Source organism: Eriocheir sinensis, chromosome 18, assembly GCF_024679095.1.
Source record: "Eriocheir sinensis breed Jianghai 21 chromosome 18, ASM2467909v1, whole genome shotgun sequence".
Classification (NCBI taxonomy): Eukaryota; Metazoa; Arthropoda; class Malacostraca; order Decapoda; family Varunidae; genus Eriocheir; species Eriocheir sinensis.
In genome coordinates, this window is record NC_066526.1 from 4,741,295 (window position 1) to 4,813,171 (window position 71,877).

The following is a 71,877-nucleotide window of genomic DNA, read 5'->3' on the forward strand; positions in this document are numbered from 1 at the left end:
CTGGCTCGTGCGCATCTTCGACGGTTCAGGAGAGAAGGAGATGCTTTCTTGGACAGAATAGTAACCGGGGATGAGACCTGGATGCGGTCTTACGAGCCACTGCTCAAGAGACAGAGTGCAGAGTGGCGATCTGCAGAATCCCCACGACCGAAAAAGGCTGTGCGCGGCTTGGCCAAACTGAAGACGATGCACATTGTCTTCTACAGCTCAAAGAAGATTTTGGTGGACTACGCAGTACCTCAGGTGACCACTGTGAATGCTGAACTTTATCGCTGGGTGCTCATCAACAAATTGAGACCCGCAATTTACAAGAAGCAGCCGGAGATCCTTGAGGCTGGTCCAATTCTTCTGCATGACGGTGCAGGTCCACACCGGGCGGCTTCTGTGGTGAATCAGCTGGAGAAGTGGGATTGGGAAGTCCTTGGACATCCTCCATACTCCCCAGACCTCTCTCCATGTGACTTCCACCTGTTTGCAACCCTCAAAGAGCCGCTGCGTGGTCAACGATTTTAGGACGAAGATGAGATAAACATCACCGTTTCCAACCGCCTGAAGACCATCCAACGTGAAGGCCTGAGAAATGGTGTTCCCAAACTTCCTCAGCGCTGGGAAGCTGTCATAACCAAGAATGGAGAATATATTGAAAGTGACAAATAAAGTTTTTGTTATAAGTCTTCTGATTAAAATTTTGTGAAGGTGGGCTCAGAACTTTTTGAATGACCCTCGTATGTCCTGGGCTCCGGCAGCGACCGCCCCGATTAGCATTTACACCTCCCCCCCCCCTCCTTCTCTCTCTCTCTCTCTCTCTCTCTCTCTCTCTCTCTCTCTCTCTCTCTCTCTCTCTCTCTCTCTCTCTCTCTCTCTCTCTCTCTCTCTCTCTCTCTTCCAGTACGTGACACCCGCTCAAAAAACGACTCTCAGCCATGTCCCTCCACCCCGCCCGTGTAAATAGACGTCATGCATCGCAACAAACGCGTAACCATGAACCCGCAAGTACCACCACCTCTATTACCAAGCTTCTAGATAACTTAAAAGTCCTTAGTATCAATGCGCGTAGCCTAAGAAACAAATTTGATGAACTGAGATGTCTTGCTCTGACAGAAAATTTTGACGTAATTGCTATAACCGAAACATTTATCGACACCACAAATATTGATTTAAGTACAGAATGCAACATAGATGGCTACTGACTCTTCAACAAAGATCGTTTAAACCGTAGAGGTGGTGGTGTCGCCCTTTTTGTCAAAAGGTATTTGCAACCCACTGACAGAACACCAAGAGACAGTAACGTTGAACATTTGTGCGTGCGAGTAAACATTGCAAAAGTTAATTTAAATATATCTGTTACCTACAGGCCTCCGGGACAATCACTCGAAAAAGATGTTGAAATGTACAGCGTTGTAAGGCAGTCACTTAATAACAGCGACTCACTGATATTAGGAGACTTTAACCTCCCCCATATCGACTGGGCGACACTGTCAGGTACAGAAGGCGAGTCATATAGAATGATCGATTTTTTAGAAGAAAATTATCTAAGCCAAATGGTTTCTGAGCCAACTCGACAAAATAACATACTAGACCTTGTTATAACGACCCAAGATAACCTAGTCAGTAATGTCACGGTAGAACACCTCGGTTCTTGCGATCATAAATTAGTGCGCGTCGACATTAGAGCTCAAACATCAATGACTGAAAATAAAGTAATGGTGCCCAATTTCAAAAGAGCAAACTTCGTAGAAATCATATGAAAACTAACAGAAATACAACTATCAGATGACGGCAATGAAGAGGAAGCCTGGCTAAACTTTAAAAATCATTTACTCACTCAGCACATCACATTCGTCCCTATGAGTGAAAACCGAAGTAACACTAATAAAAGCCCACCTTGGTTTAATAGCGAAATTACACACTCAGTCAAAGAGAGAAAATTGTTTCACAGGTTAAAGAAAGAACATAGATCGGCCGAAAACATTAGACTTTATCATGATGCCAGGCGACGAGTAAAAAGATTAGTATGTCAGGCAAACCGTAAATATGAAGAAAATATTGCGGCACACTGTAAAAATAATCCGAAATCCTTCTTCAGTTACATAAACAACAGAAAGGTGATCAGAAGTGAATTGGACCTTTAACAAACAGTGACGGTGCACTAGTGACTGACAGCCAACACATTGCAACCTCTTAAACAATTACTTTTCCTCGGTGTTTAATATTAACAGCCTTCCCACCACTACCACCAACACCAGTACTAATGTAAATTTTGAGCATGCATTGCCTAACTTTGAAATAACAACCGATGAAGTCCTTAAAGCTCTTCAATCACTTAAAACAAATAAAAGTCCCGGACCTGACAAAGTATATCCTATACTGCTTAAAGAGGCAAAGAGCGAAATACTCTCCTCCCTCTGAGCCTGAATACGGCTCAGAGGGAGGAGAGTATATGTCCTTGCGACAAGGCATCGTCCCTTCGGATTAGAAAAAGGCTAACGTGACACCAATTTTTAAGAAAGGAGACAAAAAATTACCAGGTAATTACAGACCCATTAGTCTAACTTCAGTTGTAGGTAAGCTACTTGAGAACATAATTAGAGACAAAATTGTGAGCTACCTTGAAAGCCACTCATTAATTGGGGATTCACATCATGGCTTCCGTAACAAAAGATCCTGCCTATCAAACCTATTGACCTTCTATAACGACCTCTTCTCAGTTTATGACGTAACTAAATCATTAGACATAGTCTATCTTGATTTCCAGAAAGCGTTTGATAAAGTCCTACATCATAAATTAGTTTACAAATTAAAGCAAATAGGTATTGAGGGTCAATTACACCAATGGATCGCGAATTGGTTGACCAACAGACAACAACGAATGGTGATTGACGGATTTAACTCAGAGTGGGCGCCGGTCACTAGTGGCGTCCCTCAGGGCTCGGTTCTTGGCCCAGTGCTCTTCATTATTTACATCAACGATGTGGATGTTGGACTCAATAATCGCATTAGTAAATTTGCAGACGACACAAAGATTGGTAACTCGGTTCTCACTGACAAAGACATGCAAAACCTCCAAGAGGATTTGCAGAAAATTTCAGCTTGGTCGGATAGATGGAAGATGCCCTTTAACGTAGACAAGTGCCAGGTCCTTCAAGTTGGAACAAGAAATAAGAAGTTCGATTACGAAATGCGCGGCGTTAAACTCAAAAGCGTTCAATGCGTTAAGGACTTGGGGGTCAAAATCGCGTCAAACCTTACAGTCTCACAGCAATGCATGGATGCAGCAAATAAAGCGAACAGAATGTTGGGCTTCATTAAAAGAAACTTTTTAGTCAAGAATAAAGATGTAATACTTCCGCTTTACAAAAGTTTAGCCAGACCCCACTTGGAATATGTGGTGCAGGTTTGGTCTCCCCACCATGCAAAGGACATTGCTAAACTAGAAGGTGTTCAGCGTCGAGCAACAAAAATGATCCCTTTCTTGCGCAACAAATCCTACGAAGAAAGGCTTTCCACCCTTAACATGTTCTCTCTTGAGAAACGTCGCCTCCGAGGAAAACTGATCGAATGTTTTAAAATACTTAATGGTTTCACGAGTGTAGACAGATCAAAATTGTTTATGATCGATAACACTTTGCGAACGAGAAACAATGGCATAAGACTCAAATGTAGACAAGTAAATTCAGACTGCACCAAATTTTTCCTCACCAACGTTGTAGTGCGAGAATGGAATAAGCTCCCACCTTCAGTGGTCCAGTGTACCACGACTGACTCCTTTAAAAACAAGCTCGACCGTCACTTCCTTCAACTTAATATTAACTAGAGTTGATATGCAACGTTTTGGAGCCATTTAATTAATGTATAATCACTTAGGTTTAAAGGACAGACCACCTAGTCTGGACCATGTGGTCTGTGTGGTCTGATTTTCTATGTAAATCTCTCTCTCTCTCTCTCTCTCTCTCTCTCTCTCTCTCTCTCTCTCTCTCTCTCTCTCTCTCTCTCTCTTCTCTCTCTTCTCTCTCTCTCTCTCTCTCTCTCTCTCTCTCTCTCTCTCTCTCTCTCTCTCTCTCTCTCTCTCTCTCTCTCTCTCTCTCTCTCTCTCTCTCTCTCTCTCTCTCTCTCTCTCTCTCTCTCTCTCTCTCTCTCTCTCTCTCTCTCTCTCTCTCTCTCTCTCTCTCTCTCTCTCTCTCTCTCTCTCTCTCTCTCTCTCTCAAAACCACCCGATCAAAAAACGACCCTCAGCCACGTCCCTCCACCCCGCCCATAAAAATAGACGCCGTGCATCGCAACAAACCCGTAACCGTGATCCCGCAAGTACCACTACCTCTATTACCAAGCCTCTAGATAACTTAAAAATCATTAGTTTCAATGCGCGTAGCCTAAAAAACAAATTCGATGAACTGAGATGTCTTGCTCTAACAGAAAATTTTGACATAATTGCTATAACCGAAACATTTATCGACACCACAAATATTGATTTAAGTTCCGAATACAACATAGATGGTTACAGACTCTTCAACAAAGATCGTGTAAACCGTAGAGGCGGTGGCATCGCCCTTTTTGTCAAAAGCTATTTGCAACCCACTGACAAAATACCAAGAGACAGTAACGTTGAACATTTGTGCGTGTGAGTAAACATTGCAAAAGTCACTTTAAATATATCTGTCACCTACAGGCCTCCCGGGCAATCACTCGATGACGACCTTGAAATGTACAGCGTTTTAAGGCAGTCACTTAATAACAACGACTCACTGATATTAGGAGACTTTAACCTCCCCCATATCGACTGGGCGACACTGTCAGGTACAGAAGGCGAGTCACATAGAATGATCGAATTTCTAGAAGAAAATTATCTAAGCCAAATGGTTTCTGAACCAACTCGACAAAATAATATACTCGACCTTGTTATAACGACCCAAGATAACCTAGTCAGTAATGTATCGGCAGGAGAACATCTCGGTTCTTGCGATCATAAATTAGTGCGCGTCGACATTAGACATCAGTGACGGAAAATAAAGTAAAGATGCCCAATTTCAAAAGAGCTAACTTCGTAGAAATCCGACAAAAACTAACAGAAATACAACTGTCAGATGACGGCAATGTAGAGGAAGCCTGGCTAAGCTTTAAAAATAATTTACTCACTCAGCAGAACACATTCGTCCCTTTGTGCGAGAAGCGAAATAACACTAATAAAAGCCCACCTTGGTTTAATAGCGAAATTAAACACTCAGTCAAGGAGAGAAAATTGTCTTACAGGTTAAAGAAAGAACAAAGCACGCCCGAAAACATTAGACTTTATAATGATGCCAGGCGACTAGTAAAAAGATTAGTATGTCAGGCAAATCGTAGATATGAAGAAAATATTGCAGCCAACTGTAAAAATAATCCGAAATCCTTCTTCAGTTACATAAACAACAGAAAGGCGATCAGAAGTGGAATTGGACCTCTAACAAACAGCGACGGTGCACTAGTGACTGACAGCCAACACGTTGCAAACCTATTAAATAATTACTTTTCCTCGGTGTTTAATAATAACAGTCCTCCCACCACCACCACCAATACCAGTACTAATGTAAATCTCGAGCATGCATTGCCTAATTTTGAAATAACAACCGATGAAGTCCGTAAAGCTCTCCATTCACTTAAAACAAATAAAAGTCCCGGACCCGATAAAGTATATCCTATACTGCTTAAAGAAACAAAGAGCGAAATACTCTCCTCCCTCACAACCGTATTCAATATGTCCTTGCGACAAGGCATCGTCCCTTCGGATTGGAAAAAGGCTAACGTGACGCAGATTTTTAAGAAAGGAGACAAAAAAATACCAGGTAACTACCGACCCATTAGTCTAACTTCAATTATAGGTAAGTTACCTGAGAGCATAATTAGAGACAAAATTGTGAGTTACCTCGAAAGCCACTCATTAGTTGGGGATTCACAACATGGCTTCCGTAACAAAAGATCCTGCCTATCAAACCTATTGACCTTTTATAACGACCTCTTCTCAGTTTATGACGTAACCAAATCATTGGACGTAGTCTATCTTGATTTCCAGAAAGCGTTTGTTAAAGTCCCACATCATAAATTACTTTATAAATTAAAGCAAATAGGTATTGACGGTCAAGTAAACCAATGGATCGCGAATTGGTTGAGCAACAGACAACAAAGAGTAGTGATTGACGGATTTAACTCAGAGTGGGCGGCGGTCACTAGTGGCGTCCCTCAGGGCTCGGTTCTTGGCCCAGTGCTCTTCATTATTTACATCAACGACGTGGATGTTGGACTCAATAATCGCATTAGTAAATTTGCAGACGACACACAGATTGGTAACTCGATTCTCATTGATGAAGACAGCCAAAGCCTCCAAGAGGATTTGCACAAAATTTCAGCTTGGTCGGATAGATGGGAGATGCCCTTTAACGTAGACAAGTGTCAGGTCCTTCAAGTTGGAACAAGAAATAAGAAGTTCGAATACGAAATGCGCGGCGTCAAACTCAAAAGCGTTCAATGCGTTAAGGACCTGGGGGTCAAAATCGCGTCAAACCTCAAATTCTCACATCAATGCATCGATGCAGCAAATAGAGCAAACAGAATAAAGATGTAATACTTCCGTTCTACAATAGTTTAGTCAGACCCCACTTGGAATATGCGGTACAGTTTTGGTCTCCTCACCATCCAAAGGACATTGCTAAATTAGAAGGTGTTCAGCGTCGGGCAACAAAAATGATCCCTTCCTTGCGCAAGAAATCCTACGAAGAAAGGCTTTCTACCCTTAACATGTTCTCTCTTGAGAAACGTCGCCTCCGAGGAAAACTGATCGAATTTTTTAAAATACTTAATGGTTTCACGAATGTAGACAGAACAAAATTGCTTATGATCGATGACACTTTGCGAACGAGGAACAATGGCATAAAATTCAAATGTGGACAAGTAAATTCAGACTACACCAAATTTTTCTTCACCAACGTTGTAGTGCGAGAATGGAATAAGCTCCCACCGTCAGTGGTCCAGTGTAACACGATTGACTCCTCTAAAAACAAGCTCAACCGTCACTTCCTTGAACTTAATATTAACTAAAGTAGAAAAGCAACGTTTTGGAGCCATATGATTAGTGTAAAATCACTTAGGTTTAAGGACAGACCACCTAGTCTGAATCATGGGGTCTGTGTGGTCTGATTTTCTATGTAAATCCATGTAAATCTCTCTCTCTCTCTCTCTCTCTCTCTCTCTCTCTCTCTCTCTCTCTCTCTCTCTCTCTCTCTCTCTCTCTCTCTCTCTCTCTCTCTCTCTCTCTCTCTCTCTCTCTCTCTCTCTCTCTCTCTCTCTCTCTCTCTCTCTCTCTCTCTCTCTCTCTCTCTCGCAAGAAAGTAGCACTCGACGCGATATTTTAAATTTCATCATTGTAGCACTACTCGATTTTGCAGGAAGCTTGATAACAACAATTCTTCTTTAAAGTTATTACTCTATGAACTTCTATGGTCATCCAGGGTGAATCAATGGAACCCCTCCACTCTCTTAGATTTCACGGCACCCATGTCTTTGTTTTCCTGCCGCCTCTCACATCAACTATTTCTTCTTCTTCTCTGCCGTATTAATCCCTGACGGGGTCGGCCGCTCTTATATGTTGTCGCCAGTAACTTCTGTCTTGTGCGTCCTTTTCTTCTAGTCCCAGTTGCTCCATGTCTCTCTGGACTCCATCTCTCCACCTCAGTCTCTGTCTTCCCATCGTCCTCCTCCCCTCCACTTGCTTCCTCCATGCCAACTTTGCAGGGTTTGCCTACTGCATTCTAGGTGGATGGCCATACCATCTCATGCGCACCTCTCTTGCCTTCTCCGAGATTGACACAACTCCTGCTTCTGCTCTGATGTCCTCATTTCTTCTTTCTCTCAAAGATATACCCATCAGCCATCACAGCGCTATCATCTCTGTCCTCTCCAGCTGTTTCTCCTCCTTCCTCAGTGCCCATGCTTCTGCACCATACAACAGCACTGGTCTTACTACTGTTCTATAAATCTTTACTCTCACGTCAACCATTTACAGAGGCCAAAAGGAAGATTAATCGACTTCTCACGACCCCTCGCGTTCATGGTGCAGATGCTTTGTCAAACTACCACCAGTGGCATAAAACTCACTTTGGATGTGCCCACAACTCCTGCGAAAGCCTTGCCTAATGTACATGTTTGCACGCAGAAATGTTTAAAAAGTTATCAGTAAAGTCGTTCCAAGAGTTGTCAATTTTGGTGGCAAAGTTAATCCCAAGCCACGAGGGATGGCAATTCACGTGCTACAAGGCTTGAATTACCTTTTCCATAACCTGGTATCAAGGGCTTCATATCGGTAAGTTTGTGCTCGTACAAGTACTGAATAGGTAAACGTGTATCGCAACCACTTGGCTTTTCGCCTACCTCACACTCCCGTATTGTTCAGGAACGAAATTTGACTCCAGCTTCCGACACTTGGAGTTACGGACCTTTCTACATATTATGATGAAGGAAGAGTAGGAAGAGAAAAGAATGAGGAACATAAGGAGGGGATTGAACGAGAGCTGAGCCAAGGGGAAGTAAGAGGATGAGATGGGAAAATGGGAGGAAGAAACAGAGAGAAAGTAAAGAGAGGAGATGGAAAGATTAGAGGAGGAAAAGATAGAAGAGGAACAGAAGAAGGAGGAGTAAAGAGAAGTGAGAGGACAAGAGTTGGATCAAGAGGAAGAAAGAGGAGATGGTGAGTTAGGAGGAGGAAAAGGTTGAGAGGAAGGAAAAGAGATACAAAAGAAGGGAAGGAGGAAAACTGAGCAAAAGAATAAAAGAAGCATGAGCAGGAGGAATTAGCGAAAGGGGGAACCTTTAATGATATGGCTGATACCAGGAACTTAATGAGAAACAAGGAGGGAAAAAATGGATGATGACAGAAAAAAAATGCAAACAGGTTATGTACGAAAGTGGCGACACGAGAGAGAGAGAGAGAGAGAGAGAGAGAGAGAGAGAGAGCACACCCACCCATGCACTGTTTTTACACTGGCTTACTTTCACGGTGTCCTGTCGTACTATGGAAAGGCTGGGTGTCAAGTGAGACCATTTATTATTCAACACTTATGTATTGTAAAAGGAAAGACAAAAGCCAGTGACAAGGCAACAAGCAGTAAGCGGGGATGCTCGGGACTGTTTTTCCTCAGTTAGTCAAAGACGCGAGTGTTACATACAACATATCACAGAATGCATTAACTGGACTGCTTGGTGAACGCCAACAACTGGCTAGAATCTTGAGTCATCCTCCTACGGGCGCCACGTGGATCACTTGCCGTAAGGCCCCGCGGAGTGCTGCTGCTGCTGCTCCGGCGTGGGGCTCATGATGCCGTAGATCCAGTCCATGAAGTAAGGCACGTTCACATACACGCCGGGGTTGCCCTCAACGCCGCATCCAATGCCCCACGCCGTCAAGCCGTACAGCTCGTAGCGGTTATTGTTCGGGTTGAGGCACATGAGGGGGCCGCCGCCGTCACCGGTACACGCGTCCTGGCCAGCCTTCCCGCCGGCGCAGACGAAGGATTTGTGCAGAATAAAGAAGAGTCCCAGTCTGGTTTTCCTCAGATTGTTCTGACAAGTGTCATAAGGAACGACGGGTAGAGCTACCTTCTTAAGGATGACCTGGTACTTGCCACCGTCGAAAGCATCCTTGCCCCAGCCTGTGGCGACACACTCCGTGCCGGCGGCGTGGTTGCGGTCTGGCGGCGGGAGGCAGACCCTGTTGATGTGGTTACGGTAGGTGACAGGTCTGTCCAGCTTCAGCACGGCCATGTCATTGTGCAAGTTGGCGGAGTTAAATTTGGGGTGCACCGTGATGCTAGCGATGTCGTAGTCCTCGTACGGATATTTGGCGTCGAAGTAGTCCACCTGGTACTCCCCAAGACGCACTCTTATGTCGTTGGGTTTAAACCCGGCAACACAGTGAGCCGCGGTGAGCACCCAGAGGTTGTCCACCAGGACGGCGCCGCACTTGTACGTCTGGTTCCTGAAAAAGACGATGCCCATCCACGGGAACTCTGCAAACTTGCTCTGCTTGTCAAGGAGGTGCGTGTTCTTTATACGCGTAGCAATATCAGCACTGCCTACACCACACTCGAGATCTGCGAGGGGAGGCTCAGGTATGGCGATGTTGGCACAGCAAATACCGGGGTTGGAGTAGCCGGTGCCACTCAGTAAACACGAATGGGGAATGACGTTGGTCTGTGAGTTGCCCTGACACAGAGGCTCTGGCAGACACACGGAGTCCTTGGGACAAGAGTCCAATGGCTCCAAAACTTTCTTCGTGCAGCAAACACCCACCAGCTCGACGTTAATTGCACAGCCCTGCAACAAAACAACCTTATTATCATTTGTCCTATAAATGTGCAGTACAATAACGAAAGGAAAGCACCATTCATTGTCAATCATGCACTCTTGAAGTCTCTCAGATATAAAAGACTATGGAAGCAGTGTTGCTCTTATACATCTAACACGAGGCAGGCGAGTCTCATACCGGGTGGTTACTAAGAGTGCTGGGGGTCTCGACGCACTGGTGGGGGAGGTTACAGCTGTACTCGGCGGAGCATTGCTGGACCACCTCGACACAACATTCACCCACGACGCCGCTTCCCTTGGTGACGTAACAAGTCTGCCAAACACGAGACATTTAGGCACAAGGAAAAATTGAAACTTAATCTTTCTTCCCACCGTGACGAATTAACCCGTCTCGGCCGCTGATAAAAAGTTAAAATGGTTAGCAAGATCTCAATTTCACTTCAAAAACTCACTGTAGAATCAAGCTTCATCTTACCTCCGTGTAACCTTGGGGTGCCGAGAGGGAGTCTGCCTTGCAGAACCCGGTGGTTTTGCAGATGGCGCCTGTTTGGGAGCACTTCAGGACGGGCGGGTGAACATCAATTATGGGAGGCTTCTTGCAGCAAATACCGTCCCCTCCTCCAGCCAGGTCACACCTCTGGAGGGAGCAAAAAATGAAAACTAATTGTCTTTCCTAGTCACTGCTCTCGGCGCCTGCTACAAGGAACACTGGATCACCTAATAATATCTTCAGCATCAGAAATTCCTCGTCATGCAGACACACAGAGTGAGGGATCCAGTAAACACTAACGTCATAGATTCGGGGGTCGAAGATGCCTGCGCCGTCGGTGTTGACGGTGCCCTGCTCGGTGCACTGCTGGTAGGTCACACACACGTGGCTACGGCTGCACTGTTGCACCTTCGGGGGACTGCAGCACACGCCGCCGTCCACGCCTGTCGCCGGGTCCACGTAGCAGCCCTGCGCGCCAGCAACACAATTAGTAGCTGCGAGCTATGCCCGGCATGAGCTGACCAAAAGCTTCCTCTCAAATGTTGACTGTGCGTCGAAAATCAGAAACTAGTCCGTTAAGACCTATTGCATCTCAATCAATTTCAATTCTTTTCCCTTGCCCCTGGTTAGTTGTTCTCCTAAAGATTGGTGTTAATTTGGAAAGCTTTCTAAAAATAATTCAATTAAACGTGTAAAGGTCGAAAGCAAATTATCCTTTTCCCGTTCAGTGAAAATGTTAGTAGACAACAAAATTACCATTTCCCAGCAGAAGGGCCATCGTCCTGCAGTGAATAAGTAATGACTGAAGATTAGGATAAATATTACCATGCTCTGGTTTCCCCAAGAAAAGTTTGTAATAACGACGCGTAAGCCTCTGCTCGGAGCTAGTTGGAAGACCTGTCTACACAAGCCTTAAGTAAGCTGGTGACGGAACAATCAGCTGACAACACAGGGGAGCTTAACCAGCAAGGCGTGCCCGTCCCCTTACTCACCACAGCTGCGGTATCGTAGGTGCCGACGTTCGTGTCACACTCTGCAGGGAGGCGACAGGTCTCGTGGGCGGCGGGGCAGGTGACCAGAGGCAGCGGCTCGGGACGTTTGCAACACACAGCATGCACGTCCGGGTACTCGGGGTTGATACACTGTAAAAAGAGAAAAATTGCCAGGTATGGTCATTAAGAGATGTTCTGTACAATGTACCTAATACAAGAATGGTCTCTGAGTAATCTGAGCATAATTTGAAAATGCTCTAAGAGTTAGTTTGCCATTCTTGCTCACTCCAATATGTTCTCTAAACAGAATCTATACCAAGCTCAGTGCCAAAGAAAAAAGCCTCAGTGTGAGTATTCAGAACAAACTGGGACACCAGAAGGTTCAGAATGATTAAGCAGAGAGTAATTTGGGAAAATGTACCAAGAGAACTGTCAAGATGTACTTACAGTGTGCCCAATATCATATATAAGAAAGTTCAGTAACTGAAGCATAACTTTGCGACACGAGGAAAGTCAAAGAGCAGCACTTTTGGACGAGATGAAGTCCATAATGAGTGACCAATGAATAACTTTTCTGTAGGTCACGACGAGGCTCACAATAAGAATAATCGAAGCCTATAATGTGAGACACTTTAAAGTCACCTTGGGGGGACTGATGCGCTGGTCTATGAGGCCGACGCCGGAGGTGTTGATTTCGCCATTGTAGCATTGCTCCTGCGGGACGCAGAGGTGGTGGAGGGGACACACTGCGCCGATAGGCTCGGGCTTCTTGTCAGGGTCGACGCAACACAACCTCCCGATGCCACCCTCACATGGGCGGGCGTCAGTGTACTGGAAGAAGGAGAGTTTAAGTAGTGTAAAAGAGTAAGAACAGTAACCAGATTTATGTGCCGAGAATGAACGTGTTGCTATATACTGTGGTCGCAATGAACACAGCTTTGGGAATGCCACGTTATGCGTTTGATAGTTTCCCGGAACAAACGAGCATGTCTCAGTGTTAGAAAGTTGTCTCTAGCATCCAGAGATATGCATGGTAATAAGTGTTGTGATGCTGTGTGTAAGTCAGTTGACTGTAGGGAAGAAAGAAACTTTTAGGTTTATAGGATCGTCTGTGTGTAGGTCTTCTAATGTCAAGATGATTAGGATACAGGGGACTTGAGGTTTGTGCGTCTCTCAATTCAGTGTCGAAAATTTGCCCATAGAACATAAGAGCATAAGGAGTCTGCAAGAGGCCGGTTGGCCTATACAAGGCAGCTCCTGTACTCTCAACCCCACCTTACCTCACTATCCATGACTTTATATATTCTCTTCTTGAATGTATCTATGGTATTGGCACCCACAACATGGCTGCCAAGCCTGTTCCATTCATCTACCACTCTATTCGTAAACCAATTCTTGCTTCTGTCTTTGCTGAATCTGAATTTGTCTAACTTAAAACCATTGCTACTTCTCCTACCTGGTTCTTTTACTACCAAAACCTTATTATTATTATTAAAGCCCTTCATCCATTTATAGACTCCTTTCAGGTCTCCTCGCAACCTTCGCCTTTCTAGCGAGTGTAGATTTAAATGCTTCAGTTTATCTTCATAAGACAAGTTTCTCACCCCCTGAATCATTTTTGTCATCCTCCTCTTTATAGATTCTAACATCTTGATATCCATTCTATAGTAAGGGGACCAGAACTGAACTGCATAATCGAGATGAGGTCTAACTAGTGCTAAGTAAAGTTTTAGGATGACTTCAGCGCTCCTATTGCTTACGCTCCTAGAGATGAAACCCAGTACTCTGTTTGCCTGATTTTTAGCCTGAATGCATTGAGCCCTAGGACGGAGGTCAGCGCTCATTAGGACTCCTAGGTCTCTCTCACACCCAGACCTGCTTAGAAGAGTGTCAATTAAGGAGTAATTGTGTGAGGAGTTATTCCTACCTACACTCAGAATGCTACACTTCCCGACATTAAATTCCATTTGCCACTTCCCTGCCCAATCATCTAGTCTGTCAAGCTCATCCTGGAGAACGGTAGCGTCCCTGTCTGATTGGATTATTCTCCCGATCTTGGTATCATCTGCGAACTTACTGACATCACTGCTAATTCCTGTGTCCAAGTCATTGATGTAGATAATAAAAAAGCAGCGGACCCAGCACTGACCCCTGTACGACTCCACTCGTAACACTGCCCCATTCAGATTTTTTACCTTTTATTTGCACTCTCTGCTTCTTACCACTAAGTCACACCCTCATCCATTTCAAAACTTTCCCATCTACGCCGTGAGCCTGTAATTTTAGTAATAGCCGGTGATGAGGGGCTTTTTCGAACGCTTTACTGAAATCTAGATATAATATGTTAGTTTTCATCTCGGTCAACCGCCTCGATTACTTTAGTGTAGAGGGACAACAAGTTAGTAAGGCAAGACCTACACTTCGTGAGCCCATGCTGTGAATCATGAATTAAATTATGCTTCTCTAGATGGTCCCGAATGCTCCCGGCTATAATTGACTCCAACATCTTCCCTACAACTGATGTTAAGCTAATTGGGCGATAATTTGAGGTGGCTGACTTGTCTCCCTTTTTGAAAATCAGCGTCACATTAGCTACTTTCCATTGATTGGGCACATACCCAGGATTTACCGACATCTTAAAGATATCGGTAAGTGGGCCACTGAGGACCTCCTTACATTCTTTAAGAACCCGTGGGAATACTTCGTCTGGGCCCGGCGATTTTTTTTTTGCAACCTACCAATCTCATCCTGGACAACTTGCCTAGTGATGATCATATCCCTCAACTTGTCGTTCTCTTCGCCCTCATATACCTGAACTCTCTCCGGAATGGTTGTTAGATTTTCCTGCTTGAAAACTGAGACGAAATAGTCATTCAACATTTGATTCATATCTTCTCCATTCTCAATGGGCTCACCTGTGTTTGTTTCCAACGGTCCAATTCTATCCCTTGTTTTCATTCTGCACAATTTGAAGAAGCCCTTGGGAACGCTCTTGGCCTAGTTAGCTACACTTATGTTATAATTTTTCTTTGCTAGGCGGGTGTTCCTCTTCACCGACCTGGCTAGTTCAACATACCTACCCCTGAAGTGGGTTTCTCCGTTCTTTATTTTCCTATAAATTCCTTTCTTCAAGCCAGTCTCATGCTTGAGTCTGCGGGTCATCCATTTAGGGTCGTTATTTTCCTTCCTACGTGCTTGGTAAGGGATATGCTGTCTCTGACCCTCTGCTATTACGCTAACTAAATTACTGTAGGTCATTTGACTCATTTCTACATGGTTCCCCTGTCCTTCCGGTTCCTGCCCTGAGATCCGTCTCTCATCTAGCCCCAAGGTTCCCCAATTTACCTCCTCAAGGTGTTTTCTGAGCCCCTCATAATCGGCTCTTCTTAAGTCTGGCACCAACACAGGGTTGAGTTCGTGGGTCACCGCCCAGGCTAATTTAAACCTAATTTCCTTGTGATCACTGCCACCCAATTCTCCCCCAACATCAAGCTCACTGATCATATTCTCATTGTTAGTTAAGACCAAGTCTAAAATGTTGTTACCTCTGGTAGGCTCAGTTACTGTCTGCTTGAGAAAATCAACTTATATTACTTTCAGAAAATCCTCAGATTTTAGATCACCCACCACGCCTTCCCAGTCTATATTCCTATAGTTAATATCCCCCATTATGCAGACATTTTTGCCCCTGCTCGCCCTGCCAACCTCTTGTAGTAATGTAGTAGTAATGTCCTGCCTGTTAAGGTTGAGTGGCCTGTAAAGAACCCCTAGAGTTACTCTGTCTTTCCCTTTGTAGACGTCCACTAAAACTGACTCTGAGTCGTCATTAGTTTGAACAGAATTGTTAGGAGAACATTTACGAGTGTCTGTAACATAAACTGCCACTCCTCCTCACTTTCTTCCATTTCTATCTTTGTGAAACATCTGATGACCACTTATTTCCAATTCCGACAAGAAGTTTTCTTTCCAGTATCCACTCATGTTTCCGTGATTGCAATAATGTCGAATTTCTCTACACATGCTTTCCCCCTCAGTAGATCTATCTTATTCCTGAGACTCCTACTGTTGGTGTAATAAGCCGTTAGACCATCCTTTCTTACATCTTTTCGATTAATCCTGAGCTCCTTAGTCCCATTCTTCGATGCATAGCCACTGATGTTAGGCCCTCCCCCCTCGCCTACCCTAAAAAATCCTACAGGGTGCTAAGTGATCGTTCGAGGGAGTCTGCGAGAACCTTAACCCCCTGGAGTGACAAGTGCACACCATCCTTGGGTTGGGTTGTGGGTCGAGGCAAGTCCAGGACACTCACGTTGCTGGGGATGGGTACAGGCGTGCGTGGGTTGATGAGGCCGATGCCGCCCGTGTTGACAACGCCCTTGTAGCACTGCTGCCAGTAGATGCACACCTCATTCTGGCGGGAGAATCAAAACGGGAATAAAATCGATTACACGGACTGTAGCTATACACACACTAAAATACGCAAATATCAAACTCGCTACGAAAACATCTTCCACGATGAATCATACTTCGGTTTCATGTGGCAAGAAAGGAGGATGGAACAAGAGCTCGGCGCCTCAAGACACTCACTTGTTTACAGGTAAAGAGCTGCGGCTTGACCGGGTCAGTCTGCTGCTGTTGGCCCGAGTACTGCGCCCACGCCCCCCCCGCCAGCACCAGCACAGCCACGAGCAGCCCGCTGGTCCTCATCTGCAAACAAACATGCTTGGTGAGCGGCGCGGAGAGCTGTGTGGCGGGAGGCAGATCACAGCCTTTTTTATTATGGATGCAGTCACTCCATCCCCCTCCAGTCGGCAATGATGAATGAGGCACAAACTCAAGTACACACACACACACACACAAACACACACACACACATACACACGGCCCGGTAGCTCAGTGGATAGAACACGGCCCGGTAGCTCAGTGGATAGAGCGTCTGCCTCACAACCAGAAGGACTGGGGATCGATTCCCGGCCGGATGAGGATAAGTTGGGTTTATCTTCTTTCACGTGTAGCCCCTGTTCACCTAGCAGTGAAAAGGTACGCGACGTAAGGCAAGGAGTTGTGACCTCGTTGTCGCGGTGTGTTATGTGTGAGTGGTCTCAGTCCTACCCAAAGATCGGTACTTCGAGCTCTGTGCTCTTCCGTAGGGGAACGGCTGTCTGTCTCGAGAGAGACCCGCAGCAGACCAAGAAGTGAATTACACACACACACACACACACACACACACACACAGTGACAGACATAATACAGGAGAGGGACGGATGGGTTGATTGCGTTTTCTTGGATCTGAAGAAGGCGTTCGACAAAATTCCACATAAAAAGACTACTATGGAAGCTGGAGAATAAAGGAGGATTGAAAGGGAAAATGATGAACTGGATGGAAAGTTACTTAAGGGGAAGAGAGATGGGAACAGTGGTAAAGGACATGAAATCGGAATGGAGAATTGTAGAGAGTGAAGTGCCTCAGGGATCGGTACTGGCACCATTACTTTTCCTAGTATATGAAACCGATATGTCAGACGGAGTAAACAGTTATATGAGCCTGTTTGCAGACGATGCAAAACTGCAAAGACATAATTATAAGAAACAGTAAAGACTGAAATTCTGCAAGATGACCTGAACAAGATTTGGGAATGGAGTATGAAATGGGAGATGAAATTCAATGTGAAGAAATGTCATGTAATGGAAATGGGGAAGAGTGAAGGGAGACCAAAATGGACATATAGAATGGGAGATGGAGAAATATTAAAGAAAGTTCAAGAAGAGAGAGATCTGGGAGTGACAATACAAGATAATCAACAGCCTGAGAGTCATGTTAATAGGATATTCGGTGATACGTATAGAATGGTGAGAAATATAGGATTAGCATTCCACTACATGGATAAGGATATGATGAAAAGTTAATAACCACTATGATTAGACCAAAATTGGAATATGCGGAGGCGGTGTGGTCTCCCCATAAGAAGAAACACATAAAAAAAAACTAGAAAGAATACTAAGAATGGCAACAAAAATGGTTCCAGAACTGGAGGGATTGACATATGAAGAAAGGTTAAAGGAAATGGACCTACCAATTTATAAATTATTGAGTAAAATGGAAGAAGTAGACAAAGTAAAAATTTATGTATACAGTGAAGAAGTAGACAATGAGGAGTTGCTACTAAGAGAGGGAATAAACACCAGGAACACCATAGGACTCGGTAAAATATTGAGGAAGATAAGATGTTTGAGAGACATAAAGAAATATAGCTTCCCGCAAAGAAATATAGATGTTTGGAACAGACTACTATGCATTTCAGCGGCAGACAAACGGTGTTTTTTGCAGATATCTCCTAAACTAATCGTTGGATGAGTATGATATTTCAGCACACTACCTTGAACATCCGTTCGTAATTTTTGGTTAACATACCATATTGCTATATGTGTTATGTGAGGAGTTTACTGAGTGATATTACGCCTAATCCAGTCATCATATCAAAGGTGTTACACAGAATCGGACGAGTGTGGGTACTCGTCTAACCTCCACCACCACCACCCTGAAGAACCCCAGACCACTCCTTCTCTACCCCAGTATCACATGACCCTCTTCCCCCCTACTCACACCATCAGCCTTCCACCTGTGATTTTTTTTCCCTATTGTAATTACATACGTATAGGTATAATAGTTACATACGTCAGTATGTACATACATATCATACATTAATAATATTATCTAATACAATTGCTGGTATATGTGGACATGAAAACCAGACTGGGTCAAACGACCGTTAAAGCAATAGCTAATTCCGCTGGTAATCTCTCTCTCTCTATCTCTCTCACTGACTGTTACGAATTATAAACATATGTATAGATTAATAAAATATATGCAGTTTATAATTTTTTGAATATACAACAAACAAGTCAACAAAATAATATTATATATAAACTGGACCACTTTTTATGATCAATAGGCAGACAGTACGCAATAAGAGTATCAACTTTTCCTAACAGTAGAAGGTCCAAGTCACAGGTAATTCCAGCACATCATGTTCACGTGGTTGACCATAACGACTGCAAACAAGGCTCTCATATACTACACGTAAACGTGCTGTTGTACAGTAATTATCAACGTGAACCACTTCTTGCCTTCATGAAATTGTACCATACTCTTAGGAAATAATCATATCTATACATACACACTTACAGAACATTATAATGTATAAATACAGTAGTGGGAGAAGTAGGGAGGCACAGGAGTGAGGGAGGCGAGAAGCAAGGAAGAGAGGAGGGATAAAGAGGCGGGGGACTTGAGACGGAGGGGGAGACGTAGTAGTGGTTAGGAATGGTTTGGTGGGTGGGGGGCACACTTTCATTCGAATGCGTGAACATGACTCGTCGGCTTTGTGTTATTTTTCACGAGTAAACTCCTCACATAACATATATAGCAATGTGGTATGTTAACCAAAAATTACGAACGGATGTTCAAGGTAGTGTGTTGAAATATCATACTCATCCAACGATTCGTTTAGGAGATATCTGCAAAAAACACCGTTTGTCCACCGCTGAAATGCATAGTAAGTGAGGATGTAGTATCTTCGAAGAGAGTGCAAAACTTTAAGGAAAAGTTGGACAAATACAGATACGGAGACGGGACCACACTACCGTAAGCCCAGGCCCTGTAAAACTACGACTAGGTAAATACACACACACACACACACACACACACACACAGGTAGACAAGCAAACACACAAGGCAAATTAGGGCCATAAAACAGGTTAGTAGTTCTCCTGTGAAGCTGAAAATCTATATAAGCCTTGTGAGCGCCGACAATAACGCACAGGATCACAACATTAGGTCGGTAGTACCAGACGCTTCCGCCTCTCACACCAACTATTCCCAAAGACCGAAAAGGAGATGAATCGGCTTGTCATGAGGGCTCTTTAGGTTTACGGTACAGAGCAAGGCTCAAACTACCACCAGGATCAAAGAACTAATCAAAGAAACTCCCATAACTACGAAAGCCTTGTCAGATGTGTGCGTGATCGCCAAAATGTTTACAAATATGACACCTTGATTCCTACCGCTCAGTAAAACGCGGTAACAAGCCCAACAGGAGCACTGCCCACCTTCCAGACGGCCGCTGCGATGAAAACTACTGCTGCTGGGGACAGAGAGCAGCTTTTATTGGTGCTTGAACCATGCATTCCCCCCTCCTGCTGCTTCCCCAACCTTCCTCTTCCCCTCTCCACGCTCCGGACCTCCCCACGCCTCCCCCACAAACCCCAATGCTTCCCCCAGTGGCGGGCCTTCGCTCAAGGCTAAACACCGTCCTGAAGCGTGTTTTTTCCGAGCCTCGTTGCCATCACGCTGTCTATTGTTGGTAGTTTTGGTGCTGCTGTATGTGAAGCAAAGGGTCCATGTGTTCAGAATGTCCCTACCTGCGATTGTTTATTGTTCTGATCCTTTTAAATGACACCTGATGACTCTTCGATCGGTTTGTCTGGTAGTTGTCCTGTCCTCCCTCTATTACTCCCTGTCTCTCTTTCTCCCCGGCCGTTTTTCATCTCTACTCCCTTGTTGTTTCTTTCATCACATCTCACACTCAAAGCGGTAATCCTATTTTGAGGGTTTCATAAAGTAGAGAGGAAGATACATACATACATAAAGGTAGTGTGTGTGTGTGTGTGTGTGTGTGTGTGTGTGTGTGTGTGTGTGTGTGTGTGTTGTTAAGCTTCCCCCTCTCTCACCTGGCCCTTCCTCACCTGTGGGAAGCCCGTTGTGACTCACGCACTCCCTCCCTCACTCCCTCGTATCGCTCCTCCTCTCGCGTCGTATTCATGTAGAGTAGCGGTGAAGGTAATCTCAACTCCTCGTTTTGTTAATTTCAACGTCGACTTCAGCGATATCTTTCTTGAGCGTCTTTTGTCCCTTTTTGGCGTCCCTTACATTGTTTTTGTCGGTCGTTTTTGTTTTGGCATGAATATCAACCTTTTTGTCGTCTATCAGAGTTTTTATCAGCTTCCGTCTGCGGTTCATAACTCTGTTGTTAAAAGAGATTCACAGGAAGATTAGCGTTCCGTGAGTCCCTTAGTACGAAGCAGCGATCTGATGCATCCATTTTTCTCTTTTTTTCTCTCTCTCGTTGTGTTTGCCGCTTTACATCGTGTTCGTTTCCTCTCTGATGTGTTATAACCTCGCCTTTTATTTGTGTCCATGATGCAACCCGTCAGAGACGGTGTTTGAAGGGCAAATGCTTCGAATTTCATGAGTGTGTAAAGTTTAACGATTCATATGATACTTTTACTGAACAGTATTTATACAGTGATCACACACCAGATGGAAACTTGATATATATATATTTTTTTTTCTTTTTACGTCGCTGCCTGTTGCGCCGGTAGGGATCTTCCTGGTGGGGCCTGATTGTCGGCCCAAGGCTTCTTCCAGGTGGGGCCTGATGGTCGGCCCAGCCCGTTCTGGCGCAGGCGAGTGTTTATAGTGGCGCCATCTTGCATTGGCTCATGCTGCCCCCCGGAACTCGTTCTTGATTCGCTTGGACGGCTTCCTCTAGAGTCCGGGTTGATGGGTGGTCTTCAGGACAGCATGTGGGTAGTTTTAAGCCACTCGGCGGTGACTGAAAAATCCGAGTGGTAGCGTGGGGATTCGAACCCGCGTCGTCCATCACGCGGTGAATGTGGGTCCAGTACGCTACCACTTCGGCCACCGCCTACCCTGTGTGTGTGTGTGTGTGTGTGTGTGTAGGGTCAGTGAACAACCTCCATTTCACACAACCTCTGAACCTCTGGCACCTCGTTACCCATAGGCAGGTCAGCACACCCTTCACCTCCCCTACCCTTGCAGCCGGCAGTTCCTCACCTCCCTGCACGACCCTTACCCATCACCTCTTCGCACCCTTTCCTTCGCCCTTTCCCTTCACCCGTCCCACCCTTTGTCTCACCCCTCCCACATCTCACCCTCCCACACTGCACGCGGTTTGCTGGGAGGGTAGAGGGTAGCGGGATGCCTAGCCGGTCAGAGGCAAGAACAAACACGTGTTATCTAGTACGAGTGGCCATACCGGACGCGGGTAGCGGGTTCCCTCCAAACTTACCCGCTACCCTCCCAGCTAAGTGAACCCACATGTCGGTTAAAATCGCTTAGTGGCTTGCGGGACGCCAGGCGATCCGCAGCTACACCAGCTCAGACATGAATAGTGAAGAAATGGTAAGTGCTATATTTCTTTTTTTTTTTTACTTATTTTTGAGGTTTTATTCAGCAGTACTGTTACATTGCACTAACAGGTTTGTTTACTTTCTTTAATAAATTTGATGTAAAGTATGCTATGTATACGTGGTTGTGATTTACTTCGAACATTTCCTTGCCTCAGTGTTATGACCAGTCACTGTTCGGCCCTAAGTGATTTTCTGAAGTTTGTTATCATTTTGGTCAGCCGCACTTCAGTTTATTCAGCAAACACTCGGATGTTCCAGGAGTCATCCGTAGATACTCCCAAAACTTATCGTCGTACATGCGAGCTTGACAGTACACATTGCTGAATTCACCACGACTTTCTTGCTGCTTGTTAAAGTCGTGAATCCTGCAAGATCTGCCGACATCCAGGTCATCTAATTTCAGAGACAGTCTCACTTAGAAGCAATTTTCTTGAAAATTTTGACGATGAGCACCGAGTGGGCGTGACCAAAACCGAAACAATGACTGACTTCCCGCGCGATTTTCCCTCTTCCGATGTGGACACGGCATCGCTTGCCTCTACCCGCTAGGCATCCCGCTACCCTCTACCCTCCCAGCAAGTCTCGTGCAGTGTGGCCTTACCTAAATCTAATAAGTACATTCACCTCTCTCTCTCTCTCTCTCTCTCTTTAAAAAAAAAAAGTACCTGTCGAAGCGATATTTTAAGTTCTAGCACTAATCAATTTTGCAGGAAGCTTGATAACTATAATTCTTCTTTAAATTTATTACTCTATGAACTTCTATGGTCATCCAGGGTGGATCAATGGAACCCCTCCACTCTCTTACATTTCACGGCACCCATGTCTTTGTTTTCCCTCTAAGAGTTACTAAAATCGGTATTCTCTGACGACTTTCACGCCTCTCACGTCAACTATTTCCAGAGGCAGAAAAGAAGATTAATCGACTTCTCATGACTCCTTATGTTCATGGTGCATATACTTTGTCAAACTACCACCAGGGGCTTAAAACTACCACATTCCCACAACTCCTACGAAAGCCTTGCCCAATGTACATGTTTCGACGTAGATATGTTTAAGAGTATGGCGCAAGTTATCTGTAAAGACGTTCCGAGAGTTGTCGATTTTAGTGGCAAAGCTAATCCCTACCCACGAGGGATGGCAATTCACGTGCTACTAGGCTTGAATTAGCTTTTGCATAATTTGGTATCAAGGGCATCATATCGGTAAATTTGTGCTCAGTACGAGTACTGAAACGGTAAACGTGTATCGCAACTACTTGGCTTCTCGCCTACCTCACACTCCCGTATTATTCAGGAACGAAATTTGACTTCAGCTTCCGACACTTGGAGTTACGGACCTTTCTATATATGATGAAGGAAGAGTAGGAGGAGAAACGAAGGCGGAACATAGGGAGGAGATGGGACAAGAGCTGAACCAAAAGGAAGTAATAGGAGGATATGGAAAGATAGGAGGAGGAAACAGTGAGAAAGTAAAATGAGGAGATGGAAAGATTTGGAGGAGGAAAAGGTAGAAGAGGAACAGAAGGAGGAGGAGTAAAGGGAAGGGAGAGGACAAGAGCTGGATCAGGAAGAAGAAAGAGGAAGAGATGGTGAGTTAGGAGGAGGGAAAGATTGAGAGGAAGGAAAAGAGGTTCAAAAGAAGGAGGGGGAGAAAGAGACGGAAAACTGAGCAAAAGAATAAAAGAAGCATGAGGAGGAGGAATCAGCGAAAGGAGGAACCTTTAATGATATGGCTGATACCAGGAACTTATTGAGAAACCAGGAGGGAAAAAATGGATGATGACAAAAAAAAAATGCAAACAGGTTATGTACGAAAGTGGCGAGAGAGAGAGAGAGAGAGAGAGAGAGAGAGAGAGAGAGAGAGAGAGAGAGAGAGAGAGAGAGAGAGAGAGAGAGAGAGAGAGAGAGAGAGAGAGAGAGAGAGAGAGAGAGAGAGAGAGAACACAACGATGCAAAGTCTTTACACTGGCTTACTTTCACGGTGTCCTGTCGTCCTATGGAAAGGCTGGGTGGCAAGTGAGACCATTTATTATTCAACACTTATGTATTGTAAAAGGAAAGACAAAAGCCAGTGACAAGGCAACAAGCAGTAAGCGGGGATGCTCGGGACTGTTTTTCCTCAGTTAGTCAAAGACGCGAGTGTTACATACAACATATCACAGAATGCATTAACTGGACTGCTTGGTGAACGCCAACAACTGGCTAGAATCTTGAGTCATCCTCCTACGGGCGCCACGTGGATCACTTGCCGTAGGGCCCGCGGAGTGCTGCTGCTGCTGCTCCGGCGTGGGGCTCATGATGCCGTAGATCCAGTCCATGAAGTAAGGCACGTTCACATACACGCCGGGGTTGCCCTCAACGCCGCATCCAATGCCCCACGCCGTCAAGCCGTACAGCTCGTAGCGGTTATTGTTCGGGTTGAGGCACATGAGGGGGCCGCCGCCGTCACCGGTACACGCGTCCTGGCCAGCCTTCCCGCCGGCGCAGACGAAGGATTTGTCCAGAGTAAAGAAGAGTCCCAGTCTGGTTTTCCTCAGATTGTTCTGACAAGTGTCATAAGGAACGACGGGTAGAGTTACCTTCTTAAGGATGACCTGGTACTTGCCACCGTCGAAAGCATCCTTGCCCCAGCCTGTGGCGACACACTCCGTGCCGGCGGCGTGGTTGCGGTCTGGCGGCGGGAGGCAGACTCTGTTGATGTGGTTGCGGTAGGTGACAGGTCTGTCCAGCTTCAGCACGGCCACGTCATTGTGCAAGTTGGCAGAGTTGAATTTGGGGTGCACCGTGATGCTGGTGATGTCGTAGTCCTCGTACGGATATTTGGCGTCGAAGTAGTCCACCTGGTACTCCCCAAGACGCACTCTTATGTCGTTGGGCTTGAACCCGGCAACACAGTGAGCCGCGGTGAGCACCCAGAGGTCGTCCACCAGGACGGCGCCGCACTTGTACGTCTGGTTCCTGAAAAAGACGATGCCCATCCACGGGAACTCTGCAAACTTGCTCTGAGTGTCAAGGAGGTGCGTGTTCTTTATACGCGTAGCAATATCAGCACTGCCTACACCACACTCGAGCGGGGTAGGCGGTTCAACTATTTCGATGTGGGCACAGCAAATACCGGGGTTGGAGTAGCCGGTACCACTCAGTAAACACGAATGGGGAATGACGTTGGTCTGCGAGATGCCCTGACACAGAGGCTCTGGTAGACACACGGAGTCCTTGGGACAAGAGTCCAATGGCTCCAAAACTTTCTTCGTGCAGCAAACACCCACCAGCTCGACGTTAATTGCACAGCCCTGCAACAAAAACAACCTTATTATCATTTGTCCTATAAATGTGTGTTACAATAACGAAAGGAAAGCACCATTCATTGTCAATCATGCACTCTTGAAACCTCTCAGATATAAAAGACTATGGAAGCAGTGTTGCTCTTATACATCTAACACAAGGCAGGCGAGTCTCATACCGGGTGGTTACTAAGAGTGCTGGGGGTCTCGACGCACTGGTGGGGGAGGTTACAGCTGTACTCGGCGGAGCATTGCTGGACCACCTCAACACAACATTCACCCACGACGCCGCTTCCCTCGGTGACGTAACAAGTCTGTCAAACACAAGACATTCAGGCACAAGGAAAAATATATACTTAATCTTTCTTCCCACCGTGACGAATTAACCCGTCTCGGCCGCTGATAAAAAGTTAAAATGGTTAGCAAGACCTCAATTTCACTACAAAAACTCACTGTAGAATCAAGCTTCATCATACCTCCGTGTAACCTTGGGGTGCCGAGAGGGAGTCTGCCTTGCAAAACCCGGTGGTTTTGCAGATGGCGCCTGCTTGGGAGCACTTCAGGACTGGCGGGTGGACATCTATTATCGGAGGCTCCTTGCAGCACATACCCTGCCCTCCTCCAGCCAGGTCACACCTCTGGAGGGAGCAAAAAATGAAAACTAATTGTCTTTCCTTAGTCACTGCTCTCGGCGCCTGCTACAAGGAACACTGGATCACCTAATAATATCTTCAGCATCAGAAATTCCTCGTCATGCAGACACACAGAGTGAGGGATCCAGTAAACACTAACGTCATAGATTCGGGGGTTGATGATGCCTGCGCCGTCGGTGTTGACGGTACCCTGCTCGGTGCACTGCTCGTAGGTCACACACACGTGACCACGGCTGCAAAGCTGCACCTTCGGGGGACTGCAGCACACGCCGACGTCCACGCCTGTCGCCGGGTCCACGTAGCAGCCCTGCGCGCCAACAACACAATTAGTAGCTGCGAGCTATGCCCGGCATGAGCTAACCAAAAGCTTCCTCTCAAATGTACACCGACACATGACTATCTTTGTTTTTACTCATAATAAGAGACAGCGTGAACGTCTTTCCATATGCCAACATGTTGATTGTGCGTCGAAAATCAAAAACTAGTCCGTTAAGACCTATTGCTTCTCATTCAATTTGAATTCATTTCACTTGCCCCTGTTTTGTTGTTTTTCTAAAGATTGGTGTTAATTTGGAAAGCATTCTAAAAATAATTTAATTAAACTCTTTGCCGTTTCAGTGAAACTTTCTCAGTTGCACTAGACATATCGAAAGCCTTCGATAGAGTCTGGCACAAGTCTTTGCTTTCTAAACTGCCCTCTTTTGGATTCTATCCTTCTCTCTGTTTCTTTATCTCCAGTTTCCTTTCCGGCCGTTCTATCTCTGCTGTGGTAGACGGTGACTGTTCTTCCCCTACACCTATTAACAGTGGTGTTCCACAGGGCTCTGTCCTATCACCAACTCTCTTCCTGTTATTCATCAATGATCTTCTTTCCATAACAACCTGTCCCATCCACCCATACGCTGATGACTCCACTCTGCATTATTCAACTTCTTTCAACAGAAGACCCTCTCAACAGGAATTACATGACTCCAGGCTGGAGGCTGCAGAACGCATAACCTCAGACCTTACTACCATTTCCGATTGGGGTAAAAGGAACCTTGTGTCCTTCAATGCCTCAAAAACTCAATTTCTCAACCTATCAAATCGACACAATCTTCCAAACACCTATCCCCTATTCTTCGACAACACTCAGCTGTCACCATCTTTAACACTAAACATCCTCGGTCTATCCTTAACTCAAAATCTTAACTGGAAACTTCACATCTCCTCTCTCACTAAATCAGCTTCCTCGAGGTTGGGCGTTCTGTATCGTCTCCGCCAGTTCTTCTCCCCGCACATTTGCTATCCATATACAGGGGCCTTGTCCGCCCTCGTATGGAGTATGCATCTCACGTGTGGGGGGATTCCACTCACACAGCTCTCTTTGACACAGTGGAGTCTAAGGCTCTTCGTCTCATCAGCTCTCCTCCTCTTACTGATAGTCCTCTACCTCTTAATTTCCGCCGCCATGTTGCCTCTCTTTCTATCTTCTATCGATATTTTCATGCTGACTGCTCTTCTGAACTTGCTAACTGCATGCCTCCCCCCCTCCCACTGCCCCGCTGCACGCGACTTTCTACTCATGCTCATCCCTATACTGTCCAAACCCTTTTTTTCTTTCATCTTTCACTCTTTCATCCCTCACGCTGGTAAACTCTGGAACAATCTCTCTTCATTTGTATTCCCACCTGCCTACGACTTGAGCTCTTTCAAGAGGAGGGTATCTGGACACTTCTCCTTCCGAAATTGACCTCTCTTTCGGCCACCTCTTTGGATTCTTTTTAGGAGCAGCAAATAGCGGGCTTTTTTTATTATTGTTTCCTTTTTTTGTGCCCTTGAGTTCTCTCCTTTGTTGTAAAAAAAAAGTAGAAAGCAAATTATCATTATCCCGTTCAGTGAAAATATTAGTAGGCAACAAAATTACCATTTCCGAGCAGAAAGGCCATCATCCTGCAGTGAATAAGTAATGACTGAAGATTATAATAAATATTACCATGGTCTCGTTTCCCTAAGAAAAGTTTGTAATAACGACGCGTAAGCCTCAGCTCAGAGCTAGTTGGAAGACCTGTCTACACAAGCCTTAAGTAAGCTAGTGACCGAACAATCAGCTGACAGCACAGGCCAGCTTATCCAGCAAGGCGTGCCCGTCCCCTTACTCACCACAGCTGCGGTATCGTAGGTGCCGACGGCAATGTCACACTCTGCGGGGAGGCGACAGGTCTCGTGGGCGGCGGGGCAGGTGACCAGAGGCAGCGGCTCGGGACGTTTGCAACACACAGCATGCACGTCCGGGTACTCGGGGTTGATACACTGTAAAAAGAGAAAAATTGCCAGTTATGGTCATTAAGAGATGTTCTGTACAATGTACCTAATACAAGAATGGTCTCCTGCCATAATGAGCATAATTTTGAAAATGCACGAGGAGTAAATTTGCCATTCTTGCTCACTCCAATATGTTCTCTAAACAGAATCTATACCAAGCTCAGTGCCAAAGAAAAAAGCCTCAGTGTGAGTATTCAGAACAAACTGGGAGACCAGAAGGTTCAGAATGATTAAGCAGAGAGTAATTTGGGAAAATGTACCAAGAGAACTGTCAAGATGTACTTACAGTGTGCCCAATATCGTATATAAGAAAGTTCAGTAACTGAAGCATAACTTTGCGACACGAGGAAAGTCAAAGAGCAGCACTTTTGGACGAGATGAAGTCCATAATGAGTGACCAATGAATAACAGATTTTTAATGTCACGACGAGGCTCACAATAAGAATAATCGAAGCCTATAATGTGAGACACTTTGAAGTCACCTTGGGGGGACTGACGCGCTGGTCTATGAGGCCGACGCCGGAGGTGTTGATTTCGCCATTGTAGCATTGCTCCTTCGGGACGCAGAGGTGGTGGAGGTCACACACTGCGCCGATAGGCTCGGGCTTCTTGTCAGGGTCGACGCAACACAGCCTCCCGATGTCCTCACATGGGCGGGCGTCAGTGTACTGGAAGAAGAAGAGTTTAAGTAGTGTAAAAGAGTGAGAACAGTAACCAGATTTATATGCTGAGAATAAACGTGTTGCTATATACTGTGGTCGCAATGAAAACAGCTTTGGGAATGCATGTTATGCGTATGATAGACTCACGGAACAAACGAGCATGTCTCAGCGTTAGAAAGTTGTCTCTTGCATGCAGAGATATGCATGGTATTAAGTGCTGTGATGTTCGTGTGTGTAAGTCAGTTGACTGTAGTTTTCTCTACAGTTTAGGTCTGTGTGTAGGTCTTCTAATGTCAAGAAGATGATTAGGATACAGGGGACTTGAGGTTTGTGCGTCTCTCAATTCAGTGTCAAAAATTTGCCCGTAGGAAGGAGGGCTGTTTTGCGGTCGAGGCAAGTCAAAGACACACTCACGTTGCTGGGGATGGGTTCGGGCGTGCGTGGGTTGATGATTCCGATGCCGCCCTTGTTGACGACGCCCTCGTAGCACTGCGGCCAATAGATGCACACCTCATTCTGGCGGGAGAATCAAAAAGAGAACAAAATTGATTACACGGACTATTGCTATACACACTAAAATACGCAAAAAATAGCAAACTCGCTACTAAAACATCTTCCACGACAAATCATACTTCGGTTTCATGTGGCAAGAAAGGAGAATGAAACAAGAGCTTGGCGCCTCAAGACACTCACTTGGTTACAGGTAAAGTACTGTGGCTCCTGCGGCTCGACCGGGTCAGTCTGCTGCTGCTGGCCCGAGTGCACCCCCGCCCCCCCCGCCAGCACCAGCACAGCCACGAGCAGCCCGTTGGTCCTCATCTGCAGACAAACATGCTTGGTGAGCGGCGCGGAGAGCTGTGTGGCGGGAGGCGGATCACAGCCTTTCTTATTACGGATACAGTCACTCCATCCTCCTCCCGTCGGCAATGATGAATGAGGCACAAACTCAAGTACACACACACACACACACACACACACGCACACACACACACACACACACACACACACACACACACACACACACACACACACACGGAGATTTTAATTTAAATTTACTACAATATGATACAGATGCTGCGCAACAACTCATTAATATAATATATAGTTTCCTTTATATCCTGTAGCAACTTTGCCAACGCGAGTGACAGCCACTTCATCAACTTTAATAGATCATATATGATCACAAGTAGAGAATAATACTGCAAACTATGTAATCAGGACAGATATAACTGACCACTTTCCTGTCATGCCGGTGTTTAAGTGTAATGAACAGTCTGGGTTTCATCCTACATACATCAGAAGAAGATTTTTTAATCAGGACTCTATAGCAAAATTTTGTAATATTCTCACTAGTATTAACTGGTCTGACACAGTAACCTCCACATGTCCCAACACTGCTTATAATTCATTCTATTCTAAATTTAAAACTCCTTTTGATTTATGTTTTCCGGAAAAAGTTATTAAGCTTAACTGAAAAATGGAGCGTAGTCCCCACATACCGAGGCCTTGAGAAACAGTATAAAAGAAAAGAACAGACTTGAAAAGTTAGCTCATAATGGCCTTTAACTTTTAAAGAGCGCTATAAAAAATATAGAACTAAATTAAATTCACTTTTAAAAGCTGCAAAGTCTAAATATAATCAAGACCAGTTAATTACTAATCAAGGTAATCCTAAATCACACTGGAACGCCATAAATAATATACTTGGAAGATCCTCAGATATGAAAAACGCAACAGTTGAAATAACTCCATATTGTCATGACATTGCTACTAAATTTAATTATCATTTCCTGAAGGTTTGTGGGCAAAACGGTGACTCTATAGATGAAGAATTTAAGAAATACTTAAACAATTCACCCAATTTTTCTTTATACTTAACACCCGTTATCCAAACAGAAACTGAAAACTATCTTCGAACATTGAAAAACACCTCTTCAGGGTATGACGAAGTCTCTCCCTCTATTTTGAACACACAGCTACCCTAATATCCGTACCATAAACACACACAATTAATTTCACTCTAAAGACTGGAATTTTTCCGGAAGAACTCAAAAAACTAAAGTAGTTTATCTTTTTAAATCTGGTAATAGAATGGACATTAATAATTACAGACCAATATCAGTATTTCCGGCATTTAATAAAGTTTTTGAAAAGGTTATATGTACTCGACTTGTGCATTTTATAAAAACAAACAATTTTTTGTCAGACAGTCAGCATAGTTTCAGATCTGGGCGCTCTACAGAATCTGCCATTACACAATTTATTTCTAATGCATATAATTGAAAAGAAGCATTATGTTGTTAGAATTTTCCTGAATCTTTCTAAAGCCTTTGATTCACTTTGCCACACTACTCTCTTGAGAAAACTTAGTAATTTTGGTGTTAGGGCTATTCCACTGAAATTATTTGAGAGCTATATTACTAACAGGGTTCAAGCTGTTTACTGTAATTTAAATTATTCCTCCTTCAGGGTGTACCCTGAACATAGTTTGCAATATTATTATCTACTTGTGATCATATATGATCTATTAAAGTTGATGAAGTACACACATCACACAACACTCGCAGTAACAATGTAAACCTCATTTCTCCACAGTACAGGACGGTTCTTTTCAATAATAGTATGTTTTGTGCTGGACCTTCTATATGGAATTGCCTGCCAGTGGTAATCTGTCTCAATTTAAAAGATCTTTAAAAACGCATTTATTTACACCAACTTAATCATAATCCAGCACGGAAGGTTAAGTAATAAGAATATTGATGTCAATGTTCTTCCTGTCTTTATTGTATTGTATCTGTTGGCATTTGATTGTTTCATTGTAGTATTTATCTTTGCTGTCGTTTCTTGTTTTTGTTGGTATGACTATGCTATTGTTTTTTGTTGATATGTATGGGTTAGGCTGATATAGAAGGGACATGAATGTCTCTCGGGAAGCATCGGCTTGACAGACTAAAGCCTATAGTGCATGTATTACTTTTGCCAATGATAATCGATGTAATCAGGCAATAAACAATTTCTTACTTACCTACTTACTTACTTACTTACTTACACACACACACACACACACACACACACACACACACACACGCACGCACGCACGCACGCACGCACGCGCGCACACACACACACACACACACACACACACACACACACACACACACACACACACACACACACACACACACAACGATTGACCGAAAAGAGGATCACAAAACTGGGAGAAGCAACTGCTATAAGGAAGACTTTGTCAGCATGAAAACTTTTTTTTTGTAAATATGAATTGGAGTGGGCTGTACAAAGCCAAGAGTACACAGGACAAGTAGGAGGAGTTTCTAAAGCTATACAAGGAAGCCGAAAATAGATATGTCCCCAAGGTAACCAAAAGGGATGTTGGTAAAAAGGAGTGGATTAGCAAGAGAAGCGAGGCAGCTAGAAAAAGAAAAGAGGAAGCTTGGAAAATATGGAAGAGACGAAGAAGAATCAACTCGTGGAACGATTTCAAACAAGCAAGGAATGAATATACAAAAATTAGAAGAAAAGAAAAAAGGAAATATGAAAAAAATATAACTGACAAGTGCAAAGACCAACCCAAACTATTCTATAGACATGTGAACGTCAAATTAAAGAATAGAGAAAATATCGATAAACTGAAAATGGATGAAACTACATATGAGGACCCAGCAGAGATGGCAGAAGTGATGAATAACAGCTTCCATAGAGTTTTCACAAAAGAAGGAGATTTTGTACAACCACCAGGCCAGGAAAGAGGAAGGTTATGCAGGAGATAGAGTTAATGGTGCAGGAGGTCACGGAAAGTTTGAACAAGCTGGATGTAAGAAAGGCGATGGGGCCGGATGGAGTATCAGGGTGGATCTTGAAAGAATGTAGTGAGCATCTTGCAGAGAAACTGCACTCCATAATGAGCGCCTCCCTGAGGGAAGGAAGGGTACCACAAGATTGGAAGAGAGCAAACACAGTACCGATTTTTAAGGGAGGCAAGAGAGAGGGCCCATTAAATTACAGACCGGTATCACTCACTAGTGTGGTTGCGGAGATATGTGAGAGACTGGTTAAAAACAGGTGGTCGGATTTTTTAGAAAGTGAGAAAATTACCTCGTATTGCCAGTTTGGATTCAGGAGAGGGAGATCTTGCGTCACCAACTTGTTGTGTTACTACTCAAGGGTGACAGATTTAATACAAGAGAGTGAATGCTGAGCGGATGGAGTGTACCTGGATTTGAAAAAGGCATTTGACAAAGTACCGCACAGAAGACTAATTTGAAAAATTAAAAATAGGGGTGGAGTGGGTGAAGGACTGATTAAGTGGCTGAAGGACTTCCTAACTATAGCAGGGAGATGAGGACGATAATCAGGGACAGGACTTCCAACTGGTGTCCTGTGATGAGTGGAGTCCCGAAAGGTTCGGTGTTAGCACCAATAATGTTTGCTGTTTATATAAATGATATGGTGGACGGAGTGACCAGCTACGTGAGTTTGTTTGCAGATGATGCAAAGCTATTGAGACGAGTGAAAAATGTGAAAGATTGTGAGGCATTGCAAAAAGACCTGGATAGAATATGGGAGTGGAGTGGTACATGGCAGATGGAGTTCAACCTTGGGAAATGTAAAAAAAATGGAGTTTAGTAGGAGCAGTGGTAGGAGTGGTAGAAGATGTGAATATGATTATAAAATGGAAAGTGAGATAATATGCAGAGGAATGGAGGAAAATGATTTGGAAGTGACTGTCTCAGAGAACATGTCACCGGACAAACACATCAACAGGATAACGGAACAAACTCTGAATTTGCTGAGGAACATAAGGACGGCATTTGTGTACTTGGATGAGGAGATGATGAAGAAGATAATAGTTACAATGTTAAGGCCAAGGTTGGAGTATGCAACAGAGGTCTGGTCTCCTCATGAAAAGAACATAAGGAAGCTGGAAAGAGTGCAGAGAGTGGCAGCTAAGCTGGTACCGGAACTTCGAGATCGGACTTAGGAGGAGAGATTCAATAGAATGGGGCTCACAACCCTGGAGAGAAGAAGAGAAAGAGGAGACCTGATAGCGGTGAACAGGGTGGCGAACAGAGTGGAGCATTTAGACAGAGAGGACCTGTGTGTGTGGAACGAGAGAGAAACGAGAAGACATGGAAAGAAGTTGAGGGCGACCACGTGTAGGAGAGATGTGAAAAAGTTTAGCTTCCCAAACAGAAGCACTGAGCTATGGAGTAGACTGGAGGAGGAGGTGGTTTGTGCAAGAAACATTCATGATTTTAAAGAAAAGTTGGATGAGAGTGGATATGGCAACGGGACAGCGCGAGCATAGCTCTTTTCCCGTATGTCACAACTAGGTAAATACAACTAGGTAAATACACACACACACACACACACACACACACACACACACACACACACAGGTAGACAAGCAAACACACAAGGCAAATTAGGGTCATGAAACAGGTAAATAGTTCTCCTGTGAAGCTGAAAATCTATATAAGCCTTGTGAGCGCCGACAATAACGCACAGGATCACAACATTAGGTCGGTAGTCCCAGACGCTTCCGCCTCTCACACCAACTATTCCCAAAGACCGAAAAGGAGATGAATCGAACTATTTCCAAAGTCCGAAAAGGAGATGAATCGGATTGTCATGACGGCTCTTTAGGGTCACGGTACAGAGGAAGGCTCAAACTACCACCAGGATCATTAAGTAACCAAAGAAACTCCCACAACTCCTGCGAAAGCCTTGTCAGATGTTTGCGTCGTCGCCGAAATCTTTACAAATATGACACCTGGACTACTACCGCTAAGCAAAACTTGGTAACAAGCCCAACAGGGGCACTGCCCACCTTCCTGACGGCCGCTGAGACGAAGGCAACTGCTGCTGCTTGGGACAGAGAGCGGCTTTTATTGGTGCTTGAACCTTGCATTCACCCCTCCTGCCGCTTCCCCAGCCTTCCACCTCCCCTCTCCCCTCTCCGGACCTCCCCACGCCTCCCATAAAAGCCCCAATGCTTTCCCCGATGGTGGTCCCTCGCTCAAGGCTAAGCACCGTCCTGAAGCGTGTTTTTTTCGAGCCTCGTTGCCATCACGCCGTCGAATGTTCGTAGTTTTGGTGCTGCTGTAAGTGAAGCGAAGGGTTCCTGTGTTCAGAATGACCCTACCTGCGATTGTTTATTTTTTCTGATCCTTTTAAATGACACCTGATGACTCTTCGATCGGTTTGTCAGGTAGTTGTCCTGTCCTCCCTCTATTACTCCCTGTCTCTCTTTCTCCCCGGCCGTTTTTCATCTCTACTCCCTTGTTGTTTCTTTCATCACATCTCACACTCAAAGCGGTAATCCTATTTTGAGGGTTTTATAAAGTAGAGAGAAAGATACATACATACAGATAGTGCGTGTGTGTGTGTGTGTGTGTGTGTGTGTGTGTGTGTGTGTGTGTGTGTGTGTGTGTGTGTGTGTGTGTGTGTGTGTGTGTGTGTGTGTGTTGTTAATCTTCCTCCCCCCTCTCTCACCTGGCCCTTCCTCACCTGTGGGAAACCTGTTAGACACGCCCTCCTCACTCACTCCTCGTATCGCTCCTCCTCTCGCGTCGTATTCATGTAGAGTAGCGGTGAAGGTAATCTCAACTCCTCGTTTTGTTAATTTCAACGTCGACTTCAGCGATATCTTTCTTGAGCGTCTTTTTTCCTTTTTGGCGTCCCTTACATTGTTTTTGTCGCTCGTTTTTGTTTTGGCATGAATATCAACCTTTTTGTCGTCTATCAGAGTTTTTATTAGCTTCAGTTTGCTGTTCATAACTCTGTTGTTAAAAGAGATTCACAGGAAGATTAGCGTTCCGTGAGTCCCTTAGTACGAAGCAGCGATCTGATGCATCCATTTTTCTCTTTTTTTCTCTCTCTCGTTGTGTTTGCCGCTTTACATCGTGTTCGTTTCCTCTCTGATGTGTTATAACCTCGCCTTTTATTTGTGTCCATGATGCAACCCGTCAGAGAGGGTGTTTGAAGGGCAAATCTTACGATTTTTTTTTGTGTGTGTGTAAAGTTTAACGATTCATATAATACTTTTACTCAACACTATTTATACAATGATCACACAGCAGATGGAAACTTGAAATGTGTGTGTGTGTGTGTGTGTGTGTGTGTGTGTGTGTGTGTTTTACGTCGTAGCCTATTGCGCTGGTAGGCTTCTTCCCGGTGGATCCTGATGGTCGGTCCAAGGCTTCGTCCCGGTGGGTCGTGATGGTCGGCCCAGCCCGTTCTGGCGCAGGCGAGTGTTTATAGTGGCGCCATCTTGCATTGGCTCATGCTGCCCTCCCGGAGCTCATCTTTAATCCTAGAATCTAGAGTCCGGGTTGATAGGTTGTCTTCTGGACAGCATTTGGGTAGTTTTAAGCCACTCGGCGGCGGCTGAAAAATCCCAGCTTGGTGGCACCGGTCGGGGGTTAAACTCGTGTCCTCCTGAACGCGGGGCCGTCTTGCTATCCGTTCAGCCACCGCCTGTGTGTGTGTGTGTGTGTGTGTGTGTGTGTGTGTGTGTGTGTGTGTAGGGTCAGTGAACAATCTCCATTTCACACAACCGATGAACCTCTGGCTCTTCGTGAGCTCTGATCTCCGTCCAAGTGCACAATGCATTCAAGCTAGAAATCGAGCAAACAGGGTGCTGGGATTTATTTCAAGGAGTGTAAGTAACAGAAGCGCTGAAGTCTTCCTCAAACTATATTTAGCACTAGTTAGACCTCATCTAGATTATGCGGTTCAATTCTGGTCACCTTACAATAGAATGAATATCAAAATGTTAGAATCGGTGCAGAGGAGGAGGACTAAGATGATTCAGGGGTTATGAAACTTGCCATACGAGGAAAGACTCAAACAGTTAAACTTGCATTCTCTAGAAAGGCGAAGGGTGCGTTGAGACATGATCGAGGTTTATAAATGGATGAAGGGCTTTAATAAGGGGGATATTCATAAGGTTTTGTTTGGTAAGAGAGCCGGGTAGGACACGTAGTAATGGGTTTAAACTGGATAAATTCAGATTCAACAGGGACATAAGCAAAAATTTGTTTACTAACAGAGTGGTGGATGAGTGGAATAGGCTTAGCAGTCACGTGGTGAGTGCCAATACATTATTGTCACATTGAAAAATAGATTAGATAAATTCAAGGACAGCGATATTAGGTGGGGTTAGATTCACGGGAGCCTAGGTTCAAAGGAGCTGCCTCGTACAGGCCTGCCGGCCTCTTGCAGACTCCGACGTTCTTATGTTCTTATGTTCTTATGTTCATTGGCAGGTCAGCACACCCTTCAACTCCCCTCCCTTTACAGCCGGCAGTTCCTCACCTCCCTGCACGACCCTTACCCATCACCTCTTCGCACCCTTTCTTTCGCCCTTTCCCTTCACCCGTCCCACCCTTTGTCTCACCCCTCCCCTCTATTTTTTTTTTTTTACAACAAAAGAGCCGGCTCATATATATAGATAGAAGATAGAGAGAGAGGCAACATGGCGGCGGAACTTAAGAGGTAGAAAACTATCAGTAAGAGGAGGAGAGCTGATGAGACGAAGAGCCTTAGACTCCACTCTGTCCAAAAGAGCTGTGTGAGTGGAGCCCCCCCCACACGTGAGATGCATACTCCATACGAGAGCGGACAAGGCCCCTGTAAATGGATAGCAACTATGCAGGGGAGAAGAACTGGCGGAGACGATACAGAACGCCCAACCTCGAGGAAGCTGATTTAGTGAGAGAGGAGATGTGAAGTTTCTAGTTGAGATTTTGAGCTAAGGATAGACCGAGGATGTTTAGTTTTGAAGGTGAGAGCTGAGTGTTATCGAAGAATAGGGGATAGGTGTTTGGAAGATTATTTCGAGTTGATAGGTAGAGATTTTGAGTTTTTGAGGCATTAAAGGACACAAGGTTTCTTTTACACCAATCGGAAATAATAGCAAGATCTGAGGTTAAGCGCTCTTGAGTCATGTAATTCCTGTTGAGAGGGTCTTCTGTTGAAAGAAGTTGAATAATGCAGAGTGGAGTCGTCAGCGTCAGGGTAACAGGCTTTTAGAAATGGTGGAGGATTCGTTCCTCACTCAACTTGTAACTCAACCGACAAGGGAAAACAATTTGCTGGATCTGGTACTAGTAAGTGACCCCGACCTCATTCGCAACTGTGAAGTTGGTAAGAAAATTAATGGTTGCGATCACTACTTAATCCGTGTTATTGTCAACATAAGTCACAAACTCGTAGACAATTCGTCAGTGATACCAGACTACAAAAAAGAAAATTTCAACCTAGCCCGTGAGCTGCTTCCCCCTGCGACCTGGGACTAAGTTAACCTCACCGACAATACAATCGACAACGTGTGGAACGACTTCAAAGATAAGCTTTTGGGATTAGAGAAGGCTACAGTGCGTACGAAATCCAGGCGAGTAAATGGTGCCGCAGAACCATCGTGGATGACCAGAGAAATAAAAAGAGCAGTAAACTCAAAAAAAAGGAATTATAACCTAATGAAAGAGAACGACACGGCTGAAGCTCGCACACAGTACCAAACCAGCCTCAGAGCTTGTCGCACCCTTATTCGCAGTAGTAAAAGCAACTATGAAAAACAAATAGCGCGCGACATCAAAACCATCTCCAAAAAATTCTTCACATACATCAGATCGAAAAAGAAAGTAAAATTCAATATTGGTTCCCTGGCAGATGAGACCGGATCTCTAACGCGGGACAGTAAACAGATGGCCAGAATCCTCAACAGTAACTTCGCATCCGTATTCACAGTCGAGGACACCGAAACCATGCCCGAGGGCGTTGACCCGCCGAGGGGGATCATGCCCCTGGAGATTGACTCAATATGTGCCCCAAAAGTGAAAAAGTACTCGGACAAACTCGACACGAACAAATCAACGGGACCTGACAGTTTGTCCCCGCGGTTATTAAAAGTGCTTAAACAGCAAATACTTCAGCCACTCACTAACATATTCAACCGGTCAGTTCAACTGAACAAGGTCCCGGAAGACTGGAAGATGGCGAACGTAACACCGATTTTCAAAAAAGGAGACAAAAGCGTTGCATTAAACTACAGGCCCATAAGTTTGACATCAGTGGCAGGAAAAATACTCGAAAAGATTATTAGAGACAAATTTGTTAAGTTTCTAGAAGATAATAACATAGTCTCCGACACCCAGCATGGCTTCAGGAACAAGCGCTCTTGCCTAACGAATTTATTAGACTTCTTCCAAGGTATATATAAGAACTGGGATGCCCACATCCCCAGTGATGTTATATACCTGGACTTTCAGAAAGCCTTCGACAAGGTACCGCACGAGCGACTCCTTAAGAAACTGCACTCGGCGGGCATTGGAGCCAATCTGATCGCGTGGATAAGAGATTGGCTCACCGGCAGAAAACAACGAAACTTTTTTTTTTTTTACAACAGAAGAGGCAACTCAAGGGCACACAAAAAAAGAAAACAATAATTAAAAAAGCCCGCTACTCGCTGCTCCCAAAAAAGAATTAAAAGAGGTGGCCGAAAGAAAGATCAATTTCGGAAGGAGAGGTGCCCTGATACCCTCCTCTTGAAAATGTTCAAGTCGTAGGCAGGAGGAAATACAGATGAAGGAAGATTGTTCCAGAGTTTACCAGCGTGAGGGATGAAAGAGTGAAGATGCTGGTTAACTCTTGCATAAGGAGTTTGGACAGTGTAGGGATGAGCATGAGTAGAAAGTCGTGTGCAGCTGGGCCGCGGGAGGGGGGGAGGCATGCAGTTAGCAAGTTCAGAAGAGCAGTCAGCGTGGAAATATCGATAGAAGATAGAAAGAGAGGCAACATCGCGGCGGAATTTAAGAGGTAGAAGACTATCAGTAGGAGAAGGAGAGCTGATGAGAAGAAGAGCCATAGACTCCACTCTGTCCAGAAGAGCTGTGTGAGTGGAGCCCCCCCCCACACGTGAGATGCATACTCCATACTACTCAACGGACAGCCTTCCGATTGGCTGCCAATCACTAGTGGAGTGCCTCAAGGGTCTGTGCTAGGGCCCATTCTCTTTATCATATATATCAATGACCTAGAATCATAATTTAAATCCACAATATCGAAATTTGCTGACGACATCAGAGTGGGTGAAAAAGCCCTCACAAAGACCGACTGAGAAATCATTCAGATAGACCTCAATCACATTATCGAATGGTCGGAAAAATGGCAAATGTCCTTTAATGTCGACAAATGCAAAGTCATGCTCATTGGGTCCAGAAACAGTAACCACACATACATCATGAAAGGAAACCTCTGCAGGCGATGCAGGAGGAAAAGGATCTTGGAGTCACTATCAATAGTGACCTGAAACACGCGAATCACTGTAAAAAAGCATACAACAAAGCCAACACAATGCTCGGGTTCATAGCAAGGAACTTCGAGTGTAAAACGCCAGACGTGATGTTATCCTTGTATAATTTCATGGTAAGACCGCACCTCGAGTATGCAGTGCAGTTCTGGTCTCCTAATTACAGAAAGGACATTGATTTACTGGAAAGGATTCAACGACGCGCCACGAAGATGATTCCAAACTTAAGGGTTCAACCGTACGAGGAACGACTCAAGCAACGCAATCTCTTTACATTGGAAAAAAGACGCCTACGAGGGGATATGATTCAAGTCTTCAAGTACTTGAAAAAATTCAATAACGTCGATTACTCCAAATTCTTTGAACTGCAAACCAACTCAAGAACTAGAAATAACGGCTTACCCATTCAGTCGAATCGATGTAACACAGACATTGGAAGGAGTTTTTCAAACCGAGTCATCCGCCACTGGAACAATCTTCCCTCAGAAGTAGTAAATGCGAATACCATCAACTCCTTCAAATATCGAATCGACCGTCATTTCGCTGCGTCGGGAGTAAACTGAATATCGAGGCGCTTCCATCTGCCCCTCAATATCGAGGTGCTTTCATCAGCGCCTCAAGCCCCAAGTGGCTGTCGAGCAGATTAAATCACCAAAGCGGGCGACCTTGTACTGAGCCAATAGGCTTTCTGTTGCCTGTATTTCCATGTTTCCATGTTTCCATGTATGAGTGGATAGGACAGTTTGTTATGGAAAGAAGATCATTGATGAATAACAGGAAGAGAGGGTGATAGGACAGAGCCCTTTGAAACACCACTGTTGATAGGTTTAGGGGAAGAACAGTGATCGTCTACCACCGCACAGATAGAACGGCCGGAAAGGAAGCTGAAGATAAAGGAACAGAGAGAAAGATAGAAACCGTAAAAAGGCAGTTTAGAAAGCAAAGACTTGTGCCAGACTCTACTGAAAGCTTTCGATATGTCAAGCGCAACTGAGAAAGTTTCACCGAAACGGCTAAGAGAGGATGACCAAGAATCAGTTAAAAGAGTAAGAAGATCGCCAGTAGAACGCCCCTTGCGGAACTCATACTGGCAGTCAGATAGAAGGTCAGAAGTGGAAAGGTGCTTTTGAATCTCCCGGTTAAGAATTGATTCAAAAGCTTTAGATAGACAGGAAAGTAAAGCAATAGGGCGGTAGTTAGAAGGATTGGAACGGTCACCCTTTTTAGGCACAGGCTGTGCGAAGGCGCACTTTCAGCAGGAAGGAAAGGTAGATGTTGATAGGCAGAGGCGAAAGAGTTTGACCAGGCAGGGTGTCAGTACGGAGGCACAATTTTTAACCCGTGGGCGTCGGCTATGGTTAAGCCGAGAAGTGGCCGAGAAACGGCAACATTACACTGCATTTTGAGACTAAGAAAAGAGCATGGAACATATATCAGAGTACTCCTCTCATAACCTTAAAGCCGTTAAAAATATTTACTTATACTCAAACTCCATTCTTTTTGGGTGGTGTTTGTTACAAAATAAACAGTCTCGTGACACGTGGCATCTCGCCGAGAGTCGCTTGTTGTCTACTTTAGAGAATTTGACAAGTGATTACTGTATGGATTGCTAATTCATTCTGCCATGACCTTAAAGCACCACCTATGCCAAATAAGCCCAATTAAGATCAATCACCCACCACAATGACCCAAGGCATATATGGGTTGCGCTCTGCCGCCACCGCCATAATTAGCTCGAATTAGGCGTTTAGAGCCGAGCCCAAAACTGGGTCCGCCGTTTCAGCGGACCGACTCGCGGGAGCCCAAAAATGGGTCCACCGACGCTGCCAGGCTAAGGACAATGGGAGGCAGTACAGTACATTCTTAGTACTAGTATAATTATTCACCTCCTACTTAATAGATCCAGTATAGGCAGTACTTGGTACATTAACCTCCTTCGTCCCTGTTCCATTCATGCAATCACACGATGACTCCCTAGGTAGATCGAGATAACAGAATGCATGAGCGTAATGCATTCTCCTCGTGGTCAGATTTTGGGAGTATGCGAAGACTGTTTATTTTTATTACATCAAGGGAGGCGGCTCTAGGGCAGGAAACAAAAACAGGAACAAGAAAAGCCCGCTAGTTGCTGCTCCATCAAAAGAAAACAGAACAAGTGAACAGAGAAGAGGTCAGTCACGGGTGGCGAGGTGTCTTGAGTTTGAAAAGAAGTGAACACAAAAAGAATGACAGAACAGAACAGATTGACAACCAGAGAGAAAAACATATATAGACTTTCTGTTGCTGAAATCGTAGTTCTAAGTCGAAGATAAACATCGTATCACATCGTATAACTACTCTATGGCCTTACACAGCAAGGACCGTAGTTGTAGAGACATTTGGCAGCGTCTCGGGTTCTGAGGTGGCAGATGTCAAGGGCGGGGAGGAAGAGACGCTACAGGCATACATCACGACGGGTATTACAGATGACACACACATCTCTCATAAATTAGTGCGCGTCGACATTAAAGCTCAATCATCAGTGACTGAAAATAAAGTAAAGGTGCCCAATTTCAAAGAGCTAACTTCGTAGAAACTGACAAAACTAACAGAAATACAACTATCAGATGACGGCAACGTAGAGGAAGCCTGGCTGTTTTAAAAATCACTTACTCACCAGCAGAACACATTCGTCCCCTTGTGCGAGAAGCGAATTAACACTAATAAAAGCCCACCGTGGTTTAATAGCGAAATTAAACAATCAGTCAATGAGAGAAAATTGTTTTACAGGTTAAAGAAAGAACAAAGCACGCCTGAGAACATTAGAATCTATAATTATGCCAGGCGACGAGTCAAAAGACTATTAGGTCAGTCAAAGCGTAGATATGAATAAAATATTTCAGCCAACTGTAAAAATAACCAGAAATCTTTCTTCAGTTACATAAACAACAGAAAGGCGATCAAAAGTGGTATTGGACCTTTAACAAACAGCGACGGTGCACTAGTGACTGACAGCCAACACATTGCAAACCTCTTAAACAATTACTTTTCCTCGGTGTTTAATACTAACAGTCTTCCTCTCGCTACCACCAACACCAGTACTATTGTAAATCTCGAGCATGCATTGCCTAATTTTGAAATAACAACCGATGAAGTCCTTAAAGCTCTCCATTCACTTAAAACAAATAAAAGTCCTGGACCTGACAAAGTATATCCAACTCAGCTGAAAGAAACGAAGAGCGAAATACTCTCCTCACTCACAACCGTATTCAATATGTCCTTGCGACAAGGCATCGTCCCTTCAGATTGGAAAAAGGCTAACGTGACACCGATTTTCAAGAAAGGAGACAAAAAAGTACCAGGTAATTATAGGCCCATTAGTCTAACTTCGGTTGTAGGTAAGCTACTTGAGGGCATAATTAGAGACAAAATTGTGAGTTACCTGAAAGCCACTCATTGATTTGGGACTCACAACATGGCTTCAGAAACAAAAGATCCTGCCTATCAAACCTATTAACCTTTTATAACGACCTCTTCACTGTTTATGACGTAACCAAATCACTGGACGTAGTCTATCTTGATTTCCAGAAAGCGTTTGATAAAGTCCCGCATCATAAATTACTTTTACAAATTAAAGCAAATAGGTATTGACGGTCAAGTACACCAATGGATCGCGAATTGGTTGAGCAACAGACAACAAAGAGTAGTGATTGACGGATTTAACTCAGAGTGGGCGCCTGTCACTAGTGGCGTCCTCAGGGCTCGGTCCTTGGCCCAGTGCTTTCATTATTTACATCAACGACGTGGATGTTGGACTCAATAACCGCATTAGTAAATTTGCAGACGACACAAAGATTGGTAACTCGGTTCTCACTGACGAAGACAGGCAAAGCCTCCAAGAGGATTTGCACAAAATTTCAGCTTGGTCGGATAGATGGGAGATGCCCTTTAACGTAGTCAAGTGCCAGGTCCTTCGTTGGAACGAGGAATAAGAAGTTCGAATACGAAATGCGCGGCGTTAAACTCAAAGCGTTCAATGCGTCAAAGACTTGGGGTCAAATCGCGTCAAACCTCAAATTCTCACAGCAATGCATCGATGCAGCAAATAAAGCGAACAGAATGTTGGCTTCATTAAAGAAACTTTTATTCAAGAATAAAGATGTAATACTCCTGCTCTACAACAGTTTAGTCAGACCCCACTTGGAATATGCGGTACAGTTTTGGTCCCCCACCATGCAAAGGATATTGCTAAATTAGAAGGTGTTCAGCGTCGGGCAACGAAAATGATCCTTCCTTGCGCAACAAATCCTACGAAGAAAGGCTTTCATCCTTAACATGTTCTCTCTTGAGAAACGTCGCCTGAGGAAAATTGATCGAATGTTTTAAAATACTTAATGGTTTCACGAATATAGACAGATCAACATTGTTTATGATCGATGACAGTCTGCGCACGAGGAACAATGGCGTAAAACTCAGATGTAGACAAGTAAATTCAGATTGCACCAAATTTTCTTCACCAACGTTGTAGTGCGAGAATGGAATAAGCTTCCACCATCAGTGGTCCAGTGTAACACGATTGACTCCTTCAAAATAAGCTCGACCGTCACTTCCTTCAACTTAATATCAACTAGAGTAGAAATGCAACGTTTTGGAGTCTTCTGATTAATGTAAAATCACTTAGGTTTAAGGACAGACCACCAAGTCTGACCATGGGGTCTGTGGTCTGATTTTCTATGTAAATCTATGTCTTTTGCCGACGACACTTATACGATCGTTCGAGTAGCATGTTTCACTGTGCACTTTTCAGGGCTTAAATGTCACTTTTTCGTGCATTCGTGCATTTCAAAAGCCCTTTACACTTGTTCACTGTGTATTTAGCATCACTAGTGGTGTGGGGCATGTTCTTCGCCACCTGTGAGCAGCCACTTTTACCTGCTGGGTGGACATTTCCCTCACTGTTGGCCCTGCTGCAGTGAATGTGTTCCACAGGCGGGACACCCTGGAGGTGAAGGTCTTCTGGTGCTGGCTGGTGCGTGACCTCGCACCCAGACCTGCTCGTGGCTGAAGAGTACCGTTCTCGTATCTCCCCACAGCCTCTCGCAGGGGAGACTCAGTCTCGCCAGGTGTGGTACTCCTTGTACCTGGGCCTTGTGGAACACCAGCGCAGCGACGTCCTGGCGGTGCTCCAGAGTGTCTAGATGTATAATATCCTGAGTGGGCGCCTGGGGGTTGTTCTCCTGTAACAGTCGCTGCACCCGTCGCTCCACCTTGTCCAGTCTCTGCAGGTGTGTGGCAGCGCTGGACATCCAGGTCAGAGCCCCGTACTCCAGGTAGGGTCTTACCTGGCCTTGTAGACGACATAATTCCTCGCTTGTCGAGGAAATTAGCCACTCTACGAAGGGCAGAGACACGTAGGGAGGCTTGGTGGGCGACGTGTTTCAGGTGGCGGTCGAAGCGCAGCTCTAGGTCCAAGTCCACTCCGAGGATCCTGACGTAATCCTGGAGAGGGAGGGTGACGGAGCCAAACATCACCCTTCCTTCGACAGCTTGTGTGTGGCTGACACACACACACACACACACTCTAAAAAAAAGTAGTTTCGACGCGATATTTTAAGTTCATCATTCTAGCACTAATCAATTTTGCAGAAAGCTTGATAACAACAATTCTTCTTTAAATTTATTACTCTCTCAACTTCTACGGTCATTCAGGGTGGATCAGTGGAACCCCTCCACTCTCTTAGATTTCACGGCACCTATGTCTTTGTTTTCCTTCGAAGAGTTACTAAAGTCGGTGGAAAAAAAAGTGATAGAAAAGAAGGAGGTGAGAAAGAGGAGGAAAACTGAGCAAAAGAATAAAAGAAGCATGAGCAGAAGGAATTAGCTAAGGGGGGAACCCTTAATGATATGATTGCTACCAGGAACTTATTGAGAAACCAGGAGGAAAAAAATGGATGATGATAGAAAAAAAAGCAAACAGGAGAGAGAGAGAGAGAGAGAGAGAGAGAGAGAGAGAGAGAGAGAGAGAGAGAGAGAGAGAGAGAGAGAGAGAGAGAGAGAGAGAGAGAGAGAGAGAGAGAGAGAGAGAGAGAGAGAGAGAGAGAGAGAGAGAGAGAGAGAGAGAGAGAGATAGAGTGAGAGAGAGAGAGAGAGAGAGAGAGAGAGAGAGAGAGAGAGAGAGAGAGAGAGAGAGAGAGAGAGAGAGAGAGAGAGAGAGAGAGAGAGAGACTTTAGAATTCAATATTAAGGAAAAACAATTGTTATATTCGCATTTACTCCACACACCCACCCACCCACACACACACACACACACAACGGGGAAATTAACATCCTCCTCCCCCTCCTCCCCCGCCCCCCTTTGCTCCTCTCCCTTTCAGTTCTGGTCCCCCTACTATAGAATGGATATCAAGATGTTAGAATCTGTACAGAGGAGGATGACAAAGATGATTCAGGGGGTGAGAAACTTGCCTTATGAAGACAGGCTGAAGCAGTTAAACCTACGCTCTCTAGAAAGGCGAAGGTTGCGAGGAGACTTGATCGAAGTCTATAAATGGATGAAGGGCTTTAACAAAGGGGATGTCAATAAGATTCTGATAGTAAAAGAGCCAGGTAGGACGCGTAGCAATGGTTTCAAGTTAGACAAATTCAGATTCAACAAAGACATAGGCAAGAATTGGTTCACCAGTAGAGTGGTAGATGAATGGAACAGGCTTGGGAGCCATGTTGTGGGCGCCAACACCATAGATACATTCAAGAAGAGGTTAGATAAAGCCATGGATGGTGAGGTATGGTGGGCTTGAGTGTACAGGAGTTGCCGTGTATAGGCCAACCCGCCTCTTGCAGACTCCTTACGTTCTTATTTTCTTCCCCTCCTCCATTACCCTTCCCTCTCCCCGCTCCCCCCCCCCCTCTCCTTCCCCCCCTCCCCTCATGTATCCTTCAGAAAATGGTCATAAAGATAATCAAAGCGGAAAACATAACTTACTTGTGTACTGATGTTCTTCTTATCGTCGTTGTTATTGTTGTTATTCTTGTCTCTGTCTCTCTCTCTGCTTCTTCTTCTTCTTCTTCTTCTTCTTCTTCTTCTTCTTCTTCTTCTTCTTCCACCGATGTTAAATTACCAGACCTGGTCTATGGGGACTTTCCACAGGTTACATCCGGCTAATTTGCATTCTTACCTGAGTAGGTGTAACGCTAGCCGTGACGTCACAGGTAACTGGATAAAATCAGACGGTGAAATATTGCATCATTTTTGTCTCGCTACCTAAATTCCATCCTTTCATTTCCCTTCCCATTTTGTGATTTCGTCTTTATTTATGTCTTTGTTTTAACCTGTAACTGTCTGTCTGTCCGTCTCCTTCTCTCTGTCTGTCTGTCTGTCTTTCTGTCTGTCTCTTTGTCTCTCTGTCTGTTTGTCTGCTTTCTGTCTCTCTGTCTCTGTCTGTTTGTCTGTCTGTGTCTCTGTCCGTCTCTCTCTCTCTCTCTCTCTCTCTCTCTCTCTCTCTCTCTCTCTCTCTCTCTCTCTCTCTCTCTCTCTCTCTCTCTCTCTCTCTCTCTCTCTCTCTCTCTCTCTCTCTCTCTCTCTCTCTCTCTCTCTCTCTCTCTCTCTCTCTCTCTCTCTCTCTCTCTCTCTTTCAGATCGGGATTACCAGCGATACAGATAATTTTGTTTACTGTTGACGTTTCACCTTCGTATCTACCTATAAACAGATGCACCTGGACGGAAATGAAAGGTGTGTGGTATTAATAACCTACGGACCTCCTGGTAACTACGACAGGTGTGGGCAGGTAAGGGTACAGAGAGTGTTAGGGAGGACTTGCTTGTGTTGACGTCTACGGTGTTTTGGTTTCATTTTCTTCATTTTCTTCTTCCCTCTTTTTTTTGTCTACTTTTGTTTTTGTTTTCCCTTTTTTTATTTTTTTATTCCTCCGGTTTTGTTTATTTTGTTTTTGGTCTTCACTTATTTTTATTTTCCTCGTTTTTGTCTTCGTTTTTTTGCGGTTTTCCTTTTTCTTTTCTTCTGCCTTCGTTTTTTGTCTACGTTGATTTTAGTTTTCTCTTCTTCTTTTCTTCTTTTTCTGTTTTTCGTTTACGTTCATTTTGGTTTTCACTTTTTATTTTCTTCTTCCTTTCATTTTTTGTCTACGTTGTTTTTCGTTTCCCTATTTTTTTTGTTCTTCCTTCCTTTGTGACCAAATAGTTCGTCTTGATTTTATATTATACCTTCATTTTTTTTCTGTTTATTTACTTTTTTACAGCAAAGGACGCGACTTAAGGGCAAAAAAAAAGGAGCAAAAAGAATAAAAAAAAAAAGAGAGAGAGAGCCCAGAATAGGTCAATCTGGGGTGGGAAGGGTCTTGATATCCTCCTCTTGGTAGTCTCTCCTCTTCGTCTTGGCATTCTCCTCTTGATACTCTCCTCTTGATACTCTCCTCTTGATACTCTCCTCTTGATACTCTCCTCATAATACTCTCCTCTTGATACTCTCCTCTTGATACTCTCCTCATAATACTCTCCTCTTGATATTCTCCTCTTGATACTCTCCTCTTGATACTCTCCTCTTGATACTCTCCTCTTCATACTCTCCTCTTGATACTCTCCTCTTGATACTCTCCTCTTCATACTCTCCTCTTGATACTCTCCTCTTCATACTCTCCTCTTCATACTCTCCTCTTGATACTCTCCTCTTCATACTCTCCTCTTGATACTCTCCTCTTGATACTCTCCTCTTGATACTCTCCTCTTGATACTCTCCTCTTTATACTCTCCTCTTCATACTCTCCTCTTGATACTCTCCTCTTGATACTCTCCTCTTCATACTCTCCTCTTGATACTCTCCTCTTGATACTCTCTTCTTGATACTCTCCTCTTGATACTCTCCTTTTCATTCTCTTGATACTCTCCTCTTCATACTCTCCTCTTCATACTCTCCTTTTCATTCTCTTGATACGCTCCTCTTCATACTCTCCTTTTCATTCTCTTCATACTCTCTTCATGATACTCTCCTCTTGATACTCTCCTCTTGATACTCTCCTCTTGATACTCTCCTCATAATACTCTCCTTTTCATTCTCTTGATACTCTCCTCTTACTCTCCTTTTCATTCTCTTGATACTCTCTTCATGATACTCTCCTCTTCATACTCTTGATACCTCTTCATACCTCCTCTTCATACTCTCTTCATGATACTCTCCTCTTCATACTCTCCTCTTCATTATCTTCATACTCTCTTCATGATACTCTCCTCTTCATACTCTCCTTTTCATTCTCTTGATACTCTCTTCATGATACTCTCCTCTTCATACTCTCCTTTTCATTCTCTTGATACTCTCTTCATGATACTCTCCTCTTCATACTCTCCTCTTCATTCTCTTCATACTCTCTTCATGATACTCTCCTCTTCATACTCTCCTCTTCATTCTCTTCATACTCTCTTCATGATACTCTCCTCTTCATACTCTCCTCTTCATTCTCTTCATACTCTCTTCATGATACTCTCCTCTTCATACTCTTGATAGTCTCCTCATCCTCTCTTTTTACTCCTACTCTCTTCATTATCATGCTCATACTGATAGTCTTCATATTCATTCTCTTCTCTCTTTACATACTCATACTCATACTCTGCATATTCATACTCTCTTCATACTCTTGATACTCTTTCCTCTTCATCTTGGCAATATTTTTTTTCTTCACATCTATCTCTTCAAATGACCCTGGCCTCCCTCTTTCTGAATCTTCATCTGACACATTTTGCGGGAAGCAGCGCTATTGCGGACTTCTTTATTTCCTCTCCTTTATTTTCGCCCTTGAGCTGCCTCCTCCTCTTCTTTTTTATCACAGCAAAGGAAGCAGCTCAAGGGCAAAAACATATGAAAGTAAAACAGCCCGCTAAGTACGGCTCCTATAAGAGAGAGAGAGAGTAGTGAAGAATGGCCAAAAGAGAGGTCCATTTCGGGTGGCGAGGTGTCTTGTCTCTTCTGTTTGAAAAAAATGCAAATATTAACTTTCGTGCAAAAAATCATCCGTGTTTTGTATTCTTCTTTTATAATATGAGGATGATATTTCACTTAAAGACAATGAAAAAAGGAGAAAGAAAAAATTATTATGAAGTTGGTAATTTTAAAAGAAAGAAAATAATACAACCATCATAAAGTAAATAAATTAAAAGGAAAATAAAGAAACTATCATGAAGTAAGTAATGTTTAAAAGCAAATAAAGCAACCATTATGAAGTAAGTAATATTAAAAGAAAGAAAGTAAAGCAACCATCTTGAAGTACGTAATATTAAAAATTAAATAAAGCAACCATCATGAAGCAAGTAATATTATGGGAGAGAAAATAAAGAAAACATTATGAAGTAAGTGAATTAAAAGAAAGAAAAAAAAAGACACCATCATGAAGTAAGTAATTTTGCAAGTCCCGGTGAGGCGAATTCCGCGAACAATATATCATCAGAGCCACAAAGGGGAAGCGCATAATAGGAGTCTCGACAGGCCGCTCGTTTCCTCGAAGTCGCCGCTTTCGAAACAACGATGTACGCGTCGCTGTGTCCCGCGGAGCCTCGAGCGGGATCACTGAGGACACACACCTGCGCCTCATCAGTGACAGGTGAGCGAATAGGATTTTTGTTGTTACGCTACATCATCCTCATATTATAAAAAGGGATACAAAACACGGATGATTTTTTGCACGACAGTTGATATTTACATTTATTCTTTTTGTTTTTAATTAAGGAAGAGACTCGACAAGACGCCTCTCCACCTTTACAAGACACGGGTGATTTTTGCACGACAGTTGATATTTACATTTTTTTTTTTTTAATTAAGGAAGAGACAAGACTCTCCACCTGACATTAACCTCTCGTTTGGCCACTTTCCACTGCTCTCTCTTGTTCAGGTTTCCAAGAAGGGGATTTTTTTGTCGTGCATGTAATTAGCGAACTGTACATACATTGTGTTCCTCAATTATCACTAAAATTGTTTTATGATTGGTGGCCATGTCATTTGTGGAAGCCTTCACCGAAACACGAGTTGCAGAGAAGCGTATAATGTCACTGACTTCTTAGTTATGGCAGTCTTGTGTTCCATATTGTCTTTTTATTTTATTTCTCATCTAACTTTTTTTTTTACAGTAGAGGAAGCAATTTAAGGAAAAAAAAATAATAATGAAAAAAAAAACCGCTACTCACTGCTCCTACGAAGAGTCGAGACGAGTGGCCGAAAGATAGATCAATTTCAGGAGGAGAGGTGTCCTGATACCCTCCTCTTGAAAGACACTAAATATGCTAAGATTTTCAAGAATTAGGCAGCAAATACAATACAGGAAGAAATACTAGTGTTCTGAGGGGCTGAGAGAGACGAAAGGGACGCCCACGTAACTCATGACTAGGGAGAAGAAATACTAGTGGTCTAGGGAACGCCGATTTTCAAGGACCGTATAGTTATCAATTTTAATACCATCAGAACATAAACACCCAAAACAACGCAGGAAGAAATACTAATGTTCTGAGGGGCTGAGAGAGACCAATTAAGGGGACGCTCACGTAGCTCATGGATGGGGGGAAGGAATACTAGTGGTTCGATGGGCGCCAGTTTTCCGGAACCGTAACATTGTGCTCACAGGGTTTCAGAACTACGAGATGATCACTGGAGAGGGAGAGAGAGGAGCAGAGGGCGGAAGCGAGCGAGAGAGGAGCAGAGGGTGTGAGGTGGTGGCGCAGCTCAAGGTTAGTCTGGCCCTTTAGCTACTACCAAGGTAAAAAAGAAGAGCATCCAACCCCATGTTTTGACCTTGTTCTCGTTCTGCCTCATCACACATTTTTGTCATCATCCTCCTCCTCTTTTTTTTCCTTTCCTTCATACTTTGACCGCAGTACGAGAGAGAGAGAGAGAGAGAGAGAGAGAGAGAGAGAGAGAGAGAGAGAGAGAGAGAGAGAGAGAGAGAGAGAGAGAGTGTGTTTTGTTTCACTCATTGTGCGTGTAGATTTAAAAAGGACATAATGTATTTTGTTTTCGCAGTATGTTATTGGTATTAGTATTAGTATTTATATTAGTATTAGTATTAACATCCTCTTCATTGTTGGAATAATTTTTTGCTTCATTACCTGTTTCTTCCATTCCTTTTTTTTTCCTCGTCTAAAATAAACCACCATGTCATTCACTGACTAAATATCTTAACTCTGTCTGCTGGCTACTATAATATGCTCAATTGCTCACCTTCAACTTTCCTCTTTTCTTCCTCCTCTTCTTCGTCATCAATCCCACCCCATCCCGTGATAAGGACTGCGAGACAAGGGCAAGCCTCTACATCATGCATCAACAGGCTGTCGGTATCAATGTATTTACTTATACGATGCAGAGAACTCGCAAGGATTTCATTACATACCCACTATAGGAGACTTATAGCGCTGTACTTCCCCTCCCAGCCAGTAAAAAGACACAGAACCGATAATTTTTTCGTCGAGACTAGACTCCTTACGAAAGCCGACACAACATGAGGACATATTCTCAAGCATTTCGGGGTTTCATAAGAGTTTTTAGCACTTGCATGGGTAGTTTGGGAGCCCAGTGATAGTTTGACGAGACTTCTGTACCATGAACTCGGAGACACTCATGAGAACCCGACTATTCTCCTTTGTGGACATGGGAAATATTTGTTGAGAGGGCCGAGAGCGTCTGGGAGCACGGGCCTTTTAAGATGCCTTGGTCTCCACCGCCTGGCTTGTGCGAGACATGTTTATCCTCCTCAAGGTTACTCCTACCACTCTGCCTGAATACCAAGTGAAGTTGCCTGTGGTAGTTTATTAGGAAAACCTTGTGCTAGTAGGTAGACTTTGTCCCACCTCTCCCTCCCTCCCTCCCTTCTCCTACCACTCTGCCTGAATACCAAGTGAAGCCTGTGGTAGTGTAGTTTATTAGGAAAACCTTGTGCTAGTAGGTAAACTTTGTACCACTCTCTCTCTCTCTCTCTCTCTCTCTCTCTCTCTCTCTCTCTCTCTCTCTCTCTCTCTCTCTCTCTCTCTCTCTCTCTCTCTCTCTCTCTCTCTCTCTCTCTCTCTCTCTCTCTCTCTCTCTCTCTCTCTCTCTCTCAAATAAGACAGAATGAAATAAGCGTGAGTTACTAGACGTTTCATTTCCTTCTTTTCTCTCTCCCTGTTCTTTCCTTCATTCTGACCTCAACTACGCACAAACTACCCTATTGGAGCAAAGACAAAACACGTTGCATTCTCTACTTTCCTCTATCGCTGTTCTCTCCTCCATTCTGACTTCAACTGCGCAAAAACTGCACGAAGAAGGACACCACAAGTAACCCTGAAGCCACGATCTCGAAGCCACCTAATAATCTAGCCGGTTTTTCCATTCCTCAAGTCCCCGCCGGCCACCTCAACCTTCTGTGTGTTCCGTCCCTCCCCCTCCTCCCAGCCAGGCCCCCGGAGACAGCGCTTACGGTCATCCCTTATATACTATTAGCGTGTGTAGAAGCCTGCCGTCCCTCGCTCCGGTAATGCCCGTGTATCCCATTGTCCGAACCACCATCAGCCCGAGAAGTGAAGTCGCACTCAGAATAATAATGGCGATGATGATAATTGTATGTCAGAGAGAGAGAGAGAGAGAGAGAGAGAGAGAGAGAGAGAGAGAGAGAGAGAGAGAGAGAGAGAGAGAGAGAGAGAGAGAGAGAGAGAGAGAGAGATTATATCACAGGAAAGGAAGCATCTCAAGGGCAAACAAAAATAAACAGAAAAATAACAAGCCCGCTAGTCACCGCTCTCTTAAACGAAAGTGGAGATGAGTGCAAAGTTACTTCTATTCTAAGCAATCTGAGTACACGTCATTATAAACCCACGCCAAAAAAAACACAAAAATATGCCTTAGGAGATTCTGAGGACATTGTAATGGAAACTTATGGATCAGTGGCATTCCGGACCAACCTAAGCTCTCATTACATCCGCCTGGCGACTCGGATGCGAATCAGAGCAAGAAAAAAAGAAAAAAAACGTGTTATGAGGCAACTTCCCGTGGCCGCATGTGACCGGTTTTGAGTTAAGTAAAGCCACGGTAGGCCGCCCCGTGCATGTTCCCTCGCTGCCAGAATAAGAGTGTGGCATGTCAACTTCCGCGGCAGATTCGTGGTATTGGAGCGGTAATAGAAGGCGAGATAGGAGAGGAGAGGGAACAGGAGGAATTGAAAAGATGAGGTGATAGGAAGTAAGAGAGGAAGAGAGGGGGTAGAGAATAGAAATGATGAGGTGATGGGAGGTAAGAGAGGAAGAGAGGGGGTAGAGAATAGGAATGATGAGGTGATGGGAGGTAAGAGAGGAAGAGAGGGGGTAGAGAATAGAAATGATGAGGTGATGGGAGGTAAGAGAGGAAGAGAGGGGGTAGAGAATAGAAATGATGAGGTGATGGGAGGTAAGAGAGGAAGAGAGGGGGTAGAGAATAGAAATGATGAGGTGATGGGAGGTAAGAGAGGAAGAGAGGGGGTAGAGAATAGAAATGATGAGGTGATGGGAGGTAAGAGAGGAAGAGAGGGGGTAGAGAATAGAAATGATGAGGTGATGGGAGGTAAGAAACGAGAAGAACATAAGAACGTAAGGAGTCTGCAAGAGGCCGGTTGGCCCATACAAGGCAGCTCCTGTACATTCAACCCCACCTTACCTCACCATCCATGGCTTTATCTAAAATAATAATTGGAATCTAACTTGAATGTAAGGTAAAAATAAAACATGAGATTTGATACATATTATGAAGTTAAAAAGTAAGATAACTGTTTATTTGCATTTAACATGAGAAACAAATGCGTTAATCGTAAACATGTAAGCATTTTTAACATCGTCGCTCAGTAACGGGAAGAGTCTGTTAGGTTATGATTGAACTGCCTACGTAGCCCCACTTCTAGAGTTAGTTTGTCCAGTGTTAGTGTTAGAATAAGGACGTAGACCGTTTTATAATAAGTTAGTCATATGTTAGTATTCTATCATATATATATTTTCTTTCATTATCTCTACATTCTTAATTAAAGGTGGTCAAGCCTACACGAATATAATGATTTTTCCATAATAAGAATAATAATGATAATAATAATGACGACAACAACAACAACAACAACAACAAAAACAACAACAAAAACAACAACAATAATAACAATAACAATAACAATAATAACAACAACAATAACAATAACAATAACAATAACAATAATGATAATGATAATGATAATGATAATAATAATAATAATAATAATAATAATAATAATAATAATAATAATAATAATAATAATAATAATAATAATAATAATAATAATAATAATAATAATAATAATAATAATAATAATAATAATAATAATAATCATACCCTAAATCGTGTCAGTATTATGATATCCAAATCACTAAATTAAAATATGAACGAATTAATCAGTCGGTATTTCAGCAATTTGATAGAATTATACACACTGCTACGATAGATGGAAGCATTGATAGATAGATAGATAAACAGATAGATACATCGACAGATAGATTGATAGATAGATAGGTAAACAGATAAATAGATAGAGAAATGTTGTACCGGGGAAGTTGGACAGTTTAGCTAGTATTATATAAAAGGCCTAAATTTCCTGGTTTAACGTGTAATGCAGGGATGAAATATAGGCATGTTATAGAGGAGCTAAACTGTCCAAGCTTCCTGATATTATAGAAATATACAGACAGACATGAAAGGAATTAAAACGCCTACAGTTCAGTTTTGGTGCATTGGATTGTGGGTCACCGTCTCCCTACCTTTCCTTTTTGTTGTTATTCTCCTTTTGAGCGGAAACAAGAAGGTGAGAGACGAATAAGACGTCTGTAAATTAACCTCTTGACTTTCTAGTGACGATAGATATCACTTAAAACGCCATTGTAGTCTCATTTGGTCGTCTAAAATTAGGACTATCATATTCAACCAGATTTTTTATTCATTTTCGTTTAGGTTCATCGCGTGTCAGAGAGAGAGAGAGAGCGAGAGACAGATAATTGACTTGGTTTGCTAAGATGACAAAGCGAAGAAAAGAAGAAAAAAAAAAAAAAAAAAACACAGAGGGCAAGGAGGACGAAGAATGAGAATGGACAGAGTTAAGAGAGAGAGAGAGAGAGAGAGAGAGAGAGAGAGAGAGAGAGAGAGAGAGAGAGAGAGATCATTGACTTTGGTAAGATGACAAAGCGAAGAAAAGAGGAAATAAAAAGAGAGGGGTAAATAGAGCAAGGGGACGAGGAATGAGAATGGACAGAGTTAAAAGAGAGAGAGAGAGAGAGAGAGAGAGAGAGAGAGAGAGAGAGAGTTACCGTAGGTTTCTTTATTTGTTATTCTGACGGAGCAATAAAAGTAACCTTGAGGAACATTGACAGTTCCCACACAAGCCAGGGACCGTACTCTCCAACGCCTCGCTGCTGACACACACAAATTTGACAGGAGTTTCGTAGGAGTTCTGGGCGTTTCTAGAGGCACTTTTATGACCCTGGTGATAGTTTGACCCTTCTTCTGTACAGTGAACGTGGAAAAACACTCTTGGGAACCGGATTAATCTTCTTTACGACCTCCGGAAACAGATGACGTGAGAGGTGGATGTGGCTGAGAATACCGAGCCACGGGAGTGTTGAGGACCAAGCCGACATGCGCGTAACTTGTGTTGGCTTAAAAATGATACCTGTTTTTATTTTTTTCTTTGTTTTTTGTTGCTTGGTTATGATTTTTCTTCTTGTTTCCTTACACGTGTTTGTAAATTTGACTCGCTCGTCCAGTTGAAGCAGGTTTTCATTTTTTTTTATTTTACAGTATGGCCTGACGTCACTGAGTTTATGGGGAAGATGATCAGGAAAGCGTCCATTTGTGAGGCTTCATCATTTGTATATTATTATCATTATCATTATCATCATTATCACTATTTGTTTATTTTAGTTTACAAAGTAGTGGGGATCTCTCTCTCTCTCTCTCTCTCTCTCTCTCTCTCTCTCTCTCTCTCTCTCTCTCTCTCTCTCTCTCTCTCTCTCTCTCTCTCTCTCTCTCTCTCTCTCTCTCTCTCTCTCTCTCTCTTCTCCTCTCTCTCTCTCTCTCTTCTCTCCTAGATACAGATGTAGCCAGTCAGGTGGGAACAAGGTGGCCTCTCCACTTCTCTTGTGCAACATCCTAAAACCGGTTTCGCATTGTTTCTTAGAAATACCCACACCCATACACACACACACACACACACACACACACACACACACACACACACACACATCCACATACGTGGGGGAACACACACACACACACACACACACACACACACACACACACACACACATAAAAAACACCCCCACCTTTGACGTCACTCGCTGGGTTTTGTGTTGGCGGTTCTGGCGCCCAACAAGTCTATATCGATGGGAAAGTACATGGGAGCCAAAATTTCATCAGTAGTCTAATTTATATACATAGGAGTGTTTGATACTGTGTCTGGTTTAATGACTGGGAATAGAAATACAAGTCAAGTACTTTATTTGGTATGGTGAGTAATCTTTGCCTCTTCTCTGCGACGAATAGTAATAGATTGATAGTGACAGCCTGTTGTTGTATAGGAAAGAGGCTTGTCCTTGTTTGTCACTCTGTTTATGACGAGAGCGGGGAGGTTTGGTGACGAGGAAGAGGAAGAGGAGCATAACATAATGACCGGAACTGAGCTAGGACATATAGGCAGAGAATGGCAGGATGGTTTGTTTTATGACAACGAAAAAAGGAAAAGAAACTAAATATGATTATTTATTTATTTTTTTTTTTTTTTACAGCAAAGGAGACAGTTCAAGGGCACACAAAAAGCAAACATTAATAAAAAAAAAAGCCCGCTACTCACTGCTCCTAAAAAGAATCCAAAGAGGTGGCCGAAAGATAGGTCAATTTCGGGAGGAGAGGTGTCCTGATACCCTCCTCTTGAAAGAGTTCAAGTCGTAGGCAGGAGGAAATACAGATGAAGGAAGAGTGTTCCAGAGTTTACCAGCGTGAGGGATGAAAGAGTGAAGATGCTGGTTAACTCTTGCATAAGGGGTTTGGACAGTATAGGGATGAGCATGAGTAGAAAGTCGAGTGCAGCGGGGCCGCGGGAGGGGGGGAGGCATGCAGTTAGCAAGTTCAGAAGAGCAGTCAGCGTGGAAATATCGATAGAAGATAGAAAGAGAGGCAACATTGCGGCGGAATTTAAGAGGTAGAAGACTATCAGTATGAGGAGGAGAGCTGATGAGACGAAAAGCCTTAGCCTCCGCTCTGTCCAGAAGAGCTGTGTGAGTGGAGCCCCCCCACACATGAGATGCATACTCCATACGAGGGCGGACAGGGCCCCTGTATATGGACAGCAACTGTGCAGGGGAGAAGAACTGGCGGAGACGGTACAGAACGCCCAGCCTAGAGGAAGCTGATTTAGTAAGAGATGAGATATGAAGTTTCCAGTTGAGATTTTGAGTTAAGGATAGACCGAGAATGTTTAGTGTTGAGGAAGGTGATAGCTGGGTGTTGTCAAAGAATAGGGGATAGTTGTTTGGAAGATTGTGTCGAGTGGATAGGTGGAGAAACTGTGTTTTTGAGGCGTTGAAGGACACCAGGTTCTTCTTGCCCCAATCGGAAATAATAGTAAGGTCTGAGGTTAAGCGTTCTGCAGTCTCCAGCCTTGAGTCGTTAAGTTCCTGAAGGGTGGGTCTTCTATTAAAAGAAGTTGAATAATGCAGAGTGGAATCATCGGCGTAGGAATGGATAGGACAGTTCGTTTTGGAAAGAAGATCATCAATGAACAACAGAAAAGAGTGGGGTATAGGACAGAACCCTGTGGGACACCACTGTTAATAGATTTAGGGGAAGAACAGTGACCGTCTACCACGGCAGAAATAGAACGGTCAGAGAGGAAACTGGAGATAAAGGTACAGAGAGAAGGATAGAAACCGTAGGAGGGTAGTTTAGAAAGCAAAGATTTGTGCCAGACCCTATCAAAAGCTTTTGATATGTCCAGCGCAATAGCAAAAGTTTCACCGAAACGGCTAAGAGAGGATGACCAAGAGTCAGTTAAGAAGGCTAGGAGATCACCAGTAGAACACCCCTTGCGGAACCCATACTGGCGATCAGATAGAAGGTCAGAAGTGGAAAGGTGCTTTTGAACCTTCCGGTTAAGGATTGATTCAAAAGCTTTAGATAGACAAGAAAGTAAAGCAATAGGACGGTAGTTTGAGGGATTGGAGCGGTCACCCTTCTTAGGTACAGGCTGTATGAAGGCATACTTCCAGTCTGCGCGCGACCTTCCTTGGGTTCACACGTGACTTTGCCCCGCTGCTGTGTGGTGCCAACTCGCTCTTTCCTCTGTTTTCCTCTGCTTTCGCGGTGTGAGGCGTTCTGTGCTTCTGTGTAACTGCTTCTGTACTGGAGGACTACAAAACCAGGAGGATTACCCCGCCTTCTACTACAGACCGCTAAGTGTTCTGATTTAGTATTTACTTAGTTAGATAGTGATCCACAGTTACTCCTAGGACAAGTGTATTAAGCTTCCCACATCTACACTAAATTCAACATTCTTTCACGCCAACCCAGTGCTACACGGTTTTATATTGCTTTTGTGTTTTTTTTTATATTGCTTTTGTGTTTTCTTCTCCTTCTATTATTAGGATACTTTACTGTGCTGTGATAATAGGACTACGTGAATCAGGCGCGCCAAGCTACGTTAATTTCTAAGTCCACACAAAACACTAGATAATCCACTTTCCGCGCAAACCTAGTGAACACAGTTATTATCTTCTTTACATAAGTGATTTCTCAGTATATTAATATTGGCCTATGTTTTGTCTTGGTGGGTAGAAATAACCGCGCCTTTTTACCCGAGACACACCCTTTTCCCCGGGGAATTGACCTGACTGCGACCTCACAGCAGCTGTGGTTTGTTTTCCTAGATACACATTTTGACCTGACGACCTCACCGCAGCTGTTGGTTTGTTGTCCTCGGTACACATTTTTGACCTGACGAACTCACAGCAGCTTTTGGTTTGTTTTCCTAGATACAACTTTTTGACCTGACGACCTCACCGCAGCTGCGTACTTTGTTATCGTCTTAACGCGCCTAATTGTTTCCGTCTTGCCTCGCCCATATCTTCACCATGACGTCCCTCAAGCGTTGTTCTGGGTGTGGCCTTCGCATGGCCAAGCAGTACTTTCTTTCCAAGGACGTTTGTAGGTTCTGCGTTAAGACTCAGAAGGATGATCAGAGGATCATAGAGTTAGAGAATAGGGTTACGACTCTCGCCGCCCAGGTACACTTACTGGTTAGTGCAGCAGCAACAAGTCCCGCCTCCTCCTCCGCCCTTCCTCTTCCTCTTCTTCCTCGTCCTCCTCCCCTCCTCTTCCTCTTCTTCCTCGTTCTCCTCGCCTCGAGTATTGTCTTCAACCACACAGCAGCCCCTCCCCTCCTCCTCCTCCTCCTCCTCGACCATCTCCGATCTCCCCGCTTCCCACCCCTCCTTCTCCTCTTCTTCCTCCTCTTCCTCCTCCTCCTCCTCCTCCTCCTTCCTCTTCCGTCCCCCCTCTCCCCTCTCCCTGCCCAACCTCCTCCTCCTCCTCTCCCTCTTCCTCCTCCTTGTCCTCCGCCTCTTCGCTCGTCCCTCCCTCCCACACCTGTCCTTCACCTTCCCCTTCCCCCTCTTCCTCCTCCCTCTCCTCGTCCGTGCCTCCCTCCCCCACCTCACCCTCCCTTTCACCTACTACGCCTTCCTCCACCTCCTCATCCCCTCCCCTCCTCCTCCTCCGCCTCAAATTCCTCGCCTTCCTCTTCCGTCCCCCTCTCCCCTCTTCCTCCCCTCTCCCCCTCCTCCTCCTCCTCTCCCTCTTCCTCCTCCTTGTCCTCCGCCTCCTCGCTCGTCCCTCCCTCCAACACCTGTCCCTTACCTTCCCTTTCCCCCTCTTCCTCCTCCCTCTCCTCGTCCATTCCTCCCTCCACCACCTCACCCTCCCTTTCTCCTTCTTCCTCTTCCTCCTCCTCCTCCCCCTTTCCACCTTCCACCTCTTCCACAATTTCTCCTCGTTCTTCACAGCAGGTCCCTCCTCCTTCCCGCTCTCCCCTCCCCCTTCACCCACCCTCCTGGCCCCCTTCCGACCGTCGGGTTCTTGTTGTTGGTGATATGCAGGTTAGTTATGGTGACAGGTATTTTTGATCCAATGATAAGAACAGGACGAGGTTGTGTTTCCCAGGGTCAGGGGTGGGCCATATATCAGACAGGATTGAGGAGTGTATGGCATGCGAGTTATCGAACCCCAGTGTCTTACGCAGCTGGGGCGGACACGAAGTTTCGCGTGTGCCAAGCGAGGTGCTTCTCCGGCGTTGTTGTGTATTGGTAGGCAGGATACGTGACGCTGGTGGGTCACCAGTAGTGTGGGGCGTCCTGCCAAGGAGGGGCGTTGGCGATGGATGGCTGTCCAGGGCGATAGCAGTGAACAGCAGACTTGCTGAGCACTGCGAGCGCAATGGGTGGCTGTTCGTCGACAATTGGGACCTCTTCTTTGGCAACGACGCCCTCTACGCCCGTGACGGGATACACTTGACGTTCAAGGGTGTTGAGGCTCTCTCAGACTCCCTTGAGCGAGCACTTGGTACCCTGAGGATTTTTTAGTATAGGCGAGGGGAGGAGTAATGGGAGCAATGGGAGGAGTAATGGGAGGGACATCTAGCTCATAATATAACCAGGCAGCTTAGAAGTAATTCTAGAGGAGTAACAGAGGACGGGCTAAGAATCTTCTATACTAACAGCAGGAGCCTCAGAAACAAGATAGACTTACTAAGGGGTGAAGCTTGTTCAGAAAATTTTGACATAATAGCGATCACTGAGACATGGATAGACTTTGCTAATAGAAATTTTAGGTCAGAATTTGAAATAACGGGTTATCAGATGTTTCACAAAGACAGAAGGGGCAGAAAGGGAGGTGGAGTTGCGCTATATGTTAAAGACTCACTTAAATGTTTAGTTAACAACTCAGTCAAAACTAACATGGATTCAGAATCAGTTTGGGTGGACGTTTACAAAGGGAAAGAAAAACTAACTCTAGGAGTTATATACAGGCCACCCAACCTTAACAGGCAGGACACGAGTATATTACTACAGGAGATTGGCAGGGCAGTATGAGTAGAAATGTCTGCGTAATGGGGACTTTAATTATAGGAATATAGACTGGGAAGATCTAGTGGGTGACCTGGAAGCCGAGGACTTTCTTGAAGTTATACAAGATAATTTCCTTAAGCAGGTAGTTACTGAGCCTACCAGAGGAGATAACATATTAGACTTAGTCCTAACCAATAATGGGAACTTGCTACGTGAGTTGGAGGTGGGCGGAGAGTTAGGAAATAGTGATCACAGAACGGTTCGTTTTAGGTTAGACTGGGCGGTAACCCGTGATCCAAACCCAGTGTTAGTGCCAGATTTTAGAAGAGCAAACTACGAGGGGCTTCGAAGACATCTTGAAGGGGTAAACTGGGATAATTTAGGGATTCATGAGGGCCAGAACTGCGGATTGGAGAGCCAGGAGAACCAGGTAGAAATGTCTTACAATAATTTAGTTAGAGTAATAGTAGAGGGGCAAGAACAGCATATACCACAGCGAACACTAAGAAAAGAAAACAATGATCCTAAGTGGATGACTCGTGGACTAAAACACGAGATTGGGTTAAAGAAGGGAATTTATCAGAAAATAAAGAATGGGGAAACACATCTCAGGGGCCGGTACGTCGAACTATCTAGATTAGTTAAGAAAAACACCAGGATAGCAAAAAAAGAACTATGAAATCAAAGTAGCAAATGAGGCGAAAAGTAATCCTAAGGGCTTCTTTCAGATGTATAGAACAAAAACACGGGAGAAAATTGGACCGCTGAAATCAAACACAGGGGAGCTAGTAGAAAATTACGAAAATATGAGCACATTGTTGAACGACTACTTCCTTTCAGTATTCACACAGGAGGATCGAACGACTATACCGGAAAGAGTTCAGGTGTACGAGGGCGGGGATGGCGATAAATTGAGGGATATAATCATTACCAGGCAAGTAGTTCAGGATGAGATAGATAAGCTTAAGAAGAACAAGTCGCCAGGTCCTGACGGGATATTTCCGAGGGTATTAAAGGAGCTAGGTGATATAATCAGTGACCCACTAACCGACATCTTTAAGATGTCGGTAAATACTGGCTATGTGCCGAGCCTATGGAAAGTAGCTAATGTGACGCCGATTTTTAAAAAGGGGGACAGGTCAGTTGCTTCAAACTATCGCCCAATTAGCTTAACATCGGTTATAGGGAAGATGCTGGAGTCCATAATAGCCAGGAACATTCAGGAGCATTTAGAGAAACATAGCTTAATTCACGACTCGCAGCATGGGTTCACAAAAGGTAGGTCATGCCTCACCAATCTCTTGTCCTTCTACAATAAAGTATTTGAGGCGGTTGACAGAGATGAAAATTATGATGTAATCTATCTTGATTTTAGTAAAGCGTTTGACAAAGTTCCTCACCAACGACTGTTGCTTAAATTACAGGCTCACGGAGTAGAGGGTAAAGTTTTGAACTGGGTCAAGGCGTGGCTTAGCAATAGGAAGCAAAGAGTGCAAATCAATGGTAAAAGATCTGACTGGGGATGTGTTACGAGTGGGGTCCCACAAGGTTCGGTATTAGGTCCACTTTTGTTTATTATTTATATCAATGACTTAGACACAGGAATTAGTAGTGATGTTAGTAAATTTGCAGATGATACCAAGATCGGTAGAGTAATTGAGTCGGATCAGGACGCTAGTATTCTCCAAGGTGAACTCAACAGATTATATGACTGGGCGGATAAATGGCAGATGGAGTTCAATGTAGGGAAGTGCAGTATTCTGAGTGTAGGTAGGAACAAACCCTCACATAACTATTGCTTAAATGACACTCTCATAAGTAGGTCTGGGTGCGAGAGGGATTTAGGGGTCTTAGTGAGCTCTGATCTCCGTCCAAGGGCACAATGCATTCAAGCTAGAAATCGAGCTAATAGGGTACTGGGATTTATTTCAAGGAGCGTAAGCAACAGAAGCCCGAAGTCTTCCTCAAACTATATTTAGCATTAGTTAGACCTCATCTTGACTATGCGGTTCAGTTCTGGTCACCCTACTATAGAATGGATATCAAAATGTTAGAATCGGTGCAGAGGAGGATGACTAAGATGATTCAGGGGTTGAGAAACTTGCCATACGAGGAAAGACTCAAACAGTTAAACTTGCATTCTCTAGAAAGGCGAAGGGTGCGTGGAGACATGATCGAGGTTTATAAATGGATGAAGGGCTTTAATAAGGGAGACATTCATAAGGTTTTGTTGGTAAGAGAACCGGGTAGGACACGAAGTAACGGGTTTAAACTGGATAAATTCAGATTCAACAGGGACATAGGCAAAAATTGGTTTACTAATAGGGTGGTGGATGAGTGGAATAGGCTTAGCAGTCATGTGGTGAGTGCCAATACAATTGTCACATTCAAAAATAGACTAGATAAATTCATGGACAGCGATATTAGGTGGGGTTAGATACACGGGAGCTTAGGGTCAAAGGAGCTGCCTCGTACAGGCCTACCGGCCTCTTGCAGACTCCTGCGTTCTTATGTTCTTATGTTCTTATGAAGAAGGAAAGGTAGATGTTGACAGGCAGAGGCGAAAGAGTTTGACCAGGCCGGGTGACAGCACGGAGGCACAGTTTTTAAGGACAATAGGAAGCACTCCATCAGGTCCATAAGCCTTCTGAGGATTGAGGCCAGAGAGGGCATAGAAAACATCATTTTGAAGAATCTTTATAACAGGTATAAAGGAGTCAGAGGGGGGATGAGTAGGAGGAATATGCCCAGAATCGTCCAGAGTGGAGTTTTTAGAAAAAGTTTGAGAGAAGAGTTCAGCCTTAGAGATAGATCAGACGGCCGTGTTGCCGTCAGGACTGAGAGTGGAGGAAAGATGAAGAAGTGAAGTTGGAGATGTTTTTGGCTAGATGCCAGAAGTCACGGGAAGAGTTAGAGAAAGCAAGGTTTTGACATTTTCTATTAATGAAAGAATTTTTGGTTAGTCGGAGAATAGATTTGGCACGATTTCGGGCAGAAATGTAAAGTTCATAATTAGCATTAGTTTGAAGGCTCTGGTACCTTTTGTGAGCTACCTATCTATCATTGACAGCACGAGAACAAGCGTGATTAAACCAAAGCTGTTTTGCGTGAGTAGAGAAAGTACGTGGAATGTATGCCTCCATTCCAGAGACAATCACCTCTGTGATGCGCTGAGCACACACAGAGGGGTCTCAATACTGAAAGCAGTAATTATTCCACGGGAAACCGGAAAAATTACATCCTCAGGTCGTCCCACAGAGCTGAAGCAAAATGCCAGAAGCATCGCCTCTTCGGCGGGTCCAGAGGGTGTACAGGAGCGATAGGACAGGATGCAGAAATAAGATTGTGATCGGAGGAGCCCAACGGAGAGAACAGTTTGACAGAATAAGCAGAAGGGTTTGAGGTAAGGAAGAGGTCTAGAATGTTGGGCCGATCTCCAAGACGGTCAGGAATACGTGTAGGGTGCTGGACCAACTGCTCTAGGTCGTTGAGGATAGCAAAGTTGTAGGCTTGTTCACCAGGATGGTCAGTGAAAGAGGATGAAAGCCAAAGCTGGTGGTGAACATTGAAATCTCCTAAGATGGAGTTTTCAGCGAAGGGAGAGTGGGTCAAGATGTGCTCCACTTTAGAATTCAAATAGTCAAAGAATTTTACATAGTTGGTAGAGTTAGGTGAGAGATAAACAGCACAGATGTATTTAGTAATAGAATGACAGTGAAGTCTTAACCAGATGGTGGAAAATTCAGAAGAGTCAAGGTCGTGGGCACGAGAGCAAGTGATGTCGTTGCGCACGTAGGCGCAACATCCAGCTTTGGATTGAAATTTAGGATAGAGATAGTAGGAAGGAACAGTAGAGATTGCTGTCAGTAGCCTCAGAAACCTGTGTTTCGGTAAGGAAGAGAAGGTGAGGTTTAGAGGAGGAGAGATGATGTTCCACAGAATGAAAATTAGAGCGAAGACCGCGAATGTTGCAGAAATTGAGAAGAAAGAGGTTCGAGGAGTTATCAAAGGAGCAACAAAGTAATTATATCTGCATAATAATGATACAAAATATAAATTGTTATATCAGTTATCATTATTACTAATATTATTATTATTGTAATTATTATTATTATTATTATTATTATTATTATTATTATTATTATTATTATTATTATTATTATTATTATTATTATTATTATTATTATTATTATTATTAGTAGTAGTAGTAGTAGTAGTAGTAATAGTAGTAGTAGTAGTAGTAGTAGTAGAAATGCTGATAATTATGGAGGAAAAGAGAAAATGAAGCAGAAAAAGAACAAGAACAACAAGAACAAAAACAAGGAGAAAAAGAAGAAAAAGAAGGAGAAAAGCAGAAAATGAAGAAGCAGTAAGGACAAAAGGAACATAGGACACAAGACATTTAAGGAGAACAAACGACAACGAAGAAGGAAAATAAAATCATATATTCATCACGACGAGACACGGACGAAAGAAACCTTGACCAAGCCATTCCAGCGTGTAACAGAATAATGTATATACGTACGATGCCTACACGTGCTCGGTGCTCAAGGTCAGCTAGCCAGGCGCCGGCAGCCCCAGCAACACAACCACCTCGCAACTTGCCAAGAAGCTGAAGACACGAGGCGATAAATCCAACCCGGCAATCCCGCCCCTCAGTCCTGACTCTCCGCCTTTCCATCCTCACCTCACTAGTATACTGATGCCTTGTTTTTACTGTGTGTTGTTGTATGGTGCTAGGCGATGCAAAGGACTACGCTACTCATCCTTATGCTGTCCCAATTTCCAGCAACCCGTGTCTTCATTCTTCCATCTCTTTCACTGGTAAACTCTGCAACAGCCTCCCTTCGTCTGTATTTCCACTTTTATGTATATGTTGATGCATTGTTTTTATGGTGTATGGCTGTATGGTACTGTAACCTTCACAAGACTCTCTACTCTAGCTCACCCTTATGACCTCCCAATTCTAAATGTAAGAGTTAACCCGTGTCATCATTCTTTCATCTCTTTCATTGGTATAGTCTGCAACAGCCTTCCTTCATCTGTGTTTCCACTTTTATAAATATGATGATGGGGTGCTCTAACGGTGTATTGTTGCATGGTACAGTAACCTGCACAATCCTCTCTACCTCTAACCCTATGCTCGCTGAATTCTAAATGCAAGAGTTAACTCGTATCTTTATTCTTTCATCTCTTTCACTGGTAATCTCTGTAACAGCCTTTCTTCGTCTGTATTTTAATTTTAAAAGTAAACTGATGCTTTGTTTTTACTGTGTATTATGGTATGGTCCTGTATCCTGGGCAAGACTCTAGCTCATCCTTATGCTGTTCAAATTTTTAATAGGAGAATCAACCCGGATCTTCATTCTTTCATCTTTTTTCACTGGTAAACTCTGCAAAAGCCTTCCTTTGCCTGTATTTGCTTCTTCCTACGTCTTGAACACTTTCTTAAGGAGACTCATCAAGATCTACCCGACCAAATTAGTTTACCCTCCTTATATGGCATCTCTCCTTAACCTCTTAGACAGTTTAAAAAGTGGGGTTGGCCCGTGCTTAAACTATATGCGTGCGTTTGTTCATATATCTATTTACGGCTTTGTTTTATTTTTTTTGTAAATAAAGGACAAAGGTTGGGGGGTACTCATAAGACTGAATTTATAGAGGGGCTGAACAGTTGCTTTATACCGTTACGGACTGTAAATAAGGGAATAAAAAGTGTGTGTGTGTGTGTGTGTGTGTGTGTGTGTGTGTGTGTGTGTGTGTGTGTGAAGGTTATATCCCCATCCTCCCTCCCCCCTCCCCCCATGCACTCTCGTACCCCATCATTGAACCATGGCTGTTACAAGTTCTACTAATACCTCCTCCTCCTTCTTCTCTTCCTCCTCCTCTTCTTTCTTTCCTCCCTCTTCTACTTCCTTTTCCTCCTCCTTCTCTTCTTCCTTTTCCTCCTCCTCCTCTTCTTCTTTCTCCTCCCCCGCCTTCTCCTCATCCTCCTCTCCCCTTTCCTCCTCTGTGTCCTCCTCCACCACAATCACAACCTCCCCTTCCTGGACGCTAGGAGAGAGAGAGAGAGAGAGAGAGAGAGAGAGAGAGAGAGAGAGAGAGAGAGAGAGAGAGAGAGAGAGAGAGACCCACAAAACCAGCATCTCTATTTAAAGGTTAGCCCGTCCGTTCTCATAAGGCAGACTGACTTTTTGCTAACTTAAATTAGAACCCCAACGCAATAGATTATTACGCCTTACCCGTTGTTAACCTCCCCCACCCCCCCAACACTACTACTACTACTACTACTGTCACCACCTCCACCACAGTCACCAGCACGAATGACTCACAATCTCCTCCCTCTTGCAATTACCACCACCATCACCACCACCACTACTACTACTACTACTACTACCTCGTCTCCATAACCACCGGCATGAATGACTCACTGCTCCCCCCCCTCCCACCTTCACCCCTTCCCACCACACACATTTCCTGGCTTGTGTGGGAGGGAGGAAGGAAGGGAGAGAGGGAGGGAGGAAGGAAGGGAGAGAGGGAGGAAGTCAGAAATTCATGCTCCATAATTAGGGGGAATAGACATAACCTTGCAAGAAAATAATGTACAGGTAAACAAATAATAAAGAGATGGATAAATGAGTAAATAGGTATGTGAAAATAGGAAAAGGAGGAGAAGGTGGAGGAGAAGGATGGGCAACAGTAGGAGCCAAAAAAATAGATAGAAAGGAAATGATCATGCAAAAAAAAATGAGAAAAGGAAAAGAAAGAACATAAAAAAATAAACCATCAGGAAAGGGAAAATAACTAGAAAATCATGTTATTTAAATAGATAGATAAATAGATAAATAAACAAATAAATGAGTAGAGAAACATAAATAAAAATAGGAATAGGTATAGGAGAAGAAACAGCATAAAAAAAAAGAGATATATAAAAAAAGTACCGCAGAAAAAGAAAAAGAAAAATGAAGAAAAAGAAAGGAAAGATACCCATAATATAAAAGATAAAGACTCAGGAAATAGGAAAACACCAAGAAAATTATGTATGAATTACGGATTTTCTCGGCAGTAAGACGCAATTCGGGGAAGGGAGAAAAAAGAAGAAAAAGAAAAAGAAAAAAAGAGAAAAATAAGTAAAAAAAGAATTAAAGGAAGAAGTAAAAGAAGAAGAAGAAGAAATAACAAAGAGAGAGAGAAGAGGAAGAAGAAGAAGAAAACAAAGAGAGAGAGAGAGAAGAGGAAGAAGAAGAAGTTGAAGAAGAAAGAGAGAGAGAAGAGGAAGAAGAAGTAGAAGAAGAAGAAAAAGAAGAAGAAGATAAAAAAAAAGAGAAAGAACAGGAACAAACAATTTTCTCGAACTTTAAGACGCAGTTCAGGAAAGAAGGGAGAAGGAGGAGAAGAGGAAGAGGAAGAACAGGAACAAAAACTAGGAAGACCAAGTTATAATGGCGGAAACGACGACGGCCAGGCAAGGTTGTGAACAATGGAACACCAAAGGAAGGAAAAAAGAGCGGGAAAGTACGAACGAAAATTTCACATGCGACACTTCCGTCCTTCTTTTCCTACTGTCACTTTTATTTACTCGTTTCCTCTTCCTCCTCCTCCTCCTCCTCCTCCCACTCGCTACCCTTCACCATGTTCAATCCTCGAGCTGTTTGTTCCCTCTTCCATCTATTTCTTTCCTTTCCTCCTCCTTTCACCATCTTTATCTTACTCCCCTAACCCCTTATTCCATTTTTTCTTCGTTCTCTTCATTATTTTCCCTCTTTTTCATTCTCACATTATATCTTTTTTAACGTGTCATCCGCATCTCTTTGTCACGGCATTCAGAAACACCTTCAACTGTGTGTGTGTGTGTGTGTGTGTGTGTGGTTGACGTGCGGAAGCGGTGTTCATGAGTTTCCGCGTTCGAGGTCCCTAACTGCATACTATTTACGTGACACCACTCATAAAGACTCACTCCGCCCGAGATCACCAGCATGTGCGTCATCCCTTCACAACGAGTTCGAGTATAGCTTCTAAGGCAATGAATCACCACGGGAGAGTAGAATAAACACCCAAGAGTCGTCACTATGAAAATGCAATTCACGTGTAATGCAGCCTTTAACCTCATCCCTGATCTAGTAAAGTCTGTAATATCCTTCCATCAATTGTATTTCCTTCGCTTCCTTCTATATAAGTGATAGCACCAAGCATACCATGACTACTTAGCAAATGGAGGAAGGCTTTACGAAGAAGAATGAGGGAGGGTGTGGTGAAGGAAGGGATCATGCATACATAGACAACTAAACAGGAATAGGAGTTTAGTTAGGTTGGACATATTAGGAAAGCTTCATCAAGCGGAGAGGGAAAGAGGAAAGGACTCATAAATATTAAAATAGCAAGAGACAGAGTAAAGTTTAATCAGGCAAATAAGAAAAGCCATATCGAAGAGAGAAGGAACATATACCCACACAACTAAATAGCAAGTTAGCAATAAGAGAGTTTGGTTACGTTACACATATAAGAAAAGCTGTATCGAGGAGAGAGAGAACTTACACCTAGACATTTAAATATCAAGAAGCAGAAAAGTTTAGTTAGGTTAGATAATTATACAAGAAAATCTTCTCCTTTGTTGTTTGCCTGCAACAATAAACAATCAATTAATCAGTCAATCTATATCGAAGAGTGAGGGAACTGCCAAACAACTAAATAGCAAGAGAGAGAGAGAGAGAGAGAGAGAGAGAGAGAGAGAGAGAGAGAGAGAGAGAGAGAGAGAGAGAGAGAGAGAGAGAGAGAGAGAGAGAGAGAGAGAGAGAGAGAGAGAGAGTAGTTAGCTCATTTAGGTTTTAACGAGCTCATAATAACCAGCTCTACTGCGCGTGAGAGGAAACTATAACAACAGCCTCATTTTTACGTACATCCGTTGTCCCTCTGAAGGCCAAGTGAGCTGTCCACCTTCATGACCATTTTCCTGACTTCATTTGCTTTGTTTTCGTTCAGTGGAAATGCGAAAAATGTGGGAACTTGAATGGGTCGTTGCTCTTCAGTTGTATTACATTCTGGAGGTGTCTTTTGAGTTTCATTAATGCCTATTTGAAGAGAAACTTTGTACTAAAATAAACATAAGAAAAGAGAAAGATGTAATATGCCTTGTTAAAGGAGATTCTGATAACTTAGTAAGCAGTAGGAAGAGGAAAGAGCAGGTCAAGAGAGAGAGAGAGAGAGAGAGTTTGCACGGATTTTCCCGGCAGAGGGCGTGCGTGTTTCTGGGCATCAGGTGATCAGTTGTTTGTTTAGTGCGGGTCGGCATTTTCGTATTTCCACATAAAAACTAATGCAAGAGGGTGACATGGAAGGTGACGCGGAACTTTCAGCATACATCCTTAGTGCCTTAAAGTGGATGACAAAAAGAGATACTGAGTGAAATGCCGGAAAATAGGTGTAAAGCTCCTGTCTTCCTGTCTGTGGACGGAAGCTGTATTCTCAAGTTGTCAAACGTCTTGGGGAAGGAACACGAGCATCAGAGAGGAACTGTGAACCTC

At 44.0% G+C, this 71,877-nt stretch overlaps 2 protein-coding genes and 1 pseudogene across 4 annotated transcripts; 1 reads left to right on the plus strand and 2 right to left on the minus strand.

The window, feature by feature from the left end:
- Positions 1-9,053: 9,053 nt before the first annotated feature.
- Positions 9,054-20,013, minus strand: LOC127000242 (uncharacterized). Of its 3 annotated transcripts, none has more exons than XM_050863691.1 (9): positions 19,921-20,013; positions 16,399-16,518; positions 16,121-16,222; positions 12,454-12,642; positions 11,812-11,961; positions 11,120-11,287; positions 10,805-10,966; positions 10,508-10,642; positions 9,054-10,338 (listed from the first exon to the last, which is right to left on the minus strand). In XM_050863691.1, the coding sequence occupies exons 1-9, from the start codon at positions 19,996-19,998 to the stop codon at positions 9,283-9,285; spliced, it is 2,160 nt and encodes a 719-aa protein (XP_050719648.1). In that variant the 5' UTR covers positions 19,999-20,013; the 3' UTR covers positions 9,054-9,282. The 3 variants fall into 3 exon arrangements, with proteins under 3 accessions (XP_050719648.1, XP_050719649.1, XP_050719650.1); XM_050863692.1 differs by having other exon boundaries at positions 19,876-19,969; XM_050863693.1 differs by lacking the exon at positions 19,921-20,013 and adding an exon at positions 19,864-19,885.
- Positions 20,014-24,034: 4,021 nt separating this feature from the next.
- On the minus strand, positions 24,035-34,904 carry LOC127000241 (uncharacterized). Its single transcript, XM_050863690.1, has 9 exons — positions 34,774-34,904; positions 29,619-29,744; positions 29,340-29,441; positions 28,746-28,931; positions 28,102-28,251; positions 26,099-26,266; positions 25,783-25,944; positions 25,486-25,620; positions 24,035-25,315 (listed from the first exon to the last, which is right to left on the minus strand). Exons 1-9 carry the CDS (start codon positions 34,852-34,854, stop codon positions 24,191-24,193), a joined length of 2,235 nt encoding a protein of 744 aa, XP_050719647.1. The 5' UTR covers positions 34,855-34,904; the 3' UTR covers positions 24,035-24,190.
- Positions 34,905-71,752: 36,848 nt separating this feature from the next.
- Positions 71,753-71,877, plus strand: part of LOC127000244 (glutathione peroxidase-like) — a 12,091-nt pseudogene continuing 11,966 nt past the window's right edge.

What these genes read in the sequence shown, in the direction of transcription:
- LOC127000242 (XM_050863691.1), bottom strand. Translation starts at nt 19,998, where the DNA reads ATGCATGGTTCAAGCACCAATAAAAGCTGCTCTCTGTCCCCAGCAGCA. An exon ending in TCGCAGCGGCCGTCTGGAAG is followed by an intron (nt 16,519 to 19,920) that starts GTGGGCAGTGCT and finishes GTTTGTTTGCAG; the next exon opens with ATGAGGACCAGCGGGCTGCT. An exon ending in AGCTCTTTACCTGTAAACAA is followed by an intron (nt 16,223 to 16,398) that starts GTGAGTGTCTTG and finishes TTCTCCCGCCAG; the next exon opens with AATGAGGTGTGCATCTACTG.
- LOC127000241 (XM_050863690.1), bottom strand. Translation starts at nt 34,854, where the DNA reads ATGCAAGGTTCAAGCACCAATAAAAGCCGCTCTCTGTCCCAAGCAGCA. An exon ending in AGCGCGTCAGTCCCCCCAAG is followed by an intron (nt 28,252 to 28,745) that starts GTGACTTCAAAG and finishes CTCTTTTTACAG; the next exon opens with TGTATCAACCCCGAGTACCC. An exon ending in CCTACGATACCGCAGCTGTG is followed by an intron (nt 26,267 to 28,101) that starts GTGAGTAAGGGG and finishes GTTGGCGCGCAG; the next exon opens with GGCTGCTACGTGGACCCGGC.